Raw genomic sequence first — 72,089 nt, 5'->3', positions numbered from 1 at the left:
TGTGTTACCAGGGCTGTGGGACAGACCCAGAAAGCAAAGCTGGACCGAAGGAGTGAGCAAAACCAAGAGAAATACTGTTGATATATAACTGGCAAAAATGGTCAGTTCTGATGCAGACAGAGAAAGCAGGTTACCTTGCCTACAGTGCAGGTGTATTCCTGATAAATCTCTAAGTTAAATCACGGCATTAATCTGTTTTAGTAGATGGTGCCAGAGAGTGGCGATTCTTTGTGTGGAGCTCTGAAGGGAATCATCAAATAGGTCCCATTTAGGACTCAGTCACAGCCATAGGTACTGTACTTCAGTAAGCAATATTGCTTCAAGGTGTTTAAAAAAAAAATCTTTCCATCTTCAGATTTGCAGACTCTGGACTGCAGACCATCTTGTATAGTGAGTACAGTTTCATGGTTGCTGCAGGTAAATCTGAAACACGAGGCCCCTCTCCCTACCACCCACTTGGCTAATGAGCAGTCTCTGGGGAATAAAACTGAAAGCCTTAGAGCAAGATGACTGTACCAGACAGACTTTTGGGACTGCTGTGTACTTTGCTTCTCAGAGACATGGCTCACCCCTAGCATTCCAGACAGAGTGCTGCAGCCCAAAGGCTGCATCCAACACAACGTGGACCAGACAGTAGAGTCAGGAAAGGCAGAGGTGGCGGTGTTTGCTTCATGATCAGCTCATCATGGTGCACAGGTATGGTGGTTCTCTCGTGGTCCTGCTCCCCCCGACTTGGAACCTCCGTTGGTCAAGTGTCATCCGTTCTATCTGCCAAGGGAGTTTGACACAGTCATCCTGGATGCAGTGTACACTCCACCCCTGGCCAACTTCAGGCTGGCACTGCGGGCATAGTGATCAGCAGTCACAAGACAGCATACCCTGATGCCTTCCTGATCAGTGATCTCTACACTTACACTCCACACCTCATGCTTACACGGACACAGTCACTGTCCCGCGGTGTTTTACCCTGATGCTCCTTAGAAAAGTTCCTTTTGCCAAGAGACACTTTGTCATTTTATCATCTCCTCTCACAATACCTTGTGTACAGATTCTCCTGCAACTAGTGTCACTTTATGTACACCCAATGTGTCTGCAGACAGACAGGCAGATGTACTGAATTGATCCCGAGGGAAATTGGGTTTCGTTACAGTCGCACCAACCAAGAATAGTGTAGATATATAGCAAAATAAAACCAGAAATAATTAAATGATAATAAGTAAATTATGCCAAGTGGAAATAAGTCCAGGACCAGCCTATTGGCTCAGAGTGTCTGACACTCCGAGGGAGGAGTTGTAAAGTTTGATGGCCACAGGCAGGAATGACTTCCTATGATGCTCAGTGTTACATCTCGGTGGAATGAGTCTCTGGCTGAATGTACTCCTGTGCCTAACCAGTATATTATGGAGTGGATGGGAGTCATTGTCCAAGATGGCATGCAACTTGGACAGCATCCTCTTTTCAGACACCACCGTCAGAGAGTCCAGTTCCACCCCCACGACATCACTGGCCTTACGAATGAGTTTGTTGATTCTGTTGGTGTCTGCTACCCTCAGCCTGCTGCCCCTGCACACAACAGCAAACATGATAGCACTGGCCACCACAGACTCGTAGAACATCCACAGCATTGTCCAGCAGATGTTAAAAGACCTCAGTCTCCTCAGGAAGTAGAGACAGCTCTGACCCTTCTTGTAGACAGCTTCAGTGTTCTTTGACCAGTCCAGTTTATTGTCCATTTGTATCCCCAGGTATTTGTAATCCTCCACCATGTCCACACTGGCCCTTTGGATGGAAACAGGGGTCACCGGTGCCTTAGCCCTCCTCAGGTCCACCACCAGCTCCTTAGTCTTTTCCACATTAAGCTGTAGATGATCCTGCTCACATCATGTGACAAAGCACCAAGAACATGGGATGAAGAGTCCTGGAAGGTGAGTCCATTAGTTGTGAGGACTGGAGCAAGTGATGTTATCTTTCCTGGTTCAAGAGTTTGATGATTGAGGGGTAATAACTGTTCCTGAGCCTGGTGATGTGGGTCCTGATGCTCCTGTACCTTCTTCCTGATGGCAGTAGCAAGAAAAGAGTGCGGCCTGGCTGGTGGGGGTCCTTGCTAATGAAAGCTGCTTTTCTGTGATAGCACTCTGTGTGGTGAGGAGGGCTTTAACTGTGAAGATATGGCCAAGGGAGTCAGAGGAGAGCTATGCATTGGTGGACTGCACAATGGACCCATCTCTGGGTCTGACTGAATATGCCACGTTGTCACTGACCTCATCGAGATCTGTGTGTGCCTTTGAGAACATGCCTGACATGCCCAAGCTGGAAACCACGGATGAACCATGAGATGTTCAGTCTGCTGAGGTTGGTCAGGACCGGTGATCCAGAACTCTGCGAGAAGCCCTGGCATGACCTATGGAAGCAGAAAAGCAATTCTGAGTTATGATACTGATGAAATTGGATGCATGTCAGCTGTGGCTGGATTTGCAGGCCATTATTTTTTAAAAAGTGAAACCTAGCACCATGAATGGTTCTGAAGCTACACTCCCCAGTGAGCTGAACACTTACTATGCACACATTGAAAGGGAGAATGGAACAACATCTGTGTGAATCTCTGCAGCATCTGGCAACCCTGTGATATCTATCTCAGGGGACAGTGTCAGATTATATTTCAAGAGGGTGTACCCAATGGTGTACCTGACTTGGCACTGAATGAATACCTGTGCCAGCCAACTGGTTGAATGGCTCAAGGACATCTTCAATGTCTCACTGCTGCAGTCAAATGTTCCTACCTACTTCAAAGGGGCATCAATCATATTGGTACCAACAAATGCAGAGTAAGCCAGCAACTATTGCCCAGTCACATGGGCTCTTATTATTGTGCTGTGCTTTGAGAGCTTAGTCCTGGCTAGAGTTAACTCCTGCATCAGTAAGGATCTGGACCCTTGTAATTTGCCTCTTGCCATAATAGGTTTACAATGAATGCAATCACACTGGCTCTCCACACAGCCTGGGACCACCTGAAACACAGCAATGCTTACGTCAGGCTGCTGTTGACTGATTACAGCTTAGTGTTCAACTCCGTAATGCCCTCAGTACTAATCAACAGCATCAAAACCTGGACCTCTGTTCCTCCCTCTGCAACCAGATCCTTGGCTTCCTCATTGGGAGACTGTAGTCAGAGCAGATCAGAAATGACATCTCTTCCTCACTGACAGTCAACATGGGTGGGCCAAAGATGTGTGCTTAGCCCACTGCTCTACTCTTTCTACACCCATGACTGTGTGCCAAGGCACAGCTCAAATGGCATCTATAAATTTGCTAATGATACTATTGTTGTTGGCAGAATCTCAGATGGTGACAAAGAGATGTACAGGAGTGAGATAGATTAGCTGGTTGAGTGGTGTCACAGTCACAACCTTGCACTCAATGTCAGTAAGATCAAGAAATTGTTTGTGTATTTCAGGAAGGGTAAGTCGAAGGAACCCACAGCACTTCTCATTGAGAAATCAAAAGTGGATGTCAAGTTCTTGGGTCTCAACATCTCTGAGGATCTATCCTGGATCTAGCATTTGATGCAGTTTGAGGAGAATTGATATGTCACCAAATTTCTACAGATGTATTGTGGAGAGCTTTCTAACTTGTTACATCACCGTCTGGTATGGAGAGGGCACTGCACACGTTCAGATAAAGCTGCAGAAAGTTGTAAGCTCAGCCAGCTCTAACATGGGCCCTAGCCTTCCCAGCATCCAGGAAACATTCAAAAGGTGATGCCTCAGAAAGGTGGCATTTGTCATTAAGAACCTCCATCACCCAGGACAGGCTCTCTTCTCATTGCTACCATTAAGAAAGAGATACAGGAGCCTGAAGTCATTCACTCAATGTTTCAGGGACAGCTCCTTCCCCTCTACCATCAGATATCAGAATGGACAATTAAATCATGAACATTACCTCAGTATTTTTTCCTCACTTTTTATACGTAATTTTAAAAATTTCTATTTGTACTTTATACTTTCCATTTTATGTATTGCACTGTTCCTATTCTGCAAAACAGCAAACTTCACGTCATATGTCATATTTTGCACTGATGTGCTGGGCCCCCATCATTAATAAAGAGGATATTTATGGAGAATTAGTTGTGCAGTGGCTTGTTGATTTCTCTTTTCAAATAGCTGCAGATGTTTGCACAGCCCGGTATTATTTTCCCGATGGATCACCCTCACTTTCTAGTTTTCCTTTCCTTTGCTCACTTTCACTAACAACACAGAATATATCGATGTCAGTCATACTGAACCGATTAGTTTCTGCTGCTGACAGTTCACTATCTGTTCCTCATTGTGACAGGAGAATCCAATATAAGCACAAATTAATCAGCAGTGGTGGCGGGGGGGTGGGGGGGGGAGAAAGCTGATTCAGTTTAACATGCACTTCAAGATCATATCAGGAGGGATCATTTGCTGTAGATTGCTCTTGTGAGCTCTGTAATGAAATTGAAACACCAATATTAAAGTAATCATGTCAAAGTGTTTTGCTGGATTGCTGATGTCTGGTCTCACTGTGTGAACCCAGCATATTCCAGTTAAATTGCAGTGGTGTTTAAAAATGGGGATCTAAGGGATTCTAATGAGCTGATGATCACACTTGGTACCTGGGCATGTGAATGTATGTCAATGGGGTGTCACTGTGACTGTCTGTCAGTGGAAAGTCAATGCGACAGTATGTCAGTGGGGTGTCACTGTGACTGTATCAATGGGATATCACTGTGACTGTCAGTAGGGAGTCACTGCAACTTTCTGGCAGTGGGGTGTCACTGTGACTGTATGTCAATGGGGTGTCACTGTGACTGTCTGTCAGTGGAAAGTCAATGCGACAGTATGTCAGTGGAGTGTCACTGTGACTGTATCAATGGGATGTCACTGTGACTGTACGTCAGTGGAGTGACACTGTGACTGTATCAGTGGGGTGTCACTGTGACTGTCTGTCAGTGGAAAGTCACTGTGACTGTATGTCAATGGAGTGTCACTGTGACTGTATCAATGGGATGTCACTGTGACTGTACGTCAGTGGAGTGACACTGTGACTGTATCAGTGGGGTGTCACTGTGACTGTATCAATGGGATGTCACTGTGACTGTACGTCAGTGGAGTGACACTGTGACTGTATCAGTGGGGTGTCACTGTGACTGTATCAATGGGATGTCACTGTGACTGTACGTCAGTGGAGTGACACTGTGACTGTATCAGTGGGGTGTCACTGTGACTGTATCAATGGGATGTCACTGTGACTGTACGTCAGTGGAGTGACACTGTGACTGTATCAGTGGGGTGTCACTGTGACTATATCTCAATGGGGTGTCACAGTGACTGTCAGTCAGTGGGGTGTCACTGTGACTGTATGTCAGTGGAGTGACACTGTGACTGTATCAGTGGGGTGTCACTGTGACTATATCTCAATGGGGTGTCACAGTGACTGTCAGTCAGTGGGGTGTCACTGTGACAGTATGTCAATGGGATGTCACTGTGTGTGTTTGTCATTGGGGTGTCACTGTGACTGTATGTCAGTGGAGTATCATTCTGAATGTATGTCAGTGGAGTGTCAATGTGACTGCATTTCAGTGGGGTGTCTCTGTGACTGTATCAATGGGATATCACTGTGACTGTACATCAGTGGACTGTCACAGTGACTGTAGCAATGGGGTGTCACTGTGACTGCATGACAGTGGAGTGTCACTGTGACTGTATCAATGGGGTGTCAATGTGATTGTCAGTGGGGTGTCACTGTGACTGTATGTCAGTGGAGTGTCACTGTGACTGTTTGTCAGTGGGGTATCACTGTGAGTATCTGTCAGTGGGGTGTCACTGTGACTGTATGTCAGTGGAGTGTCACTGTGACAGTATCAATGGAGTGTCACTGTGACTGTCAGTGGGGTGTCACTGCAACTGTCTGTCAGTGGGGTGTCACTGTGACTGTAAGTCTTTGGAGTGTCAATGTGACTGTATGTCAATGGGGTGTCAGTGTGACTGTATTTCAGTGGGGTGTCTCTGTGACTGTCTATCAATGGGGTGTCTCTGACTGTATCAGTGTGGTATCACTGTGAATGTGTCAGTGGGCTGTCACTGTGACTGTCTATCAATTGGTTATCACTGTGACTGTATCAGTGGGGTGTCACTGTGACTGTCTATCAATGGGGTGTCACTGTGACTGTATCAGTGGGGTATCACTGTGACCGTATGTCAGCAGAGTGTCAGTGTAACTGTATCAGTGCGGTGTCACTTTGACCGTACGTCAGTGGGGTGTCACTGTTACTGTCTATCAATGGGATGTCACTGTGACTTCATCAGTGGGCTGTCACTGTGGCTGTATGTCAGTGGGGTGTCGCTGTGACTGTATCAATGGGGTGTCACTGTGACTGTCAGTAGGGAGTCACTGCAACTTTCTGGCAGTGGGGTGTCACTGTGACATTAAGTCTTTGGAGTGTCACTATGACTGTATGTCAGTGGGGTGTCACTGTGACTGTATATCAGTGGAGTGTCACTCTGACTGTGTGTCAGTGGAGTGTCAATGTGACCGTATCAGTGAGGTTTCACTGTGACTGTATGTCATGTGTGTCACTGTGACTGTCTATCAATGGGGTTGCATTGTGACTGTCTCTGAATGGGGTGTCACTGTGACTGTCTATAAATGGGGTGTTTCTGTGACTATATCAGTGGGGTATCATTGTGACTGTATGTCAGTGGGGTCTCACTGTGTCTGTCTAACAATGGGGTGCTTCTGTGACTGTATCAGTGGGGTGTCACTGTGACTGTACCAGTGGGGTATCATTGTGACTGTCTGTCAGTGGAAAGTCACTGTGAAAGTATGGTGGAGTGTCACTGTGACTGAATCAATGGGATGTCACTGTGACTGTATGTCAATGGACTGTCACTGTGACTATAACAATGGGGTGTAACGGTGACTGTATGTTAATGGTGTGACACTGTGACTGTCAGTGGGGTGTCACCGTGAATGTAATTCTTTGGAGTCTCACTGTGACTGTATGTCAATGGGGTGTCACTGTGAGTGTCTGTCAGTGGAAAGTCACTGTGACAGTATGTCAGTGGGGTGTCACTGTGACTGTATCAATGGGGTGTCACTGTGACTGTATGTCAATGGGGTGTCACTGTGACTGTATCAATGGGGTGTCACTGTGACAGTATGTCAGTGGGGTGTCACTGTGACTGTATCAATGGGGTGTCACTGTGACTGTATGTCAATGGGGTGTCACTGTGAGTGTCTGTCAGTGGAAAGTCACTGTGACAGTATGTCAGTGGAGTGTCACTGTGACTGTATCAATGGGATGTCACTGTGACTGTACGTCAGTGGACTGTCACTGTGACTGTAGCAATGGGGTGTAACTGTGACTGTCAGTAGGGAGTCACTGCAACTTTCTGGCAGTGGGGTGTCACTGTGACAGTAAGTCTTTGGAGTCTCACTATGATTGTATGTCAGTGGGGTGTCACTGTGACTGTGTGTCAGTGGAGTTTCAATGTGACCGTATCAGTGGGGTTTCACTGTGACTGTATGTCATGTGTGTCACTGTGACTGTCTATCAATAGGGTTGCACTGTGACTATATCTCAATGGGGTGTCACAGTGACTGTCAGTCAGTGGGGGTTTCACTGTGACTGTATGTCAGTGGAGTGTCACTGAGACTTTATTAATGGGGTGTCACTGTGACTGTCTGTCAATGGGGTGTCAATGTGACTGTCTGTCTGTGGGATGCACTGTGACTGTATGTTAGTGGAGTGTCACTGTAGCTGTATCAGTGGGGTGTCACTGTGACTGTATGTCAGTGGAGTGTCATTGTGACTGTATCAAAGGGGTGTCACTGTGACTGTATGTCAATGCGGTGTCACTGAGTCTGTCTATCATTGGGGTGTCACTGTGACTGTATGTCAGTGGAGTGTCACTGTGACTGTATCAATGAGGTGTCATTGTGACTTTCAGTGGGGTGTCACTGCAACTGTCTGTCTGTGGGGTGTCACTGTGACTGTCTATCAACGGGGTGTCTCTGACTGTATCAGTGGGGTATCACTGTGAATGTGTCACTGGGCTGTCACCATGACTGTATCAGTTGGGTATCATTGAGACTGTATGTCATTGGGGTGTCACTGTGACGGTCTAACAATGGGGTGCTTCTGTGACTGTATCAGTGGGGTATCATTGTGACTGTATGTCAGTGGGGTCTCAATGTGTCTGTCTAATAATGGGGTGCTTCTGTGACTGTATCAGTGGGGTGTCACTGTGACTGAATCAATGGAATGTCACTGTGACTATAGCAATGGGGTGTAACGGTGACTGTATGTTAATGGGGTGACACTGTGACTGTCAGTGGGGTGTCACCGTGAACGTAATTCTTTGGAGTCTCACTGTGACTGTATGTCAATGGGGTGTCACTATGAGTGTCTGTCAGTGGGGTGTCACTGCGACTGTATGTCAGTGGGGTGTCGCTGTGACTGTATCAATGGGGTGTCACTGTGACTGTCAGTAGGGAGTCACTGCAACTTTCTGGCAGTGGGGTGTCACTGTGACATTAAGTCTTTGGAGTGTCACTATGACTGTATGTCAGTGGGGTGTCACTGTGACTGTATATCAGTGGAGTGTCACTCTGACTGTGTGTCAGTGGAGTGTCAATGTGACCGTATCAGTGAGGTTTCACTGTGACTGTATGTCATGTGTGTCACTGTGACTGTCTATCAATGGGGTTGCATTGTGACTGTCTCTGAATGGGGTGTCACTGTGACTGTCTATAAATGGGGTGTTTCTGTGACTATATCAGTGGGGTATCATTGTGACTGTATGTCAGTGGGGTCTCACTGTGTCTGTCTAACAATGGGGTGCTTCTGTGACTGTATCAGTGGGGTGTCACTGTGACTGTACCAGTGGGGTATCATTGTGACTGTCTGTCAGTGGAAAGTCACTGTGAAAGTATGGTGGAGTGTCACTGTGACTGAATCAATGGGATGTCACTGTGACTGTATGTCAATGGACTGTCACTGTGACTATAGCAATGGGGTGTAACGGTGACTGTATGTTAATGGTGTGACACTGTGACTGTCAGTGGGGTGTCACCGTGAATGTAATTCTTTGGAGTCTCACTGTGACTGTATGTCAATGGGGTGTCACTGTGAGTGTCTGTCAGTGGAAAGTCACTGTGACAGTATGTCAGTGGGGTGTCACTGTGACTGTATCAATGGGGTGTCACTGTGACTGTATGTCAATGGGGTGTCACTGTGACTGTATCAATGGGGTGTCACTGTGACAGTATGTCAGTGGGGTGTCACTGTGACTGTATCAATGGGGTGTCACTGTGACTGTATGTCAATGGGGTGTCACTGTGAGTGTCTGTCAGTGGAAAGTCACTGTGACAGTATGTCAGTGGAGTGTCACTGTGACTGTATCAATGGGATGTCACTGTGACTGTACGTCAGTGGACTGTCACTGTGACTGTAGCAATGGGGTGTAACTGTGACTGTCAGTAGGGAGTCACTGCAACTTTCTGGCAGTGGGGTGTCACTGTGACAGTAAGTCTTTGGAGTCTCACTATGATTGTATGTCAGTGGGGTGTCACTGTGACTGTATATCAGTGGAGTGTCACTCTGACTGTGTGTCAGTGGAGTTTCAATGTGACCGTATCAGTGGGGTTTCACTGTGACTGTATGTCATGTGTGTCACTGTGACTGTCTATCAATGGGGTTGCACTGTGACTGTCTTTGAATGGGGTGTCACTGTGACTGTCTATCAATTGGGTGTAAGTATGACTGTATCAGTGGGTTATCACTGTGATGGAGTCAGTGGGGTGTCACTGTGACGGTATATCAATGGGGTATCACTGTGATGGTATCAGTGGTGTGTCACTGTGAGTGTCTGTCAGTGGGGTTTCACTGTGACTGTATGTCAGTAGAGTGTTACTGTGACTGTATCAATGGGATGTCACTCTGACTGTATGTCAGTGGAGTGTCACTGTGACTGTATCAGTGAGGTGTCACAGTGACTGTATGTCAGTGGGCTGTCACTGTGACTGTCTGTCAGTGGGATGTCACTGTGACTGTATCAGTGAGGTGTCACAGTGACTGTATGTCAGTGGGGTGTCACTGTGATTGTCTATCAATGGAGTGTCACTTGTGACTTCATCAGTGGGCTGTCACTGTGGCAGTATGTCATGGGTGTCACTGTGACTATATGTCTGTGGAGTGTCACTGTGGCTATATCAGTGGGGTGTCACTGTGAATGTCTATCAATGGGGTGTCACTGTGACTGTATCAGTGGGGTATCATTGTGATTGTATGTCAGTGGGGTGTCACTGTGACTGCCTGTCAGTGGGATGTCACTGTGACTGTATATCAGTGGAGTGTCACTCTGACTGTGTGTCAGTGGAATGTCAATGTGACCGTATCAGTGAGGTTTCACTGTGACGGTATGTCATGTGTGTCACTGTGACTGTCTATCAATGGGGTTGCACTGTGACTGTCTCTGAATGGGGTGTCACTGTGACTGTCTATCAATGGGGTGTAAGTATGACTGTATCAGTGGGTTATCACTGTCACAGTGCCAGTGGGGTGTCACTGTGACGGTATATCAATGGGGTATCACTGTGATGGTATCAGTGGCGTGTCACTGTGACTGTCTATCAATAGGGTGTCACAGTGACTGTATGTGAGTGGGGTGTCACTGAGACTGTCTATCAATGGGGTTTTTAAGGTGACTGTATCAGTGGAGTGTCACTGTGATTCTATGTCATGGGTGTCACTGTGACTGTATGTCAGTAGAGTGTTACTGTGACTGTATCAATGGGATGTCACTCTGACTGTATGTCAGTGGAGTGTCACTGTGACTGTATCAGTGAGGTGTCACAGTGACTATGTCAGTGGGGTGTCACTGTGACTGTCTATAAATGGGGTGTCACTTGTGACTTCATCAGTGGGCTGTCACTGTGGCTGTATGTCATGGGTGTCACTGTGACTATATGTCTGTGGAGTGTCCATGTGGCTATATCAGTGGGGTGTCACTGTGAATGTATCAGTGGTGTATCATTGTGATTGTATGTCAGTGGGGTGTCACTGTGACTGTCTGTCAGTGGGATGTCACTGTGACTGTATGTCAGTGGAGTATCATTGTGAATGTATGTCAGTGGAGTGTCAATGTGACTGCATTTCAGTGGGGTGTCTCTGTGACTGTATCAATGGGATGTCACTGTGACTAAATCAGTGGACTGTCACTGTGACTGTAGCAATGGGGTGTAACTGTGACTGTATTCAATGGGGTGACACTGTAACTGTCAGTGGTGTGTCACCATGACTGTAATTCTTTGGAGTCTCACTGTGACTGTATGTCAATGGGGTGTCACTGTGAGTATCTCTCAGTGCGGTGTCACTGTGACTGTATGTCAGTGGAGTGTCACTGTGACAGTATCAATGGGGTGTATCTGTGACTGTCAGTGGGGTGTCACTGCAACTGTCTGTCAGTGGGGTGTCACTGTGACTGTAAGTCTTTGGAGTGTCAATGTGACTGTATGTCAATGGGGTGTCAGTGTGACTGTCTGTCAGTGGGGTATCACTGTGACCGTATGTCAGTGGAGTGTCATTGTGACAGTATCAATGGGGAGTCACTGAGACTGTCAGTGGGGTGTCACTGCAACTGTCTGTCAGTGGGGTGTCACTGTGACTGTCTATCAACGGGGTGTCTCTGACTGTATCAGTGGGGTATCACTGTGAATGTGTCACTGGGACTGTCTGTCAATGGGTTGTCACTGTGACTGTATCAATTGGGTATCATTAAGATTGTATGTCATTGGGGTGTCACTGTGACGGTCTAACAATGGGGTGCTTCTGTGACTGTATCAGTGGGGTGTCACTGTCACTGTATGTCATTGGGGTGTCACTGTGACTGTCTATAAATGGGGTGTTTCTGTGACTGTATCAGTGGGGTATCATTGTGACTGTATGTCAGTGGGGTCTCACTGTGTCTGTCTAACAATGGGGTGCTTCTGTGACTGTATCAGTGGGGTGTCACTGTGACTGTACCAGTGGGGTATCATTGTGACTGTCTGTCAGTGGAAAGACACTGTGAAAGTATGGTGGAGTGTCACTGTGACTGAATCAATGGACTGTCACTGTGACTATAGCAATGGGGTGTAACGGTGACTGTATGTTAATGGGGTGACACTGTGACTGTCAGTGGGGTGTCACCGTGAATGTAATTCTTTGGAGTCTCACTGTGACTGTATGTCAATGGGGTGTCACTGTGAGTGTCTGTCAGTGGGGTGTCACTGCGACTGTATGTCAGTGGGGTGTCGCTGTGACTGTATCAATGGGGTGTCACTGTGACTGTCAGTAGGGAGTCACTGCAACTTTCTGGCAGTGGGGTGTCACTGTGACAGTAAGTCTTTGGAGTGTCACTATGACTGTATGTCAGTGGGGTGTCACTGTGACTGTATATCAGTGGAGTGTCACTCTGACTGTGTGTCAGTGGAGTGTCAATGTGACCGTATCAGTGGGGTTTCACTGTGACTGTATGTCATGTGTGTCACTGTGACTGTCTATCAATGGGGTTGCATTGTGACTGTCTCTGAATGGGGTGTCACTGTGACTGTCTATAAATGGGGTGTTTCTGTGACTGTATCAGTGGGGTATCATTGTGACTGTATGTCAGTGGGGTCTCACTGTGTCTGTCTAACAATGGGGTGCTTCTGTGACTGTATCAGTGGGGTGTCACTGTGACTGTCTATCAATCGGGTGTCACTGTGACTGTATGTCAGTGGAGTGTCAGTGTGTCTGTATGTCAGTGGGGTGTCACGGTGACTGTATGTGACTGGGGTGTCACTGAGACTGTCTATCAATGGGGTGTCAAGGTGACTGTATCAGTGGAGTGTCACTGTGATGTTATGTCATGGGTGTCACTGTGACTGTATGTCTGTGGGGTTTCACTGTGACTGTATGTCAGTGGGGTTTCACTGTGACTGTATCAGTGAGGTGTCACAGTGACTATGTCAGTGGGGTGTCACTGTGACTGTCTGTCAGTGGGGTGTCACTGTGACTGAATATAAATGTGGTGTTTCTGTGACTGTATCAGTGAGGTGTCACAGTGACTGTATGTCAGTGGGGTGTCACTGTGACTGTCTGTCAGCGGGGTGTCACTGTGACTGAATATAAATGTGGTGTTTCTGTGACTGTATCAGTGGGGTGTCACTGTAAATGTATCAATGGGGTGTCACTGTGACTGTAAGTCAGTAGAGTGTCACTGTGACTTTATCAGTGGGGTGTCACTGTGATAGTATGTCAATACGGAGTCACTGTGAGTGTCATTGGTGTGTCACTGTGACTGTATGTCAGTGGAATGTCACTGTGAATGTATCAATGGGGTGTCACTGTGACTGTCTGTCAGTGGAAAGTCACTGCGACAGTATGTCAGTGGAGTGTCACTGTGACTGTATCAATGGGATGTCACTGTGACTGTACGTCAGTGGACTGTCACTGTGACTGTAGCAATGGGGTGTAACTGTGACTGTCAGTAGGGAGTCACTGCAACTTTCTGGCAGTGGGGTGTCACTGTGACTGTCTATTATTGGGGTGTCACTGTGACTGTATGGCCGTGGAGTGTCAATGTGTCCGTATCAGTGGGGTCCAATGTGACTGTATGTCAATGGGGTTTCACTGTGACAGTATGTCATGGGTGTCACTGTGCCTTCATCAGTGGGCTGACACTGTGACTGTATCAGTTGGGTGGCACTGTGACGGTATGTCAGTGGGTTGTCACTGTGACTGTATGAAAGGGGTGTCACTGTAACTGTCTGTCAGTGGAGTGTCACTGTAACTGTATCAGTGGGGTGTCACTTTGATCATAAGTCAGTGGGGTGTCACTGTGACTTCAGCTGTGGGCTGTCACTGTGGCTGTAAGTCATGGGTGTCACTGTGACTGTATGTCTGTGGGGTGTTACTGTGATTGTATCAATGGGTGTCACTATGACTGTCTGTCAGTGGGGTGTTACTGTGACTGTATCAGTGGGCTGTCACTGTGACTATGTCATGGGTGTCACTGTGTCTGTATGTCAGTGGGGTGTTACTGTGACTGTATCAGTGGGGTGTCACTGTGACTGTCTATCAATGGGGTGTTTCTGTGACTGTATCAGTGGGTTGTCACTGTGACTGTATGTCAGCGGAGTGTCAGTGTAACTGTATCAGTGCGCTGTCACTTTGACCGTACGTCAGTGGGGTGTCACTGTTACTGTCTATCAATGGGACGTCACTGTGACTTCATCAGTGGGCTGTCACTGTGGCTGTATGTCATGGGTGTCACTGTGACTGTCTATCAATGGGGTGTCACTGTGACTTCATCAGTGGACTGTCATCTGTCTGTATGTCATGGGTGTCACTGTGACTGTATGTCAGTGGGGTGTCACTGTGACAGTATCAGTGGGGTGTCAATGTGAATGTATCAGTGGGGTGTCACTGTGACTGTCTATCAATGGGGTGTCACTGTGACTTCATCAGTGGGTTGTCACTGTGACTATGTCATGGGTGTCACTGTGTCTGTATGTCAGTGGGGTGTTACTGTGACTGTATCAGTGGGGTGTCACTGTGACTATCTATCAATGGGGTGTCACTGTGACTGTCTATCAATTGGGTGTTACTGTGACTGTATCTGTTGGATATCATTGTGACTGTATGTCAATGGGGTGTCACTGTTACTTCATCAGTCGGCTGTCAATGTGACTGTCTATCAATCGGGTGTTTCTGTGACTGTATCAGTGGGGTGTCACTGTGGCTTTATGTCAATGAGGTGTCAATGTGACTGTCTGTCAGTGGAGTGTCACTGTCACTGTCTATCAATGGGGTGTTACTGTGACTGTATCTGTTGGATATCATTGTGACTGTATGTCAATGGGGTGTCACTGTGACTTTATCAGTGGCATGTCACTGTGACTATATGACAATGTGTTGTCAATGTGACTGTCTATCAATGGGGTGTCACTGTGACCGTATCCGTGGGGTATCACTGTGACTGCGTCAGTGAGGTGTTACTGTGACTGTCTATCAATGGAGTGTCACTGTGACTTCATCAGTGGGCTGTCACTGTGACTATGTCATCAGTGTCACTGTGTCTGTATGTCAGTGGGGTGTTACTGTGACTGTATCAGTGGGGTGTCACTGTGACTGTCTATCAATGGGGTGTTTCTGTGACTGTATCAGTGGGTTCTCACTGTGACTGTATGTCAGCGGAGTGTCAGTGTAACTGTATCAGTGTGGTGTCACTTTGACTGTACGTCAGTGGGGTGTCACTGTTACTGTCTATCAATGGGACGTCACTGTGACTTCATCAATGGGCTGTCAATGTGGCTGTATGTCATGGGTGTCACTGTGACTTGTCTATCAATGGGGTGTCACTGTGACTTCATCAGTGGACTGTCATCTGTCTGTAAGTCATGGGTGTCACTGTGACTGTATGTCAGTGGGGTGTCACTGTGACAGTATCAGTGGGGTGTCAATGTGAATGTATCAGTGGGGTGTCACTGTGACTATCTATCATTGGGGTGTCACTGTGACTGTCTATCAATGGGATGTTACTGTGACTGTATCTGTTGGATATCATTGTGACTGTATGTCAATGGGGTGTCACTGTTACTTCATCAGTCGGCTGTCAATGTGACTGTCTATCAATCGGGTGTTTCTGTGACTGTATCAGTGGGGTTTCACTGTGACTTTATGTCAATGGGGTGTCAATGTGACTGTCTGTCAGTGGAGTGTCACTGTCACTGTCTATCAATGGGGTGTCACTGTGACTTTATCAGTGGCATGTCACTGTGACTATATGACAATGTGTTGTCAATGTGACTGTCTATCAATGGGGTGTCACTGTGACTGTATCCGTGGGGTATCACTGTGACTGCGTCAGTGAGGTGTTACTGTGACTGTCTATCAATGGGGTGTCACTGTGACTTCATCAGTGGACTGTCATCTGTCTGTATGTAATGGGTGTCACTGTGACTGTATGTCAGTGGGGTGTCACTGTGACAGTATCAGTGGGGTGTCAATGTGAATGTACCAGTGGGGTGTCACTGTGACTGTCTATCATTGGGGTGTCACTGTGACTATCAGTGGAGTATCATTGTGACAGTATATCAGTGGGGTGTCACTGTGACTATCTATCAATGAGGTGTCACTGTGACTGTCTATCAATCGGGTGTTTCTGTGACTGTATCAGTGGGGTGTCACTGTGACTTTATCAGTGGCATGTCACTGTGACTATATGACAATGTGTTGTCAATGTGACTGTCTATCAATGGGGTGTCACTGTGACCGTATCCGTGGGGTATCACTGTGACTGCGTCAGTGAGGTGTTACTGTGACTGTCTATCAATGGAGTGTCACTGTGACTTCATCAGTGGGCTGTCACTGTGACTATGTCATCAGTGTCACTGTGTCTGTATGTCAGTGGGGTGTTACTGTGACTGTATCAGTGGGGTGTCACTGTGACTGTCTATCAATGGGGTGTTTCTGTGACTGTATCAGTGGGTTCTCACTGTGACTGTATGTCAGCGGAGTGTCAGTGTAACTGTATCAGTGTGGTGTCACTTTGACTGTACGTCAGTGGGGTGTCACTGTTACTGTCTATCAATGGGACGTCACTGTGACTTCATCAATGGGCTGTCAATGTGGCTGTATGTCATGGGTGTCACTGTGACTTGTCTATCAATGGGGTGTCACTGTGACTTCATCAGTGGACTGTCATCTGTCTGTAAGTCATGGGTGTCACTGTGACTGTATGTCAGTGGGGTGTCACTGTGACAGTATCAGTGGGGTGTCAATGTGAATGTACCAGTGGGGTGTCACTGTGACTGTCTATCATTGGGGTGTCACTGTGACTATCAGTGGAGTATCATTGTGACAGTATATCAGTGGGGTGTCACTGTGACTATCTATCAATGAGGTGTCACTGTGACTGTCTATCAATCGGGTGTTTCTGTGACTGTATCAGTGGGGTGTCACTGTGACTTTATCAGTGGCATGTCACTGTGACTATATGACAATGTGTTGTCAATGTGACTGTCTATCAATGGGGTGTCACTGTGACCGTATCCGTGGGGTATCACTGTGACTGCGTCAGTGAGGTGTTACTGTGACTGTCTATCAATGGAGTGTCACTGTGACTTCATCAGTGGGCTGTCACTGTGACTATGTCATCAGTGTCACTGTGTCTGTATGTCAGTGGGGTGTTACTGTGACTGTATCAGTGGGGTGTCACTGTGACTGTCTATCAATGGGGTGTTTCTGTGACTGTATCAGTGGGTTCTCACTGTGACTGTATGTCAGCGGAGTGTCAGTGTAACTGTATCAGTGTGGTGTCACTTTGACTGTACGTCAGTGGGGTGTCACTGTTACTGTCTATCAATGGGACGTCACTGTGACTTCATCAATGGGCTGTCAATGTGGCTGTATGTCATGGGTGTCACTGTGACTTGTCTATCAATGGGGTGTCACTGTGACTTCATCAGTGGACTGTCATCTGTCTGTAAGTCATGGGTGTCACTGTGACTGTATGTCAGTGGGGTGTCACTGTGACAGTATCAGTGGGGTGTCAATGTGAATGTATCAGTGGGGTGTCACTGTGACTATCTATCATTGGGGTGTCACTGTGACTGTCTATCATTGGGATGTTACTGTGACTGTATCTGTTGGATATCATTGTGACTGTATGTCAATGGGGTGTCACTGTTACTTCATCAGTCGGCTGTCAATGTGACTGTCTATCAATCGGGTGTTTCTGTGACTGTATCAGTGGGGTTTCACTGTGACTTTATGTCAATGGGGTGTCAATGTGACTGTCTGTCAGTGGAGTGTCACTGTCACTGTCTATCAATGGGGTGTCACTGTGACTTTATCAGTGGCATGTCACTGTGACTATATGACAATGTGTTGTCAATGTGACTGTCTATCAATGGGGTGTCACTGTGACTGTATCCGTGGGGTATCACTGTGACTGCGTCAGTGAGGTGTTACTGTGACTGTCTATCAATGGGGTGTCACTGTGACTTCATCAGTGGACTGTCATCTGTCTGTATGTAATGGGTGTCACTGTGACTGTATGTCAGTGGGGTGTCACTGTGACAGTATCAGTGGGGTGTCAATGTGAATGTATCAGTGGGGTGTCACTGTGACTATCTATCATTGGGGTGTCACTGTGACTGTCTATCATTGGGATGTTACTGTGACTGTATCTGTTGGATATCATTGTGACTGTATGTCAATGGGGTGTCACTGTTACTTCATCAGTCGGCTGTCAATGTGACTGTCTATCAATCGGGTGTTTCTGTGACTGTATCAGTGGGGTTTCACTGTGACTTTATGTCAATGGGGTGTCAATGTGACTGTCTGTCAGTGGAGTGTCACTGTCACTGTCTATCAATGGGGTGTCACTGTGACTTTATCAGTGGCATGTCACTGTGACTATATGACAATGTGTTGTCAATGTGACTGTCTATCAATGGGGTGTCACTGTGACTGTATCCGTGGGGTATCACTGTGACTGCGTCAGTGAGGTGTTACTGTGACTGTCTATCAATGGGGTGTCACTGTGACTTCATCAGTGGACTGTCATCTGTCTGTATGTAATGGGTGTCACTGTGACTGTATGTCAGTGGGGTGTCACTGTGACAGTATCAGTGGGGTGTCAATGTGAATGTACCAGTGGGGTGTCACTGTGACTGTCTATCATTGGGGTGTCACTGTGACTATCAGTGGAGTATCATTGTGACAGTATATCAGTGGGGTGTCACTGTGACTATCTATCAATGAGGTGTCACTGTGACTGTCTATCAATCGGGTGTTTCTGTGACTGTATCAGTGGGGTGTCACTGTGACTTTATCAGTGGCATGTCACTGTGACTATATGACAATGTGTTGTCAATGTGACTGTCTATCAATGGGGTGTCACTGTGACCGTATCCGTGGGGTATCACTGTGACTGCGTCAGTGAGGTGTTACTGTGACTGTCTATCAATGGAGTGTCACTGTGACTTCATCAGTGGGCTGTCACTGTGACTATGTCATCAGTGTCACTGTGTCTGTATGTCAGTGGGGTGTTACTGTGACTGTATCAGTGGGGTGTCACTGTGACTGTCTATCAATGGGGTGTTTCTGTGACTGTATCAGTGGGTTCTCACTGTGACTGTATGTCAGCGGAGTGTCAGTGTAACTGTATCAGTGTGGTGTCACTTTGACTGTACGTCAGTGGGGTGTCACTGTTACTGTCTATCAATGGGACGTCACTGTGACTTCATCAATGGGCTGTCAATGTGGCTGTATGTCATGGGTGTCACTGTGACTTGTCTATCAATGGGGTGTCACTGTGACTTCATCAGTGGACTGTCATCTGTCTGTAAGTCATGGGTGTCACTGTGACTGTATGTCAGTGGGGTGTCACTGTGACAGTATCAGTGGGGTGTCAATGTGAATGTATCAGTGGGGTGTCACTGTGACTATCTATCATTGGGGTGTCACTGTGACTGTCTATCATTGGGATGTTACTGTGACTGTATCTGTTGGATATCATTGTGACTGTATGTCAATGGGGTGTCACTGTTACTTCATCAGTCGGCTGTCAATGTGACTGTCTATCAATCGGGTGTTTCTGTGACTGTATCAGTGGGGTTTCACTGTGACTTTATGTCAATGGGGTGTCAATGTGACTGTCTGTCAGTGGAGTGTCACTGTCACTGTCTATCAATGGGGTGTCACTGTGACTTTATCAGTGGCATGTCACTGTGACTATATGACAATGTGTTGTCAATGTGACTGTCTATCAATGGGGTGTCACTGTGACTGTATCCGTGGGGTATCACTGTGACTGCGTCAGTGAGGTGTTACTGTGACTGTCTATCAATGGGGTGTCACTGTGACTTCATCAGTGGACTGTCATCTGTCTGTATGTAATGGGTGTCACTGTGACTGTATGTCAGTGGGGTGTCACTGTGACAGTATCAGTGGGGTGTCAATGTGAATGTACCAGTGGGGTGTCACTGTGACTGTCTATCATTGGGGTGTCACTGTGACTATCAGTGGAGTATCATTGTGACAGTATATCAGTGGGGTGTCACTGTGACTATCTATCAATGAGGTGTCACTGTGACTGTCTATCAATCGGGTGTTTCTGTGACTGTATCAGTGGGGTGTCACTGTGACTTTATCAGTGGCATGTCACTGTGACTATATGACAATGTGTTGTCAATGTGACTGTCTATCAATGGGGTGTCACTGTGACCGTATCCGTGGGGTATCACTGTGACTGCGTCAGTGAGGTGTTACTGTGACTGTCTATCAATGGAGTGTCACTGTGACTTCATCAGTGGGCTGTCACTGTGACTATGTCATCAGTGTCACTGTGTCTGTATGTCAGTGGGGTGTTACTGTGACTGTATCAGTGGGGTGTCACTGTGACTGTCTATCAATGGGGTGTTTCTGTGACTGTATCAGTGGGTTCTCACTGTGACTGTATGTCAGCGGAGTGTCAGTGTAACTGTATCAGTGTGGTGTCACTTTGACTGTACGTCAGTGGGGTGTCACTGTTACTGTCTATCAATGGGACGTCACTGTGACTTCATCAATGGGCTGTCAATGTGGCTGTATGTCATGGGTGTCACTGTGACTTGTCTATCAATGGGGTGTCACTGTGACTTCATCAGTGGACTGTCATCTGTCTGTAAGTCATGGGTGTCACTGTGACTGTATGTCAGTGGGGTGTCACTGTGACAGTATCAGTGGGGTGTCAATGTGAATGTATCAGTGGGGTGTCACTGTGACTATCTATCATTGGGGTGTCACTGTGACTGTCTATCAATGGGATGTTACTGTGACTGTATCTGTTGGATATCATTGTGACTGTATGTCAATGGGGTGTCACTGTTACTTCATCAGTCGGCTGTCAATGTGACTGTCTATCAATCGGGTGTTTCTGTGACTGTATCAGTGGGGTTTCACTGTGACTTTATGTCAATGGGGTGTCAATGTGACTGTCTGTCAGTGGAGTGTCACTGTCACTGTCTATCAATGGGGTGTCACTGTGACTTTATCAGTGGCATGTCACTGTGACTATATGACAATGTGTTGTCAATGTGACTGTCTATCAATGGGGTGTCACTGTGACTGTATCCGTGGGGTATCACTGTGACTGCGTCAGTGAGGTGTTACTGTGACTGTCTATCAATGGGGTGTCACTGTGACTTCATCAGTGGGTTGTCACTGTGACTATGTCATGGGTGTCACTGTGTCTGTATGTCAGTGGGGTGTTACTGTGACTGTATCAGTGGGGTGTCACTGTGACTGTCTATCAATGGGGTGTTTCTGTGACTGTATCAGTGGGGTGTCACTGTGACTTTATGTCAATGGGGTGTCAATGTGACTGTCTGTCAGTGGAGTGTCACTGTCACTGTCTATCAATGATGTGTCACTGTGACTTTATCAGTGGCATGTCACTGTGACTATATGACAATGTGTTTTCAATGTGACTGTCTATCAATGGGGTGTCACTGTGACAGTATCAGTGGGGTGTCAATGTGAATGTACCAGTGGGGTGTCACTGTCACTGTCTATCAATGGGGTGTCACTGTGACTTTATCAGTGCCATGTCACTGTGACTATATGACAATGTGTTGTCAATGTGACTGTCTATCAATGGGGTGTCACTGTGACTGTATCCGTGGGGTATCACTGTGACTGCGTCAGTGAGGTGTTACTGTGACTGTCTATCAATGGGGTGTCACTGTGACTTCATCAGTGGGCTGTCACTGTGACTATGTCATGGGTGTCACTGTGTCTGTATGTCAGTGGGGTGTTACTGTGACTGTATGTCAGCGGAGTGTCAGTGTAACTGTATCAGTGCGCTGTCACTTTGACTGTACGTCAGTGGGGTGTCACTGTTACTGTCTATCAATGGGACGTCACTGTGACTTCATCAGTGGGCTGTCACTGTGGCTGTATGTCATGGGTGTCACTGTGACTGTCTATCAATGGGGTGTCACTGTGACTTCATCAGTGGGCTGTCACTGTGACTATGTCATGGGTGTCACTGTGTCTGTATGTCAGTGGGGTGTTACTGTGACTGTATCAGTGGGGTGTCACTGTGACTGTCTATCAATGGGGTGTTTCTGTGACTGTATCAGTGGGGTGTCACTGTGACTGTATGTCAATGGGGTGTCAATGTGACTGTCTGTCAGTGGGTTGTCACTGTGACTGTATGTCAGCGGAGTGTCAGTGTAACTGTATCAGTGCGCTGTCACTTTGACCGTACGTCAGTGGGGTGTCACTGTTACTGTCTATCAATGGGATGTCACTGTGACTTCATCAGTGGGCAGTCACTGTGGCTGTATGTCATGGGTGTCACTGTGACTGTCTATCATTGGGGTGTCACTGTGACTATCAGTGGAGTATCATTGTGACAGTATATCAGTGGGGTGTCACTGTGACTATCTATCAATGGGGTGTCACTGTGACTGTCTATCACTCGGGTGTTTCTGTGACTGTATCAGTGGGGTGTCACTGACTTTATGTCAATGGGGTGTCAATGTGACTGTCTGTCAGTGGAGTGTCACTGTCACTGTCTATCAATGGGGTGTCACTGTGACTTTATCACTGGCATGTCACTGTGACTATATGACAATGTGTTGTCAATGTGACTGTCTATCAATGGGGTGTCACTGTGACTGTATCCGTGGGGTATCACTGTGACTGCGTCAGTGAGGTGTTACTGTAACTGTCTATCAATGGGGTGTCACTGTGACTTCATCAGTGGGTTGTCACTGTGACTATGTCATGGGTGTCACTGTGTCTGTATGTCAGTGGGGTGTTACTGTGACTGTATCAGTGGGGTGTCACTGTGACTGTCAATCAATTGGGTGTTTCTGTGACTGTATCAGTGGGGTGTCACTGTGACTGTATGTCAATGGGGTGTCAATGTGACTGTCTGTCAGTGGGTTGTCACTGTGACTGTATGTCAGCGGAGTGTCAGTGTAACTGTATCAGTGCGCTGTCACTTTGACCGTACGTCAGTGGGGTGTCCCTGTTACTGTCTATCAATGGGATGTCACTGTGACTTCATCAGTGGGCTGTCACTGTGGCTGTATGTCATGGGTGTCACTGTGACTGTATGTCAGTGGGGTGTCACTGTGACAGTATCCGTGGGGTATCACTGTGACTGCGTCAGTGAGGTGTTACTGTGACTGTCTATCAATGGGGTGTCACTGTGACTTCATCAGTGGGTTGTCACTGTGACTATGTCATGGGTGTCACTGTGTCTGTATGTCAGTGGGGTGTTACTGTGACTGTATCAGTGGGGTGTCACTGTGACTGTCTATCAATGGGGTGTTTCTGTGACTGTATCAGTGGGGTGTCACTGTGACTGTATGTCAATGGGGTGTCAATGTGACTGTCTGTCAGTGGGTTGTCACTGTGACTGTATGTCAGCGGAGTGTCAGTGTAACTGTATCAGTGCGCTGTCACTTTGACCGTACGTCAGTGGGGTGTCACTGTTACTGTCTATCAATGGGATGTCACTGTGACTTCATCAGTGGGCTGTCACTGTGGCTGTATGTCATGGGTGTCACTGTGACTGTCTATCAATGGGGTGTCACTGTGACTTCATCAGTGGACTGTCATCTGTCTGTAAGTCATGGGTGTCACTGTGACTGTATGTCAGTGGGGTGTCACTGTGACAGTATCAGTGTGGTGTCAATGTGAATGTATCAGCGGGGTGTCACTGTGACTATCTATCATTGGGGTGTCACTGTGACTGTCTATCAATGGGATGTTACTGTGACTGTATCTGTTGGATATCATTGTGACTGTATGTCAATGGGGTGTCACTGTTACTTCATCAGTCGGCTGTCAATGTGACTGTCTAACAATCGGGTGTTTCTGTGACTGTATCAGTGGCGTGTCACTGTGACTTTATGTCAATGGGGTGTCAATGTGACTGTCTGTCAGTGGAGTGTCACTGTCACTGTCTATCAATGGGGTGTCACTGTGACTTTATCAGTGCCATGTCACTGTGACTATATGACAATGTGTTGTCAATGTGACTGTCTATCAATGGGGTGTCACTGTGACTGTATCCATGGGGTATCACTGTGACTGCGTCAGTGAGGTTACTGTGACTGTCTATCAATGGGGTGTCACTGTGACTTCATCAGTGGGTTGTCACTGTGACTATGTCATGGGTGTCACTGTGTCTGTATGTCAGTGGGGTGTTACTGTGACTGTATCAGTGGGGTGTCACTGTGACTGTCAATCAATCGGGTGTTTCTGTGACTGTATCAGTGGCATTTCACTGTGACTATATGACAATGTGTTGTCAATGTGACTGTCTATCAATGGGGTGTCACTGTGACTGTATCCGTGGGGTGTTTCTGTGACTGTATCAGTGGGTTCTCACTGTGACTGTATGTCAGCGGAGTGTCAGTGTAACTGTATCAGTGTGGTGTCACTTTGACCGTACGTCAGTGGGGTGTCACTGTTACTGTCTATCAATGGGACGTCACTGTGACTTCATCAATGGGCTGTCAATGTGGCTGTATGTCATGGGTGTCACTGTGACTTGTCTATCAATGGGGTGTCACTGTGACTTCATCAGTGGACTGTCATCTGTCTGTAAGTCATGGGTGTCACTGTGACTGTATGTCAGTGGGGTGTCACTGTGACAGTATCAGTGGGGTGTCAATGTGAATGTATCAGCGGGGTGTCACTGTGACTATCTATCATTGGGGTGTCACTGTGACTGTCTATCAATGGGATGTTACTGTGACTGTATCTGTTGGATATCATTGTGACTGTATGTCAATGGGGTGTCACTGTTACTTCATCAGTCGGCTGTCAATGTGACTGTCTAACAATCGGGTGTTTCTGTGACTGTATCAGTGGCGTGTCACTGTGACTTTATGTCAATGGGGTGTCAATGTGACTGTCTGTCAGTGGAGTGTCACTGTCACTGTCTATCAATGGGGTGTCACTGTGACTTTATCAGTGCCATGTCACTGTGACTATATGACAATGTGTTGTCAATGTGACTGTCTATCAATGGGGTGTCACTGTGACTGTATCCGTGGGGTATCACTGTGACTGCGTCAGTGAGGTGTTACTGTGACTGTCTATCAATGGGGTGTCACTGTGACTTCATCAGTGGGTTGTCACTGTGACTATGTCATGGGTGTCACTGTGTCTGTATGTCAGTGGGGTGTTACTGTGACTGTATCAGTGGGGTGTCACTGTGACTTTATGTCAATGGGGTGTCAATGTGACTGTCTGTCAGTGGAGTGTCACTGTCACTGTCTATCAATGGGGTGTCACTGTGACTTTATCAGTGCCATGTCACTGTGACTATATGACAATGTGTTGTCAATGTGACTGTCTATCAATGGGGTGTCACTGTGACTGTATCCGTGGGGTATCACTGTGACTGCGTCAGTGAGGTGTTACTGTGACTGTCTATCAATGGGGTGTCACTGTGACTTCATCAGTGGGTTGTCACTGTGACTATGTCATGGGTGTCACTGTGTCTGTATGTCAGTGGGGTGTTACTGTGACTGTATCAGTGGGGTGTCACTGTGACTGTCAATCAATCGGGTGTTTCTGTGACTGTATCAGTGGGGTGTCACTGTGACTTTATGTCAATGGGGTGTCAATGTGACTGTCTGTCAGTGGAGTGTCGCTGTCACTGTCTATCAATGGGGTGTCACTGTGACTTTATCAGTGGCATGTCACTGTGACTATATGACAATGTGTTGTCAATGTGACTGTCTATCAATGGGGTGTCACTGTGACTGTATCCGTGGGGTATCACTGTGACTGCGTCAGTGAGGTGTTACTGTGACTGTCTATCAATGGGGTGTCACTGTGACTTCATCAGTGGACTGTCATCTGTCTGTATGTAATGGGTGTCACTGTGACTGTATGTCAGTGGGGTGTCACTGTGACAGTATCAGTGGGGTGTCAATGTGAATGTACCAGTGGGGTGTCACTGTGACTGTCTATCATTGGGGTGTCACTGTGACTATCAGTGGAGTATCATTGTGACAGTATATCAGTGGGGTGTCACTGTGGCTGTATGTCATGGGTGTCACTGTGACTGTCTATCAATGGGGTGTCACTGTGACTTCATCAGTGGGCTGTCACTGTGACTATGTCATGGGTGTCACTGTGTCTGTATGTCAGTGGGGTGTTACTGTGACTGTATGTCAGTGGAGTGTCAGTGTAACTGTATCAGTGCGCTGTCACTTTGACCGTACGTCAGTGGGGTGTCACTGTTACTGTCTATCAATGGGATGTCACTGTGACTTCATCAGTGGGCTGTCACTGTGGCTGTATGTCATGGGTGTCACTGTGACTGTCTATCAATGGGGTGTCACTGTGACTTCATCAGTGGACTGTCATCTGTCTGTATGTCATGGGTGTCACTGTGACTGTATGTCAGTGGGGTGTCACTGTGACAGTATCAGTGGGGTTTCACTGTGACTGTCTATCATTGGGGTGTCACTGTGACTATCAGTGGAGTATCATTGTGACAGTATATCAGTGGGGTGTCACTGTGACTATCTATCAATGGGGTGTCACTGTGACTGTCTATCAATGGGATGTTACTGTGACTGTATCTGTTGGATATCATTGTGACTGTATGTCAATGGGGTGTCACTGTTACTTCATCAGTCGGCTGTCAATGTGACTGTCTATCAATCGGGTGTTTCTGAGACTGTATCAGTGGGGTGTCACTGTGACTTTATGTCAATGGGGTGTCAATGTGACTGTCTGTCAGTGGAGTGTCACTGTCACTGTCCATCAATGGGGTGTCACTGTGACTTTATCAGTGGCATGTCACTGTGACTATATGACAATGTGTTGTCAATGTGACTGTCTATCAATGGGGTGTCACTGTGACTGTATCCGTGGGGTATCACTGTGACTGCGTCAGTGAGGTGTTACTGTGACTGTCTATCAATGGGGTGTCACTGTGATGTCATCAGTGGGTTGTCACTGTGACTATGTCATGGGTGTCACTGTGTCTGTATGTCAGTGGGGTGTTACTGTGACTGTATCAGTGGGGTGTCACTGTGACTGTCTATCAATGGGGTGTTTCTGTGACTGTATCAGTGGGTTGTCACTGTGACTGTATGTCAGCGGAGTGTCAGTGTAACTGTATCAGTGCGCTGTCACTTTGACTGTACGTCAGTGGGGTGTCACTGTTACTGTCTATCAATGGGACGTCACTGTGACTTCATCAGTGGGCTGTCACTGTGGCTGTATGTCATGGGTGTCACTGTGACTGTCTATCAATGGGGTGTCACTGTGACTTCATCAGTGGACTGTCATCTGTCTGTATGTCATGGGTGTCACTGTGACTGTATGTCAGTGGGGTGTCACTGTGACAGTATCAGTGGGGTTTCACTGTGACTGTCTATCATTGGGGTGTCACTGTGACTATCAGTGGAGTATCATTGTGACAGTATATCAGTGGGGTGTCACTGTGACTATCTATCAATGGGGTGTCACTGTGACTGTCTATCAATGGGATGTTACTGTGACTGTATCTGTTGGATATCATTGTGACTGTATGTCAATGGGGTGTCACTGTTACTTCATCAGTCGGCTGTCAATGTGACTGTCTATCAATCGGGTGTTTCTGAGACTGTATCAGTGGGGTGTCACTGTGACTTTATGTCAATGGGGTGTCAATGTGACTGTCTGTCAGTGGAGTGTCACTGTCACTGTCCATCAATGGGGTGTCACTGTGACTTTATCAGTGGCATGTCACTGTGACTATATGACAATGTGTTGTCAATGTGACTGTCTATCAATGGGGTGTCACTGTGACTGTATCCGTGGGGTATCACTGTGACTTCGTCAGTGAGGTGTTACTGTGACTGTCTATCAATGGGGTGTCACTGTGACGTCATCAGTGGGTTGTCACTGTGACTATGTCATGGGTGTCACTGTGTCTGTATGTCAGTGGGGTGTTACTGTGACTGTATCAGTGGGGTGTCACTGTGACTGTATGTCAGCGGAGTGTCAGTGTAACTGTATCAGTGCGCTGTCACTTTGACTGTACGTCAGTGGGGTGTCACTGTTACTGTCTATCAATGGGACGTCACTGTGACTTCATCAGTGGGCTGTCACTGTGGCTGTATGTCATGGGTGTCACTGTGACTGTCTATCAATGGGGTGTCACTGTGACTTCATCAGTGGACTGTCATCTGTCTGTATGTCATGGGTGTCACTGTGACTGTATGTCAGTGGGGTGTCACTGTGACAGTATCAGTGGGGTGTCAATGTGAATGTATCAGTGGGGTGTCACTGTGACTGTCTATCATTGGGGTGTCACTGTGACTATCAGTGGAGTATCATTGTGACAGTATATCAGTGGGGTGTCACTGTGACTATCTATCAATGGGGTGTCACTGTGACTGTCTATCAATGGGATGTTACTGTGACTGTATCTGTTGGATATCATTGTGACTGTATGTCAATGGGGTGTCACTGTTACTTCATCAGTCGGCTGTCAATGTGACTGTCTATCAATCGGGTGTTTCTGTGACTGTATCAGTGGGGTGTCACTGTGACTTTATGTCAATGGGGTGTCAATGTGACTGTCTGTCAGTGGAGTGTCACTGTCACTGTTTATCACTGGGGTGTCACTGTGACTTTATCAGTGGCATGTCACTGTGACTATATGACAATGTGTTGTCAATGTGACTGTCTATCAATGGGGTGTCACTGTGACTGTGTCCGTGGGGTATCACTGTGACTGCGTCAGTGAGGTGTTACTGTGACTGTCTATCAATGGGGTGTCACTGTGACTTCATCAGTGGGTTGTCACTGTGACTATGTCATGGGTGTCACTGTGACTGTCTATCAATGGGGTGTTTCTGTGACTGTATCAGTGGGGTGTCACTGTTACTGTATGTCAATGGGGTGTCAATGTGACTGTCTGTCAGTGGGTTGTCACTGTGACTGTATGTCAGCGGAGTGTCAGTGTAACTGTATCAGTGCGCTGTCACTTTGACCGTACGTCAGTGGGGAGTCACTGTTACTGTCTATCAATGGGACGTCACTGTGACTTCATCAGTGGGCTGTCACTGTGGCTGTATGTCATGGGTGTCACTGTGACTGTCTATCAATGGGGTGTCACTGTGACTTCATCAGTGGACTGTCATCTGTCTGTATGTCATGGGTGTCACTGTGACTGTATGTCAGTGGGGTGTCACTGTGACAGTATCAGTGGGGTGTCAATGTGAATGTACCAGTGGGGTGTCACTGTGACTGTCTATCATTGGGGTGTCACTGTGACTATCAATGGAGTATCATTGTGACAGTATATCAGTGGGGTGTCACTGTGACTATCTATCAATGGGGTGTCACTGTGACTGTATGTCAATGGGGTGTCACTGTTACTTCATCAGTCGGCTGTCAATGTGACTGTCTATCAATGGGGTGTCACTGTGACTGTCTATCAATGTGGTGTCACTGTGACTGTATCTGTTGGGTATCATTGTGACTCTATGTCAATGGTTTGTCACTGTGACTGTCTATCAATCAGGTGTTTCTGAGACTGTATCAGTGGGGTGTTACTGTGACTGTATCAGTGGGGTGTCACTGTGACTGTCAATCAATCGGGTGTTTCTGTGACTGTATCAGTGGGGTGTCACTGTGACTTTATGTCAATGGGGTGTCAATGTGACTGTCTGTCAGTGGAGTGTCACTGTCACTGTCTATCAATGGGGTGTCACTGTGACTTTATCAGTGGCATGTCACTGTGACTATATGACAATGTGTTGTCAATGTGACTGTCTATGAATGGGGTGTCACTGTGACTGTATCCGTGAGGTATCACTGTGACTGCGTCAGTGAGGTGTTACTGTGACTGTCTATCAATGGGGTGTCACTGTGACTGTCTATCAATGGGGTGTTACTGTGACTGTATCTATTGGATATAATTGTGACTGTATGTCAATGGGGTGTCACTGTTACTTCATCAGTCGGCTGTCAATGTGACTGTCTATCAATGGGGTGTCACTGTGACTGTATCTGTTGGGTATCATTGTGACTCTATGTCAATGGTTTGTCACTGTGACTGTCTATCAATCGGGTGTTTCTGAGACTGTATCAGTGGGGTGTCACTCTGACTTTATGTCAATGGGGTGTCAATGTGACTGTCTGTCAGTGGAGTGTCACTGTCACTGTCTATCAATGGGGTGTCTCTGTGACTTTATCAGTGGCATGTCACTGTGTCTGTATGTCAGTGGGGTGTTACTGTGACTGTATCAGTGGGGTGTCACTGTGACTGTCTATCAATGGGGTGTTTCTGTGACTGTATCAGTGGGGTGTCACTGTGACTGTATGTCAATGCGGTGTCAATGTGACTGTCTATCAATCGGGTGTTTCTGTGACTGTATCAGTGGGGTGTCACTGTGACTTTATGTCAATGGGGTGTCAAAGTGACTGTCTGTCAGTGGAGTGTCACTGTCACTGTCTATCAATGGGGTGTCTCTGTGACTTTATCAGTGGCATGTCACTGTGTCTGTCTATCAATGGGGTGTTTCTGTGACTGTATCAGTGGGGTGTCACTGTGACTGTATGTCAATGCGGTGTCAATGTGACTGTCTGTCAGTGGGTTCTCACTGTGACTATATGTCAGCGGAGTGTCAGTGTAACTGTATCAGTGCGGTGTCACTTTGTCCGTACGTCAGTGGGGTGTCACTGTTATTGTCTATCAATGGGATGTCACTGTGGCTGTATGTCAGTGGGGTGTTAATGTGATTGTATCAGTGGGTGTCACTATGACTGTCTGTCAGTGGGGTGTCACAGTGATTGTATGTGAATGGCGTGTCACTGTGATTGTATGTCATTGGGGTGTCACTGTGACTGTATGTCAGTGGAGTGTCACTGTGACCGTCTATCAATGGGGTGTCACTGTGACTTCATCAGTGGGCTGTCACTGACTGTATGTCATGGGTGTCACTGTGACTGTATGGTACTGGGGTGTCACTGTGACTGTCTACCAATGGGGTGTCACTGTGACTTCATCAGTGGGCTGTCACTGACTGTATGTCATGGGTGTCACTGTGGCTGTATCTCAGTGGTGTGTCACTGTGATTGTATGTCAATGGAGTGTCACTGTGACTGTTTATCAGTGGAGTGTCACTCCGACTGTATCAGTGGGGTGCCACTGTGACTGTATGTTAGTGTGGTGTCACATGTATTGAGGAATTTCTTGGAAAAGTCGAGAAGGTTGATTGATTGTGATTACACCAGTCCTGGAACTCACTATTTGAGAGAATGCTAGACACGGGGGATGGAGAACTGTTAGGGAGTATTCTGGAGTTATGCGAATATGCTAGATATTAAAAAAGGATCTCATGCTTTCCTTGCATACATGACGAATAAACTCTTTTTGGGCTTCTATGCGGGTACAGGAATCATTTTTAACTGATGTTTGATGACAAACTCTAACATCTTCATCATCCCAGTTGAAGGTTACAGAGTGTGTCTGTAAAGCATTGGTTAAAGTCAATACCTGTACCCGAGGATGGAAGTCCCAGGAGAGTTTATTCGTCATAGCAGATATTAATTTAAACAAAATCCAGGCTTCAGTTTTTATTGTAATAATTTCAGGAAGTCTGCAATTAGCCTTCAACTTTTATTGTAAATTGCAAGCAGGGAACTGAAATTAAATGCTCACAGACAAAGAGATATGGTTTGCAAAATGGTGACCATGAGTCAAACCAATGCCTGAGCCACATATTAAGTCAATGGGTTTGTGTTAATTGGCCTCTATCAAACCAGGCAACATGGCTATTTGCACCAGTGTGACTGAGTTCAAGCTGGCAAACCAGACATATGCTGTCATTTAGCATACCAAACATGGTCACAGAAATAAGCAATCCATAGTTTTTGTATACTTATGATATTTGTGTACATAGAGACAGCCTGACATTAATTTTGGAGTCTGTGATTTCTGCTCCCAAGTGATCTTAGACTATTTGTCTGAATTACTTTGTGACTAACGTGTTTGAATATTCAGAGGCATCTGTCATTGTAGCTATCTAATTCAAAGAAACACTGTCGACCCAAAATATTGAAGGAAACAATGTCATTTTATCTATTGAAATTTTATTTTATCAGATACCTTTGATTTTAAGGGAATAAAAATGTGATGTATCTTTGAGCTTGTGAGCCTCGACTGAGAGTGTGTCCTAATTGTGAGGGGTATAGATATTGTAAATGCAAGCAGACCTTTTCCACTGAGGTTGGGTGGGACTACAATCAGATGTTATGGGTTAAGAGTGAAAGCTGAAGAGTTTAAGGGGAACATGAGGGGAAACTTCCTCACTCAGAGGGTTGTGAGGGTGTGGAACAAGCTGGCAGCACAAAAGGTGCATGAGACCTTGATTTCAATGTTAAGGGAAGTTTGGATAGGTACATGGGTGACAGGGATATGGAGGACTGTGGTCCCGGTGCCTGTTGATAGGACTAGGCAGTTTAAATGGCTCAGCATGGACTGGATGGGCCAAAGAGCCTGCTTCTGTGCTGTACTTTTCTGTGACTCTAATGATGCCTGCTTGTGCTGAATAAAGACCAGCTTCACTGTCTCAACGGTGACTGTGATCACAGGAACTCTCACCACAGTTAGTAAGGAACTGGATGAGCTGAGTAGCTCTTTCTCATCTGCTTTGCTCATGATGGGTCAAACGTTGTCAATGTTCCTACAGCTGTGAGATAATGCTGACATACAGTCTAGGAATGAGAATGAACCCCCTGGGCTGGTTCACCATCCCACAGGACCAGAGCTGAGCCTACCATTGTGACCAAGTTTCTGCTCTGTTTCCCAGCCAGCACTGCCGGGATGTCCAAGCTAGTGGAAGTGCAGATGGAGGAGTGCAACCTGACCACGGAGAAGCCGCCGATCAAGCAGCCATTATGGAAGCGGCTGGGGAGGAACCTGATGAAGAACCTGCTGCTGTCTCTTACAGTGTTTGGTGAGTCGCCTCTCGCTGCCTGACAAGGAGCAGGCACAGTTCAGATAGGACGTGTAGCCTGCTGAGCATTCCCAGCACTTTCTTAGAATCTGAAGAGGGTCATGGAGAATAGGGAGGATGGGCCATGTCATGTTGTGCTATATTATATAATTAAGGAGACAAGTAATTTGATAATTAAGGAGACACAAAGCAGGCATCTCCAAGGGCATAACCTCAGAATAAAAGGACATCCATTTAGAACTGAGATGAGGAGGGACTTCTTCAGCCAGAGGCTGGAGAATCAGTGGAATTCACTGCCATAGAGTGGTGTGGAGCCCATGTTCTTCTGATAGAAGTTATGGGTTGTGTTTGGGAGGGGGTGTTATTAAAGCCTTGGTGAGTTGCTGCGATGTACCTCCTAGGAGGAACACACCACCACCATGATCTACTAGTGGTGGAAGGAGTGAATGGGTGACGAGTTAGGTGTTAGTCCAAAAAAGTTTAATACTCTAGATTGTGAAAGGCTTCTCCAGTGTTGTTGGAGCTGCACTCATCCTAAGCAAATGGGGGGAACTCTTTCCCAACTGCGCCTCATTAATGGTGGAGAATTTCTGGGGGTTCAAGACGTTTCACTGAACGCAGTTTATCCAGCCTCTGACCTGCTCTTGTGGCCATGGTACGTCTGAGGCCAGCCCCGTTCAGCAGCACAGTCAGCAACTATAATGATGATTTAAGGAGAGTGCCAGGATATAGGTCAAAGTGTGGGATTATGGTCATTTATGCAGGTAAATTCCATATTGTAAATCTTCAGATACGGTAGATTTTTGTTATTTGATTTGAATCCCTTCATTGCCCATTGCCAGATCCCTCCCTGCATTATCTTCCTACAGCCGTTATCTTTGGAGTACAAGGCTGGCTCAGGGTGCCCTTGACCATGGAGCCTTCTGCAGCTCAGCCCTCCACTCTAGAACTCCCTCCCTCCCTCTGCCTTTCCAAGCCTCTTCCTCAACAGCACTTTCCTTCAACGTGAGCTCCCTGGGAAGTTTATTTATTTGGAGGTATAGTGTGGAACAAATCAGTCCAGCCCAGTGAGAGCACCACCCAGCAAGTTGCCCATTAACCCATATCCCGATCACAGATTGATTTACAATGTCTTTTCATATTCTGGATTTTGAAACCACGATCTTTCTGTCTCCCCCTACAGGTGTGATATTTGGAGCCTTTGCTGGATGTCTGCTACGATATGCAGCCCCCATTCATCCTGATATCGTCATGATCATAGCCTTCCCGGGAGACATCCTCATGCGTATGCTGAAGATGCTCATCCTTCCTTTAATCATCTCCAGTTTAATTACAGGTGAGAAACACTGGCTGCAACTTCAGGGCACGCACCCACCTTTGGGAGCACCTGTTGGTGAAGCCCAGCAAGGGTCACTTTCTCAAGTAGAAGCTGTCAAAGATGGCAGGTCCAGGGAGAATGCCAGCTGCAGTAAATCCTGGGCACAGAGGACCAAAGGAAGGATGTTTCACTGAGCTTACAGATCACCTGGCTGGATTGCGGAAGGAGTTTGACTGATCCTGGGCCCCACACTTCAGTGAGAGAGAGAATGAGGTTGTTTAGAGAGACCAGCAGAGGTTAAAGGGAAATTCAATGGTGTTGTCCAATATTCTGAGGGGTTTTCCTAGACTGGATAAGGAGAAGATGATTCTACTGGCAGTGTTGGTATCATGAGGATGCATATTAAAGCCATATGGTATGGCCTTAAAAGCCTTTTGTTGTGCTATAATTAGCTCTTTATCCTACCAGGTTAATGCCAGCTATCAAGTAGCCATCTACATTAATCCCATTTAGAACATAGAATAATACAGAACAGTATTTGATGTGGTTCTGCTCTATGTAAACCTACTCCACAATCAATCTAACTTTCCCCCCTACATAGCCCATAACCTTCCATTTATCTTACATCGATGTGCTTATTTAAGAGTCTCTTAAATGTCCCTTCCATACCAGCCTCTACCACCACTAATGACAGTGTAAAAAAAACTTACTCTGACATCTCCCTAAACTTTCCTCCACTCACCTCAAAGGGATGTCCTCTCATATTGGCCATTGTTGCCCTGTCTGTCCACTTTATCTATACCTCTCATAATCTTATGTACGTCTACCAATCCTCCATCGTTTCAAAGAGGAAACCCCTAGCTCATAAAGCATGTTCTCCAATCCAGGCAGCAACCTGGTAAATCCCCTCCGCAGCCTCTCCAATGCTTTCACACTCTGCTTAAAATGAAGCAACAATACTCCGTGCGGCCTTACCAGATTTTATAGCGCTGTGACATTACCTTGTGACTCTAAAAAACTCTGGTTAGTTTGAATATTCCTGTTGATGTGCAGAACCAGCACATAGTAGCTTAGACAACACACACAAAATGCTGGTGGAACGCAGCAGACCAGGCAGCATCTATAAGGAGAAGCACTGTCGACATTTCGGGCCGAGACCCTTCGTCAGGACTCGGCCCAAAATGTCGACAGTGCTTCTCCCTATAGATGCTGCCTGACCTGCTGTGTTCCACCAGCATTTTGTGTGTGTTGTTTGAATTTCCAGCATCTGCAGATTTCCTCGTGTTTGCGCGATAATAGTTTAGATATTGCCATGTAGATGTGTCTGAAGCCAGAGGTTACACAATAGGTTTAGAGGAAGGAGTGAGTGTGTAGTAGGGACCTGAGGGAGAACAGAGGCTGGTTTGAACCCAGAAGGTATTGTCTGAGAAGATAGTGGAGACAGATACTCTCACAACATTTATTCTGAATAGGCGCTTGAATCACTCGGGTACAAAAGGCTAAGGCCCAAGTGCTGGTACATGGGAAAAGTACAGATGACGACATTGACGTGGTTGGTTGAAGGGTATAAGAACATAGAACATAGAACATGGATGAGTACAGCACAGGAACAGGCCCTTCAGCCCACAACGTTGTGTCGAACTAGCTAAAGACTAAATTTTAAAAAGCCAAAAACTAATCCTTCCTAATGTCCATATCCCTCCATCTTCCTCATATTCTTGAGCCTATCTAAATGCCTCTTAATAGCCTCCAATGTATTTGCCTCTGCCACCGCACCAGACAGTGCATTTCGGGCATCCACCACTCTGAGTGAAAACTTAGCCCTCACATCCCCTTCAATGCATGCCTCCGGTATTAGACATTTCAAACCTGGGGAACAGATACTCCCTGTCTGCTTTATCGATGCCTCTCATAATCTTATAAACCTCTGTCAGATCTTCCACTGCACCAGAGAAAGCAATCAAGTTTGTCCAGCCTCTCGTGATAGCACATGCCCTCTGAACCAGGCAGCTTCCTGGTACACCTCCCCTTCACCCTCTCCAAAGCCTCAACATCCTTCCTATAGTGGGGCACCCAGAGCGTGGCCTAATCAGAGTTCCATAAAGTTGCAACATAACTCTTAGCTTTTGAACTCAATACCTTGACTCATAAAAGCAGGCATTCCATCAGCTTCTTAACCACCCTATCGACCTATGTAGCCTCTTTCATGGAGCTATGAACTTAGACCCCAAGATCTCTGCTCAGCATCACTATTTGACATTTACCCTTGACAGTACAATGCCTCCTTGCCTCCTACCAGGCTGCAACACCTCACATTTATCTGAGTTAGACTCCATCTGCCATTTCTCTTTATGTATGATAGAAATCTATGATTCTTTAAACAGTATAGCTTTAATTTCCTCTGTATTCACACATGTGATTCTATGTGCATGAGTATCTGTGTGTGTGAGTGAACCTGCGTGCAAGTGGCCATTACCACTGTCTATGCTTCTTACAATCTTTTTCACCTTTATCAAACTGCCTCTCAACCTCCTTCACTCTAAACAGAAAAGCCCGAGCTCACTCATAAGACAAGTTCTCCAATCCAAGCAGCATCCTGATATTGCACTCTCTCTAAAATTTCCACCTTCTCCTTATACTGAGGTGACCAGAAAATTAAGGGAAGACAAGTTAAATACAGCTTAGTTTGTAACTTTCTATACCTTGGTGATTCCAAGTGTTCACCAGATAATTTGTAAATGTTGTAAGTTTTCCTGCCTCCACCATCACAGTTTATGATTGTAAGTGAAACCTTCTGGCACAGGAAGAAAATAAAATTAACCATTGCAAATTAAAACTTAGAGGTGTTGGGATAGAAGTTGCTAAAAGTAAACACAAGAGATTCTGCAGATGCTGGAAATCCAGAGCAACACACACAAAATGCTGGAGGAACTCAGCAGGTCGGGCAGCATCCGTGGAAACGAACAGTCAACGTTTCGGGCCGAGACCCTTCGGCAGGACTGAAGAGGGAGGGGGCAGGGGCTCTATAAAGAAGGTGGGGGGGGGAGGGTGGAAAACCAATCAGAGGAAAGATCAAAGGGTGGGAAGGGGAAGCAGGGAGGGATAGGCAGGAAAGGTGAAGAAGGAATCTAAGGGGAAAGCACTATGGGTAGTAGAAGAAGACAGAGTCATGAGAGAGGTGATAGGCAGCTGCAGAAGGAGGCAGAGTGAAACTGGGATGGGGGAAGGGAGAGGGAGGGAATTACCACTTCAACTCTGCCTCACATTCCCATTGGGATATGTCCATACATGGCCTCCTCTACTGTCATGATGAGGCCAAACTGGGCAGTCTCCAGCCCCTTGGCATGAACATTGAATTCTCCAACTTCCGGTAATTCCCCCCCCCTTCCCTTCCCCCATCCCAGTGAAGAGATGGAAAGTTGATTGGTGAAAGAGATAAACAGCTAGAGAAGGAGGAATCTGATAGGAGAGGGTAGAAAACCATGGAAGGGGAGAAGCACCAGAGGGAGGTGATGGGCAGGTAAGGAGATAAGGTAAGAGAGGGAAATGAATCGGGGAATGGTGAAGGGGTGTGAGCATTCAATGGAAGTTTGAGAAATTGATGTTCATGCTTTCACCTTGGTGGTCATCCAGACACAATATAAGGTGTTGCTCCAACCTGAGAGTGGCCTCATTGTGACACTGAAGGAGGCCATGGACAGACGTGTCTGAATGGAATGGGAAGTAGAACTAAAATGGGTGGCCACTGGGAGATCCTACTTTTTCTGGCAGATGGTGCTCAGTGAACCAGTCTCCCAATCTACAGCAGGTGTCACCGATATACAGGAGGCCACACTGGGAGCACCGGATACAGTAGATGACCTCAACAGACTCATCTGAAAGGACTGTTTAGGTCCCTGAAAGGTAGTGAGGTAGGAGGTGTTGGGGCAGGTGTAGCACTTGTTCTGCTTGCAAGGGTAAGTATCGGAGGGAGATCAGTGGGGAGGGATGAATGAACAAGGGAGTCCCTGTGGAAAGCAGAAAGTGGGGGTGGGGGGAAAGGTGTGCTTGGTGGTGGGATCCTGTTGGAAATGGCAATCTAATAACAATAAAGGAATGTTCATGATAATGTTTAATGATTGAGCACAATACTGTCTGTGTTGGTAGATACCAACCCAGTACCAAAGTGTTATTACAAAGATGTGTTTTTCACCTTTTACAAGGTCTGTCTGGTCTTGATGCTAAGGCCAGTGGGCGCCTTGGGACCAGGGCCATGGTGTACTATATGTCCACCACCATCATTGCGGCAGTGCTGGGCGTGATCCTGGTGTTGGTCATTCACCCCGGAAATCCTGCGCTGAAGATGCAGTTAGGGGAAGGGCAGAAGAACGATGAGGTGTCCAGCCTGGACGCATTCCTGGATCTCATCCGAAACCTCTTCCCTGAAAACCTGGTGCAAGCCTGTTTTCAGCAGGTAAGAAGCTAGCAATTTATTTTGAAAAGCAAACTGCAGGGAACGTTGGAAACACCCAGTGGGTCAGGCAGCATCTGCAGAGAGAGAAACAGAGTTAATAGTTCAGCTTGGAAACTTTACATCATGAGAAAGCTAGGGAAGGCAACACAAGTGTCTGTAATTCGGTAAACACTAAGGCTACGTCCACACCAGACCGGATAATTTTGAAAACGCCGGTTCCGCGTAAAAGCGATAGGCATCCACACTAGATGTTTTTAAAAAATATTTCTGTCCACATTGAAATGGATATTTCAGCGAATCTCCTCCTACTAGGCATGCGCAGGACACATCTACCGAAAACAAACGACATGTTTGGTGTCGAATCTCGCCGTGAAAGTGTACGTTTGTGCAGATACAGACTAGAAAAACTTAAACGATGGGCAGCTGTTGGCTCTCATATGGGAGAACTTAAAACTAAAAAAAAACAAATACTGGAGCGTACGGAGACAACCGACAGGGAGTTCACAGACTGATTGACCGGGCTGACGACGAACATTGAAAAACTGACTAACTCGGTTGCATTAATAAAGCACCTTGTTAAATGTATAAAACATGTCTGCATCAGTGTTATCTTGTATTTCCATACAATGTTACATTAGGCTGTTACACATCTATTGTCAGAGAAGTATTTGCATAAATAGGTAAACCACCTTCATACGAGCAAGGACAGAAAACAGGGCAAAGTGAGTATACTTATTTATTCAGTAAGTTATGGATCAAAGTATTTGGTGAGTACATTTCTAATTCTTCTGGCTTCAGTTTTGTTGCTGTCTGTTCTGAAATTGTTAGGTTGCGTTCAAGAAAACAATGAAATGGCGCGCTGCCATCTGACAGCGTTTTCAGATTTCTCCAGTTACCCCGTCCACACTGCTCTGCCAGAGTGGCGTTTTCAAAATTACACACCCTGGAAAGCATTTCTGAAAAGCTCTGGTTTAGGGGGAAGAAAACGCCGTTTTAGTGTGGACGGAGGGTAAAAACGAAGAGGAAAAGCTTTGGTTACGGATTTATCTGGCGTAGTGTGGATGTAGCCTAAGAGAAAGGTAGTTGTGCTGGCTGCAAGAGAGCTGTGAAGACTTATTCATCGCAATTGCTCTGCCTGGAGGAGGTGTAAATGATTTCTAGATCATTTGTTTTGATCGCTTTAGGTTTAGGATTGTGGCGACCCACTTTCTGCGCAGGCGAACCGGCTCACAAATAGCCAGTGCGTGGGGGGAGACTTTGGTAATGCACCTTTGATGTCATTTCCACCCGGAGAGGGCAGGAGCTAGGGATTAAATGCCAGCGCTGCGAAGTTTGAGTAAACTAGTGTTGAAACGACTTACCGACTGCGTGTCATTATTTCAGTGCTGTGTGTAGCAAATCGCTACATTGGTGACCCCGACGGTCCAAACGGGATTTGGACCAAAGATGACCGACTCTTCATCTGTTCACGCAGTTTCGCTAAAATTGCCGACTTTCTGGACCACGTGTGTGGTTTAGCCAAGCAGAAGCCCAGTTCCAGATTCGGCAGATATCCTCTGATTCCGCGCGTTACTACCACGTGGTGAGCGCCCTTGACCAGGAGACGGCCGTCTAGGTTGTGGATTTCATACAGTCGCCCCCGGAAGAAGGCAAATATGAAGCATTCAAAGTGCTGCTCATTGGGACCTTTGGCCTCTCACGGCGTGAGCGGGGTGCCCACCTGCTTCACCTGGATGGTTTGGGAGACAGACTGCCGTCAGCATTGATGAACGACATGCTGTCCCTGGTTGACGGACACAAGCCCTGCCTCATGTTCGAGCAAGCGTTCCTAGAGCAACTGCCCGAGGATATACATCTGCTGCTGGCCGACGCAGTTTTCAGCGACCCCCGGAAGGTGGCGTCCCGGGCAGACGTGCTGTGGAAAGCCAAGAGGGAGAGTGTGGCGTCCGTCGGTCAGATTACCAGGCCACGTGCCCAACAGCGGACCAGACCAGGCCCAGCAGTGGGGCGCACACAACACAGAGGCAGGAGTGAGGAGGCCAGTGAACAGTGGTGTTTCTACCACCAGCGATGGGGCACAAAAGCCCGCCGTTGTCTAGAGCAGCCTTTAGAAATGAATCACTTTGAGCTCCTCTCGGAGTGAGGAGCTGCTCCCCATACTAACCCTGCTCACTGCTTAAGATTAGTTCACAGTGCTTTGGAAGTAAATCAGTTCATCCAGACTCCTGACAGACTGGTATCAGGGCAAATGGGAGTAAACTAGGAGTCTGGATTGCAAGAGAGTCGAAGACCGAAGGATGATAACGTCTTGATATTTGAAATGTTAAAGGGGTTTTATTGAGCAGGGGCAGCAGCGAACCTCTCCACCATCGAACGCATCTTCAAAAGGCAGCGCCTCAACAAGGCGGCATCCGACATTATGGACTCACACCATCCGGGACATGCCCTCTTAACGTTACTATCATCAGGGAGAAGGTACGGGAGCTTGAAGATGCACATCCAGAATATTAGGAACATATTTGGAGTACTGTGCACAGCAATGGTCCTCTTGTTTAAGGAAGGATGTTAACGTACAGGAAGCAATGCCAGACAAATATCTGGAATGACATAAATCTTTATGTGGAGAAATATTAACTGCTAGAGGAACTCAGTGGGTCAAGTAGTATGTGTTGGGGGGGGGGGGTGTAATTGTCAATGCTTCAGGTTGAGTCCCTACACATAGAATCAGAATCAGGTTTAATGTCACTGACATATGTCGTGAAATTTGTTGTTTTGTGGCAGCAGCACAGTGCAAGAAAACAACTATTAATAATTAAGTAAGAAATAATATAAAAACAATAAATAGGTAGTGCAAAAATAGTGAGGTAGTGTCATGGGTTGGTTCATTGTCAGTTCAGAAACCTGATAGCAGAGGGGAAGAAGCTATCCCGACAATGTTTGGTATGTGTTTTCAAGCTCCTGGACCTCCTCTCTAATAGAGAGCCCATTCCGGGTGATGAGGGTTGCTAATGATGGATGATGCCTTTCTGAAGATCGCCTTTTGAAGATGTCCTCACTGCCTGGTTCCCATGATGGAGCTGGCTGTGTTTGCAACCTGCTGCAGCTTTTTGTAATCCTGTGCAGTGGCCCTCCTATACCAGACGGTGATGCAACCCGTCAGAATGCTGTCCATGTAGACTCTTGTGAGTCTTTGGTGACATACCAATTCTTCTCAAAGCCCCAGTGAAATATAATCCACCAGCATGCCTTCTTCATAATTGCATTAATTTGTTGGACCCAGGACAGATCTTCAGTAAGTAATACCGAGGAACTTGAAACTGATCACCTTTTCCACTGCTGACCTCTTGATGAGGACTGGTGTGTGTCCCCTTGACTTCCCCTTCCTGAAGTCCACAATCAATTCCTTGGTCTTAATGATGTTGAGTGAAAGGTTGTTGTTGTGACACAACCCAACCAGCTGATGTATCTCACTCCTGTACGCCTACTCGTCAACATCTGAGACTCTGCCAACAACGGTTGTGTAATCGACAAATTTATAGATGGTGTTTGAACTGTGCAGAGCTACACAGTCGTGGGCGTAGAGAGAGTAAAGCAGCAGGCTAGGCATGCTCCTTGATGTACACTGGCGTTGATTGTCAGTGAGGAGGAGATGATATTTCTGATCCCAATATAAGGAAGATAGGCAGTATAAACAGAAGCAAGGAGGGGTGAGGCAGGGGCTGGTAGGTGACAGGTGGACCAGGAAAGGTGAAGGATGATGGGTAGATGGAGCAGATGGATGGTGAGAAGATGAGTTCTAAGTCGTTAGAAATACTTTCCCTCAAAGGGCCATGAAGGTAGAATCTTTGAACAATTTTTAAGGCAGGGATAGATATATTCTTAAAAAACAAGACGATGACATGTTACTGGGATAAGTGGGAGAGTAGAGTTGAGGTTGCAATTGAGAATGGTGGAACAAGCTTGAGGGACTGTTGCTCCCTGTTTGTAAGCTTGTATGTGTATTTGTTAGCATGATTTACCCTAAAAACCCCACCATCTCTCAACAGGTCCCTGCCCCTCCTGAGCAATGGGTTAGAATCTGTCAGGACAACAATGTTTATGATCTGGGATGTGCTTAATTAGTTGTCCTCTACTGGTCCCTCCCAACAGATACAAACAGTTATCAAGAAAGTGGAGAATCCCCCAGAGGATCAGAGCACTGCCAACATCTCGGCGATCATACTGGAAGTGGCGAACGACACCCTGGGAGAACCACAAGGACCCAGCTACACCATCACCAAGAAGTTGCAGTTCAAGGATGGGATGAATGTGCTGGGTAAAGTCATCTCAGCATTCACACTTCTGTATCTAACAGTGGGCCAGAAACTTTAGATGGGAGCATATTCGTCTTATTCCACAGCTGCCTAGGTGTCTCCACTCCTGCCCACAATCCCTTGTAGTGCTGACCAGGCTCTGCCATGTACTACACATGGAGAAAATGGGAATCAAGAGCATTGGTACATTGCTGCTCACAGGGGAACAAATGGAGAAGGAAATGCTCATTTTCTTCCTGAGGTAGCAATAACAAGAGACAGTCAGTCATAAACATGTCATAAACATGAATGTGGAGGGAGAGATGAGAGACCTCAGTACTTTGTCTTGGAGAAGGGCCTTGACAAATTCACCAGCTAGCTACACAGGCACAATCCTTTGTTTCTATGTTGTATTGACTGTGCTGTTGCTCACCCTCTGGCTCCTTCTCTTTAAGCATTGGATTTGTTTCTTCCTGTCAGCACCACTTTCCATTGTTCTGAACAGGAAACAGTGTAAATAGGAACCCTGGCTAACTTTCTCCCATCTGTAGGCACGGAGTGCTGCTTGTTCTTGAAAACTCCCTTCATTGAAAATTCCACTTATTGAAAGTGCCCTTGAGGAACCTCCTCCATTTGAAACAACTAATTAGACAAACTGTTCATTAAAAACCCTTTGATTGGAACAGCCTATTACCGAAACTATCTGTTAAAGACACTTCCCATTAGAAATAATCCCAGCTGCCTGTTAGAGGAAACCCTACTGGTTACAATGGGGCAGGATGGATATCACGGACTGTTTTATTGAGTTATTATTAGCAGGTTTAACATCATACTCAGACTTTCCAGTTCTGGTCCTGTAAGTCATGGATTTTAATTAGTCAGTAAAGACCATCTTGCCTTCAGCAGCCATGACTACAGTCTCTGCAATTCCCTTCCTGAGGTCTTTGTTTCAATCCTCGTCATCATTGGTGGCACTCTGAAACCTTGTCTTCAGCCCAACTTTTGGCCACATTCCCCTGTATGTAGTTTGTAAGTCATGCTTGTGTTGGGTCTGGCTCCTCAGAACCAGTTTGAGATTCCTGCCCATATGTAATTGGTGTTACTAGACTGGCTCTGTATGTGGCGAACAAGATTGGATTTATAAACCCATGACCACTCATGGCTTGCTTATTCTGTCCCACAATATTACAGGTGTGATTGGGTTCTTCATTGCCTTTGGTATTGCCATGGGGAAAATGGGGGAGAGGGCGCAGCTGATGGTGGAATTCTTCAACATCCTCAATGAGATCGTCATGAAGCTGGTGATAATGATCATGTGGTAAGAGCTACAAGGTCACCCACTGTTCAAACCAGCCATAGAATCTGTTGTTGCTGAGGCCTCATGTCCCTCAGACTTGCCCTACTCACTCTGAAATTAAACCATGTACCTGGCCTCATGCATTTTCTTTACTCATCGACTATCAAAGTCTCACATTGGGTTCAGTGATTACTGACGTTCATTATTGGTGTTGGTTTATTATTGTCACGTGTATCTAGTTGAGTGAAAAGCTTGTCTGGCACACTGTTCATTCAGATCACACCATTCAACAGTGCATTCAGGTAGAGCAAAGTAAAACAATAACAGAAGGCAGAATGAAGTGTGAAAGAGAGAGTGTAGTGCAGGTAAATGATAAAGGTCAGGATCATTATAGAATAGTTTGTGAGGTCTAAGAGTGGACCAAGGAGAGAACTTATAGCCTAAATCCACAGTTTCCAGTTAGTATAACACTTGATCACTCAACAATTAATCTAATAAGATTGGGAGGATCTTCTCCAATTGGAGAACCATGAGAACTTTGAGTAGATGATGAGGTCTAGTTTATTGTCTTTTGTACAAAATGCACAGGTGCAATGAAAAACTTACTTTCAGCAGCACTGGCACATTGAACCAATTAATCAGCATTCATGAGAGAAAAAAACATAAATTATACATACTTTTTACAAGACAGAACAATTAGAAGAAAAAAGGAAAGTCCATTTTGATGCAAGATTATAAAAATGGTCATTATGTTGCCAAACTAGTGAGTAAGGTTTGGCTAAAGGAGGGTGACTGAGTATTTGTTGGGTTGGGGGTGAGAAGTGTCATAGTGCACAGATCTGTGTGGTGGGTATCATCTGTTTCCTGATGACAGAGCAATTCCATCCCCCCTCTTTATACTGGCCATCTCACCTCTCCGCTCTCAATCCTGATGCAGGGTTCTAACCCAAAGCAAATGCTTCTCAGTCTGCTGAGTTCCTCCAGTAGATTCATTCCCTCATTAACTTCCTTTGTAATCTAACTTTCCCTCATTCGGGTCCTGTTGAGAAAATTCTTTACTGCTTTCCAAAGATTAAGCCCAGCAAATAGCAGCATTTATTCACACAGGGCTCTGTAGACAGCTGTAACACTGCCTCCACAATGCTGAGGGTTCCTATCACCCAATTCTACGCTTCAAGACAGAAATCAGTCTGTGCTTTTGGTGATGGTACTAGGAGCAGGGTGGAGGAAGGGAAGAATTCTTTATCTAATTAAATGACAAAGTGGGCTCTAAGACCCTCCTGCAATTATTGCACCCCCCCCCTCCAACCACTCTAAGCAAGAGTATTATGGGCAAATGAGCAGTCAGTCAATAAGTAGGATGTAAGTTAATTCATAGAAATTCAGAGTTTTCTTGATAAATCCTATTTAATACCATCTACACTTTAACCTCAGTGACTGTCGCATACTCATCCTTGTTCTCCCTTTCTCTCCCCTTCTGTCTCTCTCCCTCTCTCTTTCTCTTTCTTCCTTCCCTGTCTCACTCTATATTCCCTCTTCCTCTCCCTCTCTCTTTCAATCTCTTTCCTTTCTCTCTCTTACTTACCTGCATGATTACTCTTTATTTCTCACTCAAACTCAGCTTCAAAGCCTATACAGTTCTCATTGACATAGCTCTACCCCCACACCCAGGCATGGTACAGTTCCAGTCAATCTTGGAGGTTATGGAATACAAACTTGCCTCCTCTACAGAAACTATGCCAGAGTAGTGCAGATTAACGTTAGCCCTCTCCCTGCAGGTATCACTGCACCTGCTCCCAGATGTTGGCAGAGGTGAGACCCAAGCAATGATGCCATTTGAGAGTGGATCACGGTAAATCTGACCCCATGGCGGCCAAGGTCAGGATTGAACCTGGGTCCCTGGAGTGGTGGGGAAGCAGCACCACTTACTGTGCCAGTGTTCTTCCCCTCCCACAAAACTCTTGTCTCCCTGTACGAGGGAGATTATCATCATAATAGCTGACTGACTTCAGTCGCAAGATGGGTTCAGGGCAAAAATATCCACTCAACCCATTAGCGAAGGGTGGCCGCCAGCATAACTGTGTCCCACCGAGGCCCTGGAAACAATATCTACACACTGGCCAGCTGATCCACTTTACATAACTGTGTCCCACCGAGGCCCTGGAAACAATATCTACACACTGGCCAGCTGACACACTTTACATAACTGTGTCCCACCGAGGCCCTGGAAACAATATCTACACACTGGCCAGCTGACACACTTTACATAACTGTGTCCCACCGAGGCCCTGGAAACAATATCTACACACTGGCCAGCTGATCCACTTTACATAACTGTGTCCCACCGAGGCCCTGGAAACAATATCTACACACACTGGCCAGCTGACACACTTTACATAATTGTGTCCCACCGAGGCCCTGGAAACAATATCTACACACACTGGCCAGCTGACCCACTTTACATAACTGTGTCCCACCGAGGCCCTGGAAACAATATCTACACACTGGCCAGCTGACACACTTTACATAATTGTGTCCCACCGAGGCCCTGGAAACAATATCTACACACACTGGCCAGCTGATCCACTTTACATAACTGTGTCCCACCGAGGCCCTGGAAACAATATCTACACACACTGGCCAGCTGACACACTTTACATAACTGTGTCCCACCGAGGCCCTGGAAACAATATCTACACACTGGCCAGCTGATCCACTTTACATAACTGTGTCCCACCGAGGCCCTGGAAACAATATCTACACACACTGGCCAGCTGACACACTTTACATAATTGTGTCCCACCGAGGCCCTGGAAACAATATCTACACACTGGCCAGCTGACACACTTTACATAATTAAGTCCCACCGAGGCCCTGGAAACAATATCTACACACTGGCCAGCTGATCCACTTTACATAACTGTGTCCCACCGAGGCCCTGGAAACAATATCTACACACACTGGCCAGCTGACACACTTTACATAATTGTGTCCCACCGAGGCCCTGGAAACAATATCTACACACACTGGCCAGCTGACACACTTTACATAATTGTGTCCCACTGAGGCCCTGGAAACAATATCTACACACACTGGCCAGCTGACACACTTTACATAATTGTGTCCCACCGAGGCCCTGGAAACAATATCTACACACTGGCCAGCTGACACACTTTACATAACTGTGTCCCACCGAAGCCCTGGAAACAATATCTACACACTGGCCAGCTGATCCACTTTACATAACTGTGTCCCACCGAGGCCCTGGAAACAATATCTACACACACTGGCCAGCTGACACACTTTACATAACTGTGTCCCACCGAGGCCCTGGAAACAATATCTACACACTGGCCAGCTGACACACTTTACATAACTGTGTCCCACCGAGGCCCTGGAAACAATATCTACACACTGGCCAGCTGACACACTTTACATAACTGTGTCCCACCGAGGCACTGGAAACAATATCTACACACTGGCCAGCTGACACACTTTACATAATTGTGTCCCACCGAGGCCCTGGAAACAATATCTACACACTGGCCAGCTGACACACTTTACATAATTGTGTCCCACCGAGGCCCTGGAAACAATATCTACACACTGGCCAGCTGACACACTTTACATAATTGTGTCCTACCGAGGCCCTGGAAACAATATCTACACACTGGCCAGCTGACACACTTTACATAATTGTGTCCCACCGAGGCCCTGGAAACAATATCTACACACTGGCCAGCTGATCCACTTTACATAACTGTGTCCCACCGAGGCCCTGGAAACAATATCTACACACACTGGCCAGCTGACACACTTTACATAATTGTGTCCCACCGAGGCCCTGGAAACAATATCTACACACACTGGCCAGCTGACACACTTTACATAATTGTGTCCCACCGAGGCCCTGGAAACAATATCTACACACACTGGCCAGCTGACACACTTTACATAATTGTGTCCCACCGAGGCCCTGGAAACAATATCTACACACTGGCCAGCTGACACACTTTACATAACTGTGTCCCACCGAGGCTCTGGAAACAATATCTACACACTGGCCAGCTGATCCACTTTACATAACTGTGTCCCACCGAGGCCCTGGAAACAATATCTACACACACTGGCCAGCTGACACACTTTACATAATTGTGTCCCACCGAGGCCCTGGAAACAATATCTACACACACTGGCCAGCTGACACACTTTACATAATTGTGTCCCACCGAGGCCCTGGAAACAATATCTACACACTGGCCAGCTGACACACTTTACATAACTGTGTCCCACCGAGGCCCTGGAAACAATATCTACACACTGGCCAGCTGACACACTTTACATAACTGTGTCCCACCGAGGCCCTGGAAACAATATCTACACACTGGCCAGCTGACACACTTTACATAATTGTGTCCCACTGAGGCCCTGGAAACAATATCTACACACTGGCCAGCTGACACACTTTACATAACTGTGTCCCACCGAGGCCCTGGAAACAATATCTACACACTGGCCAGCTGACACACTTTACATAATTGTGTCCCACCGAGGCCCTGGAAACAATATCTACACACTGGCCAGCTGACACACTTTACATAATTGTGTCCCACCGAGGCCCTGGAAACAATATCTACACACTGGCCAGCTGACACACTTTACATAATTGTGTCCTACCGAGGCCCTGGAAACAATATCTACACACTGGCCAGCTGACACACTTTACATAATTGTGTCCCACCGAGGCCCTGGAAACAATATCTACACACACTGGCCAGCTGATCCACTTTACATAATTGTGTCCTACCGAGGCCCTGAAAACAATATCTACACACTGGCCAGCTGACACACTTTACATAACTGTGTCCCACCGAGGCCCTGGAAACAATATCTACACACTGGCCAGCTGACACACTTTACATAATTGTGTCCTACCGAGGCCCTGGAAACAATATCTACACACTGGCCAGCTGACACACTTTACATAACTGTGTCCCACCGAGGCCCTGGAAACAATATCTACACACACTGGCCAGCTGACACACTTTACATAATTGTGTCCCACCGAGGCCCTGGAAACAATATCTACACACTGGCCAGCTGATCCACTTTACATAACTGTGTCCCACCGAGGCCCTGGAAACAATATCTACACACACTGGCCAGCTGACACACTTTACATAACTGTGTCCCACCGAGGCCCTGGAAACAATATCTACACACACTGGCCAGCTGACACACTTTACATAACTGTGTCCCACCGAGGCCCTGGAAACAATATCTACACACTGGCCAGCTGATCCACTTTACATAACTGTGTCCCACCGAGGCCCTGGAAACAATATCTACACACTGGCCAGCTGACACACTTTACATAATTGTGTCCCACCGAGGCCCTGGAAACAATATCTACACACTGGCCAGCTGACACACTTTACATAACTGTGTCCCACCGAGGCCCTGGAAACAATATCTACACACTGGCCAGCTGATCCACTTTACATAACTGTGTCCCACCGAGGCCCTGGAAACAGTATCTACACACACTGGCCAGCTGACACACTTTACATAACTGTGTCCCACCGAGGCCCTGGAAACAATATCTACACACTGGCCAGCTGATCCACTTTACATAACTGTGTCCCACCGAGGCCCTGGAAACAATATCTACACACTGGCCAGCTGACCCACTTTACATAACTGTGTCCCACCGAGGCCCTGGAAACAATATCTACACACTGGCCAGCTGATCCACTTTACATAACTGTGTCCCACCGAGGCCCTGGAAACAATATCTACACACTGGCCAGCTGACACACTTTACATAACTGTGTCCCACCGAGGCCCTGGAAACAATATCTACACACACTGGCCAGCTGACACACTTTACATAACTGTGTCCCACCGAGGCCCTGGAAACAATATCTACACACTGGCCAGCTGATCCACTTTACATAACTGTGTCCCACCGAGGCCCTGGAAACAATATCTACACACACTGGCCAGCTGACACACTTTACATAACTGTGTCCCACCGAGGCCCTGGAAACAATATCTACACACTGGCCAGCTGATCCACTTTACATAACTGTGTCCCACCGAGGCCCTGGAAACAATATCTACACACTGGCCAGCTGACACACTTTACATAACTGTGAACCAACGAGGCCCTGGAAACAATATCTACACACACTGGCCAGCTGACACACTTTACATAATTGTGTCCCACCGAGGCCCTGGAAACAATATCTACACACTGGCCAGCTGATCCACTTTACATAACTGTGTCCCACCGAGGCCCTGGAAACAATATCTACACACACTGGCCAGCTGACACACTTTACATAACTGTGTCCCACCGAGGCCCTGGAAACAATATCTACACACTGGCCAGCTGACACACTTTACATAACTGTGTCCCACCGAGGCCCTGGAAACAATATCTACACACACTGGCCAGCTGACACACTTTACATAACTGTGTCCCACCGAGGCCCTGGAAACAATATCTACACACTGGCCAGCTGATCCACTTTACATAACTGTGTCCCACCGAGGCCCTGGAAACAATATCTACACACTGGCCAGCTGACACACTTTACATAACTGTGTCCCACCGAGGCCCTGGAAACAATATCTACACACACTGGCCAGCTGACACACTTTACATAACTGTGTCCCACCGAGGCCCTGGAAACAATATCTACACACACTGGCCAGCTGACACACTTTACATAACTGTGTCCCACCGAGGCCCTGGAAACAATATCTACACACTGGCCAGCTGATCCACTTTACATAACTGTGTCCCACCGAGGCCCTGGAAACAATATCTACACACACTGGCCAGCTGACACACTTTACATAACTGTGTCCCACCGAGGCCCTGGAAACAATATCTACACACACTGGCCAGCTGACACACTTTACATAATTGTGTCCCACCGAGGCTCTGGAAACAATATCTACACACTGGCCAGCTGATCCACTTTACATGCGGGTTGGCTCAGAGGTAAGAGCCACATCGCCATCTCCACAGGTAACCACAGATGAAGAGGTGCAAATTCTGATCAGCAATGATTGAGTACTGTCAAATAATATGAGACCATATGACCATAAGAGATCAGTGAAGAACTAGGCCATTCAGCCCATCAAGTATACTCTGCCATTTCATCATGACTGATCCATCATGACTCAATCACATGCTCCTTTCACACCCTGACTTATCAAGAACCTATCAACCTCCACCTTAAATACACCCAAGGACCAAGCCTTCACAGCCACCTATGGCAACAGTTTCCACAGATACACCACCCTCTGGCTAAAGACATTTCTTCTCACTTCCATTTTAAATGGACATCCCTCTATTCTGAGGCAGTGTCCTCTGGTCCTAGACTCCCCCGTTAAAGGAAACATCCTCTCCACGTCCACTCTATCTAAGCCTTTCAACATTTGATGGGTTTCAATGAGATCTCCCCTCATTTTCCTGAATTCCAGTGAGTACAAGCCCAGAACCATCAAATGCTCCTCATATGATAAGCCTTTCATTCCCGGAATCATTGTTGTGAATCTCCTCTGGACCCTCTCCAATGCCATCACATCCTTTCTTAGATAAGCAGCCTAAATCTGCTCACAATACTTCAAATGAGGCCCCACCAGTGTCTTCTACAGCCTCAGCATTACATCCTTGTTTTTATCTTCTAGTCCACTTGAAATGAATGCTAACATTGCATTTGCCTTCCTCACCATAGACTCAACCTGTAAGTTAACCTTCAGGGAATCCTGCACAAGGACTCCCAAGTCCCTTTGTGCCTTGGATTTTTTAAATTTTCTGCCCCTTTAGAAAAGTCTATGCTTTTGTTCCTTCTATCAAAGTGCATGACCATACACTTCCTGACGCTGTATTCCATCTGCCATTTTGCACATTCTCTTAATCTATCCTTCTGCAGCCTCCCTGCTTCCTCATCACTACCAACCCCCCACCTATCTTCGTGTCATCTGCAAACTTGGCCACAAAGCCATCAATTCCATCATCCAGATCACTGACACATAACATAAAAAGAGGTCCCAACATCGACCTCTGTGGCATACCACTAGCCACCAGCAGCCAATCAGAAAAAGCTCCCTTTATTCCCTCTTGCCAGTCAGCCAGTCTTCTATCCATGCTAGTATCTTTCCTAATACCATGGGCTCTTATCTTGTTAAGCAGCCTCATGTGTGTCACCTTGTCAAAGGCCTTTAAAAAAACAATAATTCTCGGAATTCCACACAATATTTCTGCGTTCTTATACCCACCCCTTCAAAAGTGAATGGGTCAGGTGGAGAATTTAATTTCTATCTGTGCAGGTTTTAATTAAGTCTCCTGCTACAGCCCCCAAACCCACAGCTGTCCCAGATGTGAAGTTGCTGCCCAGCGTTGTACCTGATAAAGTTCCTCCCTAACCCTTGTCTTTCTCCTTTGTGTTACTAAGGTACTCACCCCTGGGTATCGCTTGTCTGATTTGTGGGAAGATTGTGGCCATCGAAGACCTGGAGGTGGTTGCAAAGCAACTGGGCATGTACATGGTGACAGTAATCACTGGGCTTATCATCCATGGAGGCATAATCTTGCCGCTGATGTACTTTGCGATAACCAGGAAAAACCCTTTCTCCTTCCTAGCAGGCATCTTCCAGGCCTGGATCACTGCACTTGGGACAGCATCCAGGTACAGTCCTATCTGTGGGGTAACCTTGTAGAGGTTTGCAAGATTGTGAGAGGCATAGATTCTGTAGATAGGCACACCCTCCTTCCCAGAGTGAGGGAGTCTAAGCTGAAAAGGGACAGTTTAAAAGGGACCTGCGGGGCAAGCTTTTTTTTTCACACAGAGGGAAGGAGCTGCCAGAAGAAGTGGTAGAAATGGGTGCAGTTATATTTCAAGGACATTTGGAAAGGTAAGAAACACTTAGAGGGATATGTGCAGGATGCAGGCAAATGGGAGCTTAGTCAGCCTGGACAAGATGGGCTGAAGGGCTTGTCTTCATGCTATAAAGGGTGAAGGAAGCAGTGGTGGGGAAAGGTGAGGAGGCAGGCTGAGGGAGAGTGTGGAGCAGAGGAGGTGGGTGGAAAGATGTGGAGGACTGTGGGGGGAAGTGAAATATGATGGGAGCAGGGAGGAGTGGAGAAGGGGACGAGAGCATGGATGGGGGAGAGCAGAGGTTGCCTGCAATGAGTGAAGTGGGAGCAGGAAGCAAGGGTGGGGGTACAGTGATGGGAACAGCACACTGAGATGAGGAGGGGAGAGCCTGAACAGTCATGCTGCACCTTGGAGGTAATGAAAGGCCTGGTGTTCGACAGAGAGCTAAAGCAGTCTGCGTCAGCCACTGAGGAAGGGACAGACCATGGGAGCACAGGATAAGGAAGCTGATGGGCTGCATTTGTGTTTTTCAGCGCTGGGACCCTGCCTGTCACTTTCCGCTGCCTGGAGGAGAACCTGGGCATTGACAAGCGAGTGACCCGCTTTGTTCTTCCAGTCGGTGCCACAATCAATATGGATGGAACTGCCCTCTACGAGGCTGTGGCTGCCATTTTCATCGCCCAGATGAACAACATCCAGCTGGATGCCGGACAGATAGTGACTGTGAGGTGCGTTTGAAGCTGTCACCACCCTGTACCCTCCACTCGAGAGGTCAAGGTTGAGGGGGTTCATCTCTGTCAGTCACACCCTGCCTTTGTACTGCACGTGGAGGCAGTGTGAAAAGAGAATTCAAACCAATTTTCATCAGCACCATCCAAATAAATGCCAGTTCCACCTTCTCTGTGAGGTCAACAGCACAAATCTCTTTGCATCGTTGTGCTGTTTATGCTTTTCAGTAGATTTATTTATGGTTACTAGGTAGACTGTTCACTCTGTGAGCTTCATACGAGCAGGGGTTTTCATTGGATCCTGTTGCAAGGGCTCAAGGGATTGAGTGATGGGGGAGGTTTAACAGGCTAGGACTTTTGGGAGCATAGGAGAATGAGAGGTGATCTTAAAGGGGTGTATAAAATCATGAGAGGCTTTCTGTAGATGGGGTTAATGCAAAGGGTGTTTTTCCCAGAGTTGGGGAAATAGGAACTAGAAGGTATAGATTTAAGCTGAGAGGGGAGAGATTCAATACAAACCTGACAGGCATTATTTTTCATTTAGATGCTGGTGCCTATGTGAAATGAGTTGCCAGAGGAAGAGATTGAGACAGGTATATTAAGGTTCGAGGGTCATTTATTATCAAAGTATGTATGCAGTATACACCTCTGAGATTCATCTTCTCCAGATAACAATGAAACAAAGTAGGCCATGGAAGCTGTCCAAAGAAAAACATCAACCCCACCCCGCCATGCGCAAAAAAAAATGAGGCAAATGGTAACAAGAACATTAACTCCCCACCCCCCGACCACCTGCAAAGAACAAACAAGTTGTGCAAACAGCAGCAAGAAAGAATGAGTGAAAACACAGAATATAAAAACATAAAATCGAAAGAGTCCAAGTGAGCTACAATCCAATCGATAAACCACAGACCCAGAACTTTGGTACCAACCTCCAACAGCGTCGAGGAGAAAGAGAGACCATTTGGACACAGGGACCTTCCCTTGGGAGCACCGAGCAAGAGGGAGAGAGAGCGAACATCACACACATATGCCTTCCTCTATTCCAACTTTTTAACAATTCAAAGACATTTGGACAGATATATGGATATAAAAAGTTTAGAGGAATATAGAAAAAATATGTACAAAGGGGACTAGCTTGATTTTGATTGGTGTAGACTGGTTGGTCCAAAGGACCTTTCATTCTATGATTAATTGCTTTTACGTATGCTCCTTTAGGGTAGTGCATCAGCCTACAGTTCGTTCAGAGAACTGATATTGAACATAAATTAGCGAAAGGCTTGGGGGAAGAAATTTTCTCATAACCACAGCACCATTTTTTCTGGTGGTTGTTATCTGACAGACAGTTACTATCTGCAACTGAGAGTTAGGCTGCTAGAAATGTTTGTTCCTTTACAAATAATTTTGATTAGCAAATCACTGCTGAGGAACCTTTTGGATTATGTGGAGAGATGCCTCGGTACAGGAACACAGTAAAAAAGGGAGTCGACTGTTCAGCCCTCATACCTGTTTCATCATTCAACACTATAGGGGCTGATCTTAACCCCAACTACTTTTTCCTGTCCTATCTCCATTTTCCTGGATTCCCTTATGCCCAGAAAACTGAGTTTGGAATGAACTCAGTGATTGCACGAGAGAACAGGCAGGTTCATGAAAGGAAAGCTTTAGATTTCGGCTCAGGTTTTATTGTTATGGGCATCCATACCTTTTAAATGCTAAGAAAACTCAAAGATTCAAAGTACATTTATTTATTATCAAAGTATGTATGCAGTATACAATCCTGAGATTTATCTTCCCACAGACAGCCACAAACCAAACCATGGTACCCATTCAAAGAAAACAATCAAACCCCAAATGCACAAAAAAACAAATCGTGCAAATGGCAAAAATAAAAATGAATGAGAAAATACAGAATATAAAACACCAGATGAAAAATCATCAAAAGCTTCTAAGCAGATTCATTTCTGCTCAGATCAGCTTCAATCAAGTGCTTTGGGGCTTGTTAACTTCAGGCTGCAGAGCCAGTCCTTTGCCAATCAAAAATTGCACAAAATGCAACAAAAAAAGAAGCGATCAGAAACTGGAAAATGAGTTGTGCTTTTTGCAACAACAGCACAATTTGTTACAAACATAAATTAGATCCGTTTAAATTAACATAAATTATGCATTGGTAAGATGACAAAATAAACAAAAATAATCATGATGGCATTGTGAACTTGAGAAGGACAGCAGATGCTGGAAATCCAGAGCAACACACATAAAATGCAGGAGGAACTCAGTAGGTCAGGCAGCATCTGTGGGGAGGGGAAGGGGATTTTTTTTACCAGAAGGAGAAATTGATATTCACGCCATCATGTTTGAGCCTACCAAGATGGAATATAAGGTGTTACTCCTCCACCCTGACGGTGACCTTATCTTGGCACAAGAGGAGGCCGTGGACTGACATGTCAGAACAGCAATGGAAATAGGAAGTAAAATGTAGAACGACTGGGAAATTCTGCTTGGAGTGGAGGTGCTTGGCATTTGAGCACATTGAGAGAAATATAGTCTGACATGGATTTAGGGTTTTACAGGTTGGTTCAAGTACCTAATGGTGTGAGATCTGAAGCTGGTGTTGAACATTGCTGAGAGGGATATATGTCAAAAGCAGGCATATGGGACTCGCTCAGGTAGACAACTTGGTGGTCATGGATGAGTTGGGTCAAAGGGCTTGTTTCCGTGCTTGATTACTCTATGAATATTGGACTCCAATTCCAAAGATCCACCATTTGTTGTGTGAAAACATTTCACCTCAGCTCTGTCCTAAATGGCAGGCTTTGAGGAGGAGCATCCAACAGCATCGTGTGGTAATATTTGGGTCCTTGCTCTGATGGTGAAATGAAGGGAGGGAAGGACATATAAAAAAGGTCAGATGCAAAATCATCTGTGGTTGGAAGCCACAGTAGAGAGCAGGGTGTGGTACTGGACTGAGGCCATGGAAGTATTTATCTGAGATGAACCATTCAGAACTATTAATCATAATGCAGACTGAAGAGAGGTCAATAGGTAGAGTAAGAGTGAAGCAGTTTTGTAACAATAAAGAGATTGTCAGCAAACAGGACCCAGTAAAGGTGGAGGAACAGCAAAATCTTTCCAAGACTTGATGGTGAGAATTTAGGAGCGCAACTTTCAGGTGGTGGTGTCCCCATGCTTTTCTTGCCCTTGTCCTTATAGCTGGTAAAGGTGGTGGGTTTGGAAACACTGTCTCAGTGAGGTTGCTGTAAATGGTAGCACAATCTGTCGCTACTCTGCAGAGACTGGGAAGAAAATGAGAGCAGTGCTGAAACACTAGTGAACAAAGTGCATGTCTGCCTTTGATAAAGAGACTCTCGGTCATGATTGTTTTGCAGCTTGACAGCAACCTTGGCCAGCATTGGAGCTGCCAGCATTCCCAGTGCAGGACTGGTCACCATGCTCCTCATTCTCACCGCTGTTGGACTCCCCACACAAGATATCAGCCTGCTCGTCGCTGTGGATTGGCTGCTGTAAGTAAAACTATCCCTATTGAAAGTCCTTTGGGTAAGTTTCTTTTGTCCTAACTTTCATTCCAAAACTAGGGCCACTTCACTTGGGAAAAAAATTCAACCATTCCCTGCAGATAAGTTAATAAATTTCACGTCACATGCCGGTGATAATAAACCTGATTCTGATTCTGAGATGATAGAAATCTGAAATAAAAACAACCACGCTGAGGGGAAAACCCATCATATCTGGAAAGAATCAATGTTTTGGGTCTGTGGCTCTTTGTAAAACTGGGAAAGAGAGAAATACAGGTTAGTTTTGGTGGATTAGAAGATACTGGGGAGATTGTAGAATAAAGGGATGATACTTGATAGGATGAATCAAAATGGCTTAATGGGGCAGTTAACAGCACATTAAACTTCAAGAATTGAATAGCAGGATAGTGTTCATCGGTTCATGGACTGTTCAGAAATCTGATGATGGAGGGGGAAAAGCTGAATTGTTGGCTTGGGTCTTTAGTCTCCTATACTTTCTCTCCAATGGTAGCAATGAGAAGGCATGTCCTGGTTATAGATGCTGTCTCCTCGAGGAACCATGACTTTAAGATTTCCTCAATTTTCTGCTGGCCGCCTTGTAAATTTAGTTACTTGTGGATTGGATGAAACTTCAGTGGGTTTGTGGTTTTGTGGGCCTATCAAGTGGAGGAAGTAGTGGCAATAGATACTGTCCCAGTGCTTTGCTGGAATAGCCTGGAGCCTCTACTGGGACAGTGGCCTGTTCACAGTATTGCTCAATGGATGCTCTCCTCCCTTCTCATAGAAATAAGCCGATCTCTCCCCATAACCATCCACCAGTTAGGCAGATGATACCCTGATGCATCTAATGCATGGTGAATTGTGGGGGCCCAACGCATGATGGCACCACCAATTGGAGTAGGTTGCCCTGACGAAGCTGCAGTGAGAGTAGGAGTTAAATGGCCCAGTATGTGTGGGCCTTGAGCAAGCACTGCAACATGGAAGAGACAGTTACAGGTTGCAGTGGGGAAAGGGAGGATTAGGAACCCTTACCTCGCTTAGGAACAGTTCAGAGTCAACTAATTCCTTTGGAGGAATTATATCCTTTTCAACCGCTGGAAATCTCCTCTTGCTCATGGCTCTATCTTCAGTCTAGCGCCAACCCATACCTTAATCTTAACTAACACTTACCTTCTACACCTACACACACAATATCCACCCAAAAGCTACAAAACACCTCAAACTGCTCCCTCCTGCCACCCTGAACGACGAATCTATGATCACTAGGCACAATTCAGACTGGTATGGACTGATTTTAAACTAAATTAGAATCATCAGTCCAAGCATTACAGAGACTCCAACCCCTCATATTACTGAGCATTACTCAATAATTAACCATCCCTAGTCCCATTCATCACTGACACTCAGAACAGCAAATCTACCAGAGAAGGAATATCGACCCAGTTTTCAAGTGTTTAAACTCTGCATGTCAGCAGAGTTCAATGTTCATGCCAGAAGCTACCCATCTTAATTCCAGTTCCCATTCCCTTTTCGACATGCAGATCTATGGCCTCCTCTACTGTTGTGATGAGGCCACACTCAGGTTGGAGGAGCAACACCTTATATTCCATCTGGGTAGTCTCCAACCTGATGACATGAACATCGATTTCTCAAACCTCTGGTAATGCCCCTCCCCCTCACCATTCCCCATCCCCTTTTCCCTCTCTCACCTTATCTTCTTGCCTGCCCGTTGCCTCCTTCTGGTTCTCCTCCCCACTTTTCTCTCTTCCATAGCCTTCTGTCCTCTCCTATCAGACTCACCCTTCTCCAACCCTGTATCTCTTTCGCCAATCAACTTCTCAGCGCTTTACTTCACCCCTCACCCTTCCGGTTTCACCTACCACCTTGTGTTTCTCTCTCCCCTCCCCACACCTTTTAAATCTACTCTTCATCTTTTATTTCTCCAGCCCTGCTGAAGGTTCACGGCCTGAAATGCCAACTGTACTTTTTACTTTTGGCCTGCTGAGCTCCTCCAGTATTTTGTGCATGTTTCTTGGATCTTTACAACAGCCCGGTAGCTTTGTGGTCATCATTAATGGACAATGAGCTTTCAGAAGATACCAGATGACTACAGAATATATAGTAAACTCTGAAAGAGGGGCAGGCAGACACCTCATGCAGAACCCTCAACTGCCTATCACCTGGCCATGCAAATTCTTACCTTGGCCAGGCCCTGAAGCAAACTATCCAGGGGATACCCCACTAACCCATCCCCACTCCCTCTGCATCAGGTGACCAAAATTCAGGAGCCTAGGGCTGAAGTGTTGTAAGAACCTAAAGGGTGGACACTTCAAATATTTAAATAGAGGCTGCAACCTTTCACACTCCACTTACACGTGGTACGCTGTTTCCTCCTGGAAAGAATTTGCTTCTTAGTACTCCAACAGTCTGCAAAACATATTGAATAACTTGCTCTTCAAAAAGAAATTTCTAAGATAATAGGGCTGAGTTTTCCGAAAGGGAGTAGAGAGAATTCCTTCTTCCTAATGTTGTTGGACATTCTTTAAAAGTTCCAGTAACTTCTGAGGAGCATTTATAGTAGGTCTGTTAATCAACATACTAAGTCAGAGAGTTGTTTTATTATGTGTAAACCAACTGGTCCCTTACCTACATTACCATAGTGTCTACACTTCAGCAGTACATTTGGATGTTTGGAAGTCCTGAAAAGCAACACAGAAATTAATCTTTTTGCCCATCATGATCACACTAAAGATATTGATGCCCATTCATTTCTACACAAAGAACATCAGAGCCTCAGAAGTAAAAGCAGTACACAGATTAAAGTCATTGTCTGTTCATCTCCTGTTCCTTGCTTCCCTATTCAAGAGGATCATGGCCTCAACTCTACTTTCCTGTAATGACCTCTCATCCCTTGATTCCTTTTATATCCAAAAATCTTTTCAATTTCTGTTGGAGCTCAAAGCACTTCACCACAAGAGGTTCCAGCAGAGATGCTACCAGCTCTGGGTTTCCTCAGGCTTGGTTGCCACAGTAACAAGAGAGCGAGAAAGGCTGACCGTGCCTTGTTGACTGTTATATTGCAGGGACAGGATGAGGACCTCAGTGAATGTTGTCGGTGACTCATTCGGGGCGGGCATCGTCTACCACCTGTCGAAAGAAGAACTGGCAAACATTGATGCCCAGCATGCCTTGCTCGAGGATGGGAGGTTGCCCAAAACATTGTTCGTGAATGAAGGCATGAAGACCCACCATGAGAACAACTCTAGCCAGCCCAATTACTCAGACAACTCTGTCCAGGCAGAAGAGGACAAGGTATATTTCACATATACAGATATCGAGACCTGCATTTAACAACACTTGCTTGTTTCTAGTTATCTCCATTTCCTGCTGTTGTTGTAGTGGTCCCTGTACACCCCAACAGTCACTGTGGCTAGAACATTGGTAGAGTTGGCAAAGGTAGTGGGTACAATACTCTGGCCTGTTCAACTATTCCAGAGGACACATTTTAAGGCCACAACACTTGAAGCTTTTTGAAAAAGGCTTGTGAAAATTTATAGGTGAAATATATTTAGATTAAAGTATTTTTATGCCAATTAATGTAAATTATGCCACAATTTATTGAGATATTTGTATATATTTAATGCTGGAAGCTTTCACACAGCAAGGAAGGAGGGGTAAATTGGAAAAGATTTAATAACAGGAGTTCGTATCTAAGAAGGCTTTGGGCCAACTTAATGCTCCCTGCCTCTTGCCTCTACTTCACAAGGTGTCCATGGAAGGAAGTGGTCACTTAGCTGTCAGTCTGAGTGCATTAGTGATGAAGAGAGTACATGATATTGGAAGCTATGGTCCTCAGACACTGATGGAGCAGAGATCATGGACCATAGTCTCACTATAGGCAGTGGAGATTTTGATTGTAAATGGTGATGGAGGTTAGTGGTGTGGGTGAGAGGGACTGAGTTGGAGGGTGGCAAAGAAATAGGAGTAGTGGAATTGATCTGTGGGTTGGGTGGAGGTGACGCATTCGGAGAAGGGGTTGGTTGAAGAGGGAGTTGGGTGATCAGCTTGGGGTGTTGGGTGATGGGAACTGTAGGGTAATAGAGGGTCAAGATGATTGAGGGTGGTGGGTGACTGTGGTAGATGAACAATCTCCAAGGGATTAGCGGTGTTGGGTGATAGGTGTGTTGGGTGAAGGGTAAGAGAGTTAATCAGGGATTGGGAGGGTACTTAGGGTTATTGACTAATGGGAGTTTGGTGTGCTGAGTGATTGGATGGTTGTCTGATTGGGGTCAGGATGTTGGTTGACTGGGGGATCTGGGTGATTGGCAGGGGAGTGCATTCAGTTATTGGTGATGAGGCTGCAGAGAATAAGAAAGCAAAATGAGTGCTGTAGTTGGGGAGGGGAGGGCTGAGCTTGTGGGTGTGTGTGGGGAGTGCTGGTTTGATGAATGGGGCTGCAGTGACTTTAGGAGGTCAGCTGTGTCTGGTGAGGCAATGTAGTCGGGCAAGTTCCAGTGGTTTGGAGCTGGAGGACAAGGCACTAGTGACTGGACTGAGAGAGTAACTCTGTTTTCAATAGCCCTGCAGCTAACTGAATATAGAGCCTCCTATATCCTGCAGTAAGAATCCATGTGAGACAAGTATAGGCTCCAGCAAGGGGTCAGTGATTGTGTGGCCTGCCCATATGAAGCCCCGTTCGCCTGCCTGGTCTTTTGGGGTACAGAGACGCTATGTACATTTAAATCATGCACATCACATTTGTTCTGTTAATATTCATGTAATGTAAACAGTTGCATGTTGCCATCTTTTCTGCCCCTGCATTTCATCTGCTGCATGTCTGTAATGCATGTAATGCATGTAACTCTCCTGTAATGTCTCCTGTCCTTCTGACTCCTGTGGGGTCCTGGGACTTTGGGGTATAAATTCTGGCACGGGAGGGGTGCATCAATGCTGTACAAGCTGCAAGAGGAGCAGGCTGCTACTTGCAGCCAAGAGAAATTCAAAGCATTTAATTTTCTAGTGAATTAAACTCAAATCTACTTCAGCTCAATTCTCCCTTTGCATGCAGATAACTCTGAGAAAAGACTGAGGGAGTTTATAATAATAGCGCACAGCCTTCCCCAACCCATGCTTCAGTGTGTCAAACCTAAGCCAGAGAACCAGTTCCACAGCAAGGTCTGTGCCTTGTCACTGAGATCTTTCTTCACTTCACCGTATCAAAATTGCTCAACTTTAAACCATCTTGATCCCTAACGAAATGACACACGCCTGAAAGATTGATTTCTTTCTGTGTCTGACGTGAGCAATTTGCAACACAATGGAGGCTGAGCAACACATAAAATGCTGGAGGAACTCAGCAGGTCAGGCAGCATATATGGAGGGGAATAAACAGTTGACATTTTGGGCCCAGAGCCTTCGTCAGGACCAGTACGTCGACTGTTTATTCTGTCCCATACTGTAAATGCTGCCTGATCCGGTGAGTTCCTCCAGCATCTCTGAGTGCTCCTCAAGATTTCCAGCATCTGCAGAATCTCTTGTGACAATGGAAGGTGAGTCAACATCCTTAAAAGTGCAAACTTTCAAACCCTCCCGTGTCATTAATGATGATGTGAGTCACCTCCCAGTCACTGGCCAGCTGTGAGGGACTAGGCAGTGTCTCCCTAAGCAAGTAGTCACCTGGGTCTCAGCAAGCATAAGCATAACAAGGCAGCAACTTGAAATGGACCAACCTGGGTCGAGTTGGCCTTAACAGCATGTATAGTGGCTTACCCAACTTGTTGCCCCGCACCACATCTTACTCAGAAATCAGTTCACCCCATAATCCTGGATATGTGTAGAATAGGAGCAGGACCTTTGTACCATTTTGACCTAAATATAAATCCCTCAGGGACCTGTAGCCCTCCACATCGAGAGCCTTACACTCCCTGTTAATTGCTTTATATAACTTCTAGTTGCCCAGTCTGCCCTCCTAGGTTACAACACATCAGGTCAATATCCATTGCTGGTTTCTGGTTCTACCGCTCTCACAAGCAGCCACCATTCCATTCAAATAACCATGATAGTTAAGATCCACATTAGTGCACATAGCTTGTGTAACGTTCTCCTTCGCGTGTAACGAAACGCCGAATTAAACGTCGAGATAAACCACAGTTAATAAGAACCAGATCGCAGTAAGATTAACCATTTACTGTTCACTCTTCACATTAACATATGGTGAAAACTGTTGATAAAACAATACAAGATTGATACAGTATTTGTTCCTTCCTTAATATCACATTTCAAGTGTAAATACTTGCAAAGGTGACTATAACTACATTACACTAAGGTGCGGTACACAGGGAGAGTTTACCTGCTCCATTGACTACTTTAAATACACTTCCATGCAAACTATCCGCAACTCTTTAACTAACGAAAGCATAAACATTATCTACCGTCGTTACTTCTAACAGGATCGGCATTAACATCTTAGTTCAATATATCGATTATCTATTAACTTACAGCGTTGCTCTCACTGTGATTTCTCATGCCTGCAAAACAACTTCTGCTCAGGTGTGCCTCGTGGTAAGCCCCCACCCTCGCGCTAATTTCAAGCCGGTACTTTCCCACAAGACGCGGCGAAACCGGATGTGACGTCATCGCATGCCGATATAATTTACATGCAATGAATATACTTTAAACACTTCTAATTCTAACTAGAAAATACTATCGAATGAATTACTAAGCGAAAATATTATAAACTAAATAACTGTCGTAAAGACAGCACAGCTTGATTAAATCTTGCCTCAGTCTCCTCTGTTCTAAAGAAGACAGCTGCAGCTCAACCAATCTTTCATTCCAGCTAAAATTCACGAGATTTGGTAACATCCTTATAACCCCCCCACATTCTTCCTTCACTGGACTGACTAGGAGTACTCGAGCTGTGTGTGCTTTTAGATTCCATGCTTTGCCTAATAAAGAAAAGAAAATCCCCTAATACTCCTTATCCACTGAAGTTACCTGTCCCACTACCTTGAGGAATGTGCAGATATTTCTTCCCCCTCTCAGGATTCTACAGTTAGCAATCTATTGACTTTCTTTTCTGCCTGCTTAGTTGCAGTAGGATTGGGCCTGATCCTGATAACATGAGGAAACTGCACAAATCTATGTAATCAAAACCTCCCAGAAACAAATTTCATAGCTTCAAATAAAGCCCTATGATTACAGCTCAATAATGATGGATGCCCTCATGGTTGGTCAGCTGAGTTCTTCAGTTCCATGTCATGGAGGACATTCTTCCCAGACTGTTGATTGCCCAGTCTAGTCGAAAAGGCCCACTATCTGAGGAGGCGAGAATGGTCAGGGTTCCATGGGTAAACAGACATGAACGTAAGAGGTAGAGTGAGGTGGGTTTGAGTTTCTTTGAAGAGCCCTTCTAAAGAGTAATGAAAGGAGAGGAGACTCAGAAACCTGTATAGGAATTTTTTTTTGGTGAGGGTGATTCATACATCCCTCCATTCCTAACCAAGCATTGGGAGAGATGGGAGTGATGTATGATGATTGGCTTATCCATGTTACACTGTTGCCCCAGATCACCTCTACCCCCGCAGTTTTGATGTTGAAACTGCAGGTGTAATGAACAGAAGTCAATCTGGCCCTCAAGCCTGCTTCTCAGTAATCTTCCCAATGGTGGGTGGGTGAGTAGAAGGAAGGGGTTTCCTTTGAATGCTTTGAGTTTGTCCTCACTCTCTTGGCTTCTGTGTTTCTTGCTGTTTCCTGTGCTTTGTTCCCTTGAGTTAGACTTCCCTCGTAATTACTTCCCCAGGTAACCATGGCTAACAATGGCACAGCTGCCAACTACACAATTGTTGAGGAGGAACCTTGGAACCGGGAGAGCTGAGGAGAGTGGGGAAAACCCGATCCCATCACCTACGTGCCCCCTTCACCCCTCTCTTCCCTCCCCCCAACTCCTGAAGCTTGCTTCTGCTGAAACCGTTTATCTGACAGGAAAAAAAGCAAACAATAACATGTTTTAAAAAACTTCTTTCGTACTTTTATGTAAATGTGGTTAGTGCAAGGTCCAAGTAGAGAGCTGGTGAAGGGGACACCTGGGGTTTTTACCAGTTACTGTGTAGTTCTTTACAGGTTTCCACACAGTCATTCGAGAAAGAGGAAGGAGAGGGAAAGGAGCCCATTTGGAAGAAGCAAGTTTGCAAAGCTAAGCACAAGAACTGCACCAGCCCAGGCATGGTGTTCGTGCCTCACCCACTACCCTTCACCCCGCCTGAGAGTAATGTGGGTTGCCTGTGTTGTTAGGGAAGGTCATTACATTGTTGAGCGTCCAGGCTTTAGCTCCCTTCTATTTGCTCTGTTGGATCTTGCCAACTTGGATTGCAATTAAGCACATGATTTTCACCTGACTGGTTGGCGCAGGCCATTCTCAGGGAAGTGATCTGGTTTAATGCGTGACACACTGCCATTAGTAAGATCCACAAGTGCATGAGTCCAGAGATGTACTCCCTGGCTCCGCTCCAGTAAAATACCCTCCGCTCTGGGAAACGTGACTCAGTGACTCAGTAGGGTTAGCTGACAGGCAAAGCCAAAGACCTGCTCACAGGACAAGCCTCAGTGATGCAGGGTGTGGGTCAGTGCCTGACACTCAGCCAGCAGGGTGGAAAATAATCTACACACTGGCCTGCCACATCACAGCCCTTTCAGCCTTAGAACAATGCCAATCCCCATTGTGTCCCAAATCCCTACACGTTCAGAAGCCACAAGGGAAGTACCAGAAAATTTGCACTAGCTTCCTTCCTTTTGGGCTCCGCTTGGACCATAAGACATGGGAGCAGCAGCCTACTCGGCTATTTGATCATGGCTGATATATTTCCCCTCTCAACCCCATTCTCTTGCCTTCTCCCCACAAACTTTGACACCCTTAATAGGGAGCCAAGAGGGACAGAGTTTAACATTCCAGCAGCAGGAGCAAGGCCGGAGGAAAGTGAGAAGGACACTCGTGCACTCGTAGCCCCAGCCTTTCCTTTGCTTCCGGTGGTCCAAGTGTCCTGCCCACACCCCATCATCTCTTGGGAAAGGAAGGAGCTGGCCTCCCCCCTCATGAAGGACAGCTGAAGATAATTCGCTATTCACTCAAACTAAGCAGCTTCTGCAAGAGCCATCACCAAAGTTGGGGGCGGGGGGGAAGCGGTTGTAGGCTGTGCTTTCAGAGTGACCCCTGAGTAACCTTTGAATGGCATGAGCCAGACTCCCGTTCAAGTCTCTAGCGGAGCAGAGTTCTCTGGTGACCCTGTTGGTGAGTTGTCCAAACAGTAACCCCTGGGGAACAAAGAGGTGTTGGTGGCAGATCCCACACCAACCCAATACTTTGTGTATGTCATAGGCACATGGGCACGTATGCGCAGGTGCATCGAGAAACCTCCCCACGGCGCTCTTGATCACTGACTGGAAGCAGCTTAGGTGCCTCTTGTTGAAAGCCTGATACACAACTGGTGATCCGGTTTGGCTAAGGTCCGAGTTACCTTCACAGGTTGGGGAGGGAAGGTGAATCCTTTGTTACCTGTAAACCTTTCCCACTTGACTCTTCATCCCTTGCAACAATTGCAGGCAACATGTGGCCCCTGACCCAAAGAAGGGTAAAGATGCCATTCTCAACTGTGAATGTTTTATTATTGATAAAGTCTGTCGGCACTGGGTAGAATGATGTGGAGTTAATGTTCACAGGACCCAGATACTGCCTTTGACTTTAAGCACCATGGACAAGCACAAGTTTTCTGTCAAACTTTTTCTCTCTGCCAATTCCCACGTCTCAAAGTTCACAAGAGTGCCAAATGATGCCCAATGTCCGATTGAAATACAAAGGAAGGTATCCAGTTCGGGAATCTCTTCTGCTGATATCCTTGGCAAGTGCAGACACAAGGATCCCAGAAGTTGATTCTCCCTGAGCAGGATAACCCTCATATGCAGGAGGGTGGATTGTGAATTTTTATTTCAAAGGTCGTTCACCTTGTGGAACAGGGAAGACTATATTACAGTCTGTGCATTTAGATTTCGAAGCCCTCTGCTGAGAGATTTCACAGATGGAAGAACCTCCCAGATACTAATCCCTTAAGCAAATTAGAATTTGCTTTATGGATGGTTCATGCTGTTCAGTGTTAACTGGTTTGCTACTTTCTCAGAGTGTCTCCTTGAGCTGTTGCATTACTGTGGACTATAATTAAATTTTGTATTTGTGTCTAACGTAAACTTTGCATGATATTTAGTATACATACTACTTTGAAGCAATCGGGTGACACTGGGTGTTAATTGTTCTTAGTTTTATGCCATAATTTTTATATGTTCTTGTAACCTCTTAACTTCAGCTTTCCAAATCCTTATAAGATTTCTGTATGCCTTTTGATAGTTAAAGTTTTGCAGGTGTAGGAAGTGTGTGTTTGTGTGTGTGTGTGTGTGAGAGAGAGATTAAAAACCATCAATGGATTGAAATATGTAATGCACTGGATTAGATAGCCATAAGAGATTGGAAGATGAGAAGATTTTTGACTCGTGTCGTGAATTATTCCCATTGCTGAATAGCACATTTCTGTCCTTGTGGATGGTTTGGTGGAGACACTGCTGCAGCCCACTCCACGGTTGGTTAGGGACCATATGACAGCTGGGCTGGACTGGTAGTGGTGTTGGCAGCTTGGGTGACTTGCCAAGTATGAATGGGGCAAGCTAGCCAAGAATAATGTGGAGCAGGAGGGGAGGGCATTGTCAAGTCATTAACAAATTGGCAGATGGCATAAAAGTCATGCAGTGAAGAAACGTGCAGTGGTCGAGTATATCTTCCAATCTGATGTACTGTCCCTACAGAAGCTTTCACTTCCACCCATGTCACACAGCTTCCTAGACTCCTCCTCCTCCATCCCTCCCTGTATCCTGCCCCACTGTCTCCAGCCCTTCTCTGATCTCCAGCAAACTTCTAGAGAATGAATTGAGCAAAAGCAGGCATCTTAAATGAAGGCAGGAGAAGCAGGAAATACTCAACAGGTGAGGCAACATCCGTGGAGGGAGGAACCAATCAAAGGTCATTGACCTGAAACACTAACTCAGCTTCTCTCGCCTCAGATGCTGACCGACATGCTATGATAATTTAGTCAATAAAAACAAATTTGCAAAGGATCTCTGCAAGTGATTTAGATGATGCTCTGGTGTTTGTCAACCCAGGGTTCCAGACCACCACTAGAAATGTTTCCGAGTTTAACCTGTGGGCTTGGCTTTCCCTTCATTAATGCGCAGGAAGATTGAAGAGTTTCCACCCAGGGTGTCAGAGGAGCTGTAGAACACTTGCGGGTGCAGTTTCCATAGCAATCTTTAGTATCCTTCAGGTGCTTATGCACCATGTTGCTGTGAAGAAGCACCATGTTGGGTTGATTTGCAGATCTGTTTCAAAGAAAATGATGTAATACTCCCAGGCTTTGATCCAAACTGCTGGCACAGAGCATTCACACAGTTCTGAGCAAACTTCTCAGGGGTTGGTGGTTCTGTTTTTATTATGGAAGTCTTGCTTCCCTCTCCTTGGGATGTGGCCTCATGTTGTGATGCTCTCAGGATCTTAGTGGAGCACTACAACTCAGTTTCCAAGAAGGACTTGCTCCAGTCCACCTGGCTGCAGATCCCTCTTTTACTTTAAGTATTGTATGAAGCACTGATCTACTCAACAGCCAGTTATTCCATTCCATTGGAGTCCTCTTTCTGGTAGCTTTGAGTGATGGGTGAAGTAAAGGGACATTTCTCGGAATATGACAGGTTTAGACTTGCTGGAGGTGGGAACTGTAATCCTGGACCTGCTTACCATTGCATTGGTTTAGATAACCAGTGTGTCCTTTGGGCTGGAATTTCTACAGAGAGCTCTATCTCAGATCCCCAACACAACTGTTTAAGAAAGGATAGGTTATTCCACCCAGCGTGCCTACCTCCCAATTCAGTAAGTTGCCTGTTTTTTCTCACTTCAGTCCCACACTTCTACACCAGCCCCACATCCAGAGGTCTCTCAATCTCGGTCTTGAGAATTTGAAAGAAGTGATACCCTCCGGATGATGAAATCTTTGCTCTCTCTCTCAAATTGCCAAGCCCTTATTTTGGAACTGTGACCCCTGGTTCCTTACACCTCAGCCTGAGAAAGCAATGTTTTTCCATCTATTCTCTAAGACTTGTAAGAATGTGTATTTATTAATGAAATCAACTCTTATTCCTCTAACTTTGGCTCAATCCATATGATCTCTTCACATGGGACTAAAACCTCCATCCTACCTATCTGGAAATCAACCTGGTGAAACACTGTTGCTCTTCCTTTCTGGCAAGCATATCTTTCCTTGTTTAGGGAGGCCAGAACTGTCTATAATATTTAACATTAAGCAGACATGGAATGTTTATGGGTTCAACAGCACTAAAGCTGAGCACATTTCTGGAGGTTTTGAGTCAGCACCTCCCACCTTACTAACACATCTATTTTGGGAGCGCGCTAACTAACTTCTGGAAATTCTGCAGTCTGGATGAATCTTATCACTTGGTCTAATGTTTTTTCTCTTATCTCCTATCACTTTTTCTTACAAACCCATTAAATCTACTAGCAAGAAAAATAATTCAATCTGCGTCAGTCATGGAACACTGAGGCTGGCCATTCCATGCACATCTTCAGCTGTCTGCTCCCCCCTTTCCTCCTTTATTACCTCATCCCTTCTTTTTCTTTCCACTCCCTCCCTCTTTTCTCCCCTCCATCCTCACCCACTGCACAGTGCTCTCCTCATCCCATTCCTTCTCCCATGTCCCTTCCATCCACGCCACACTGCTTCTTCTCCTCTCCCTTCATCCTGGCCCATTCTCCTCCTCCACCCTTGGTCTTCACTTCTTCTCCCCTCCCCTACCATTATCCCATCCTTTTGCCTGTTTCTCTTCCCCTTCCCTCCAGTCTTTCCTTTCCACTTCTACACTCTGCTTTCCTCACCCCAGCATGTCACATCCTCTCCATTTTCTAACCTTTTGACCTATTTCTCCCATTCTTCTCCCCCATCCTTTCCCATTCTCTCCTTCTCAGTCCCTCCAGATATTCCCCCTACTTTTGCCCATTCCCTACAAGTGAACTCCCCTTTGCTGTCAGTACAGTGTCTCAGTGTTGGCTAACCAATGGATTGAGCTTCTCTCTGTACTCACTAGATCATGGGTTGAAGTGAATGGGACCTGTAGCAGACATGGTTAGAACGAACTTCCTCGGTTAAACATCTCTGCTTTTTCTTGTTTTAATATGAAAGATTTTCAATTTTTTTGTACTCTGTTGTCATTTGTGTCTGTGTTGAGACTCTTGTCGATAAACCTGCATTCTTTATGTATCAAAGGGTAGAGACGCAACTGGATTATTTCACACTGTGCTGTATTTTTGGTGTTATATAAGTTTACAGAAAAGTCTAATAAATGTTTATTGGCACCTCGGTTTGAAGAATGAGATTCAGTGTTTTTATTAATTCCTGTTCTTGCAATACATTTCTGGCATGCATTCCAATGGTGGGGTGGGGGGGGGGTGTAAAAACCAAAATCAACATAAGATGCAGATGCTGGAAACCTGATAAAAAACACAGATGAACACTCAACTGGCCGTACAGCAACTGCAGAGAAAGAAATGTTTCAGGCTGGAGACCCTTCAAAGGATGGGTAAAGGTTTAGGGTAGAGACATTTCAACAGTACTTTCTCAAAAGAAGTTCATTCTTCCTGTAATTTTTTGTAAGCTTTTAACTTGGGGCCTTATTCTATTTAGAGTTATAGATGCTGAGAAAAGTACAGCACAGAAACAGGCCCTTCAGACTAGTTAATCCATGATGAACCATTTAAACTGCCTGGTCCCATGGACCTACACAGAGACCCAAGCCCTCCTACCACTGCCACCCATGTACCTAGCAGCAAGCGACCACCACACAACATCCTGGAGACTGAGGGAGGAGCAGTGCCTCCAATCGCCTTTATACCGGGGTCTGTGGGAGGAGCCACAGGAGCAGTCAGCGGGGGGGGGGGGGGGGGGGGGCCTGTCCAGACAGGTATATGTAGTTCACCACATTTATCCAAACTTTAAACATTGAAATCAAGCTCACATGCACCACTTGCACTGGCAACTTGTTCCACACTCTCACTGCCCTCTGAAAGAAGAAGTTTCACCCATGTTCCCCTTACACTTTTGCCCTTTTACCCTTAACCCATGATCTCTAGTCGTAGTCCCACCCAACCTCAGTGGAAAAAGCCTGCTTGCATTTACCTTATCTATCCCCTCATAATTTTGTATACCTCTATCAAATCTACCCTTATTCTTCTTCATTTCAAGGAATAAAATGCTGAACTATTCAATCTTTCATTATAACTCAGGTCCTCCAGTACCAGTAATATCCTAGTAAATTTTCTCTGTACTCTTTCAACCCTATTTACATCTTTCCTGTAGGCAGGTGACCAAAACTGCACACAATACTAAAAATTAGGCCTCACCAATATTTTATACAACTTCAACATAGTATCCCATC

The 72,089-nt window shown here is 46.2% G+C and overlaps 1 protein-coding gene across 1 annotated transcript; it reads left to right on the top strand.

Annotated features, from left to right (window-relative positions):
- Positions 1 to 32,903: 32,903 nt before the first annotated feature.
- Positions 32,904 to 65,430, top strand: LOC132396385 (excitatory amino acid transporter 2-like). Its single transcript, XM_059973911.1, has 10 exons — positions 32,904 to 33,036; positions 34,220 to 34,372; positions 38,557 to 38,807; positions 42,957 to 43,122; positions 44,291 to 44,417; positions 52,868 to 53,101; positions 53,824 to 54,018; positions 57,408 to 57,542; positions 60,638 to 60,866; positions 65,356 to 65,430. The coding sequence occupies exons 1-10, from the start codon at positions 32,904 to 32,906 to the stop codon at positions 65,428 to 65,430; spliced, it is 1,698 nt and encodes a 565-aa protein (XP_059829894.1).
- The last annotated feature ends 6,659 nt before the right edge of the window (positions 65,431 to 72,089 follow it).

Source organism: Hypanus sabinus, chromosome 7 (genome assembly GCF_030144855.1).
Source record: "Hypanus sabinus isolate sHypSab1 chromosome 7, sHypSab1.hap1, whole genome shotgun sequence".
Lineage (NCBI taxonomy): Eukaryota > Metazoa > Chordata > Chondrichthyes > Myliobatiformes > Dasyatidae > Hypanus > Hypanus sabinus.
Note: the sequence above shows the minus strand (reverse complement) of the source record. Positions and strands in the feature narration are given on the sequence as shown.

Excerpts from the sequence above, each read along its gene's own strand:
- LOC132396385 (XM_059973911.1), top strand. The coding sequence starts at position 32,904 with ATGTCCAAGCTAGTGGAAGTGCAGATGGAGGAGTGCAACCTGACCACG. Across the intron at positions 43,123-44,290 it reads GGATGGGATGAATGTGCTGG|GTGTGATTGGGTTCTTCATT; the intron begins GTAAAGTCATCT and ends ACAATATTACAG. Across the intron at positions 60,867-65,355 it reads TCCAGGCAGAAGAGGACAAG|GTAACCATGGCTAACAATGG; the intron begins GTATATTTCACA and ends TTACTTCCCCAG.